General features: G+C 46.9%; 6 protein-coding genes and 1 long non-coding RNA gene across 11 annotated transcripts; 2 read left to right on the forward strand and 5 right to left on the reverse strand.

Moving 5' to 3' along the window:
* Positions 1–4,145: 4,145 nt before the first annotated feature.
* Positions 4,146–6,057, reverse strand: LOC120710104. 3 transcript variants are annotated; one of them, XR_005689829.1, is made up of 6 exons: positions 5,981–6,057; positions 5,628–5,703; positions 5,266–5,378; positions 4,946–5,014; positions 4,771–4,847; positions 4,146–4,596 (listed from the first exon to the last, which is right to left on the reverse strand). It is a non-coding gene; the product is annotated as an uncharacterized LOC120710104 (long non-coding RNA). The 3 variants fall into 3 exon arrangements; XR_005689830.1 differs by lacking the exon at positions 5,981–6,057 and adding an exon at positions 5,874–5,971; XR_005689828.1 differs by lacking the exon at positions 5,981–6,057 and having other exon boundaries at positions 5,628–5,974.
* Positions 6,058–11,782: 5,725 nt separating this feature from the next.
* On the forward strand, positions 11,783–21,566 carry LOC120710105 (protein VACUOLELESS1-like). Of its 2 annotated transcripts, XM_039995765.1 has the most exons (15): positions 11,783–12,857; positions 13,571–13,861; positions 15,147–15,286; positions 16,537–16,642; positions 16,737–16,829; positions 17,124–17,213; positions 17,340–17,453; positions 18,511–18,633; positions 18,839–18,912; positions 18,997–19,051; positions 19,286–19,467; positions 20,056–20,185; positions 20,268–20,370; positions 20,735–20,832; positions 21,209–21,566. In XM_039995765.1, the coding sequence occupies exons 1-15, from the start codon at positions 11,991–11,993 to the stop codon at positions 21,374–21,376; spliced, it is 2,634 nt and encodes an 877-aa protein (XP_039851699.1). In that variant the 5' UTR covers positions 11,783–11,990; the 3' UTR covers positions 21,377–21,566. The 2 variants fall into 2 exon arrangements, with proteins under 2 accessions (XP_039851699.1, XP_039851700.1); XM_039995766.1 differs by lacking the exons at positions 20,268–20,370; positions 20,735–20,832; positions 21,209–21,566 and having other exon boundaries at positions 11,894–12,857; positions 19,286–19,503.
* A 3,353-nt stretch (positions 21,567–24,919) lies between these two features.
* Positions 24,920–26,845, reverse strand: LOC120710107 (60S ribosomal protein L18a). Its single transcript, XM_039995770.1, has 4 exons — positions 26,678–26,845; positions 26,471–26,586; positions 26,301–26,364; positions 24,920–25,466 (listed from the first exon to the last, which is right to left on the reverse strand). Exons 1-4 carry the CDS (start codon positions 26,690–26,692, stop codon positions 25,125–25,127), a joined length of 537 nt encoding a protein of 178 aa, XP_039851704.1. The 5' UTR covers positions 26,693–26,845; the 3' UTR covers positions 24,920–25,124.
* Positions 26,846–27,490: 645 nt separating this feature from the next.
* Positions 27,491–30,267, reverse strand: LOC120710106 (60S ribosomal protein L18a-like protein). 2 transcript variants are annotated; one of them, XM_039995768.1, is made up of 5 exons: positions 29,792–30,267; positions 28,863–28,941; positions 28,656–28,773; positions 28,413–28,506; positions 27,491–27,756 (listed from the first exon to the last, which is right to left on the reverse strand). In XM_039995768.1, exons 1-4 carry the CDS (start codon positions 30,099–30,101, stop codon positions 28,420–28,422), a joined length of 594 nt encoding a protein of 197 aa, XP_039851702.1. In that variant the 5' UTR covers positions 30,102–30,267; the 3' UTR covers positions 27,491–27,756; positions 28,413–28,419. The 2 variants fall into 2 exon arrangements, with proteins under 2 accessions (XP_039851702.1, XP_039851703.1); XM_039995769.1 differs by lacking the exon at positions 28,413–28,506 and having other exon boundaries at positions 29,792–30,254.
* A 1,835-nt stretch (positions 30,268–32,102) lies between these two features.
* Positions 32,103–36,125, reverse strand: LOC120710108 (persulfide dioxygenase ETHE1 homolog, mitochondrial-like). Its single transcript, XM_039995771.1, has 9 exons — positions 35,540–36,125; positions 34,468–34,596; positions 34,251–34,358; positions 33,277–33,411; positions 32,924–32,965; positions 32,784–32,843; positions 32,659–32,712; positions 32,528–32,552; positions 32,103–32,386 (listed from the first exon to the last, which is right to left on the reverse strand). The coding sequence occupies exons 1-9, from the start codon at positions 35,771–35,773 to the stop codon at positions 32,298–32,300; spliced, it is 876 nt and encodes a 291-aa protein (XP_039851705.1). The 5' UTR covers positions 35,774–36,125; the 3' UTR covers positions 32,103–32,297.
* A 4,392-nt stretch (positions 36,126–40,517) lies between these two features.
* On the forward strand, positions 40,518–43,766 carry LOC120710109 (peroxidase 19-like). The gene is made up of 3 exons (XM_039995772.1): positions 40,518–41,050; positions 41,265–41,465; positions 42,713–43,766. The coding sequence occupies exons 1-3, from the start codon at positions 40,745–40,747 to the stop codon at positions 43,298–43,300; spliced, it is 1,095 nt and encodes a 364-aa protein (XP_039851706.1). The 5' UTR covers positions 40,518–40,744; the 3' UTR covers positions 43,301–43,766.
* An 8,975-nt stretch (positions 43,767–52,741) lies between these two features.
* LOC120710123 (WUSCHEL-related homeobox 7-like) lies at positions 52,742–56,856 on the reverse strand. Its single transcript, XM_039995791.1, has 3 exons — positions 56,517–56,856; positions 55,249–56,361; positions 52,742–53,383 (listed from the first exon to the last, which is right to left on the reverse strand). The coding sequence occupies exons 1-3, from the start codon at positions 56,671–56,673 to the stop codon at positions 52,848–52,850; spliced, it is 1,806 nt and encodes a 601-aa protein (XP_039851725.1). The 5' UTR covers positions 56,674–56,856; the 3' UTR covers positions 52,742–52,847.
* Between the last annotated feature and the right edge of the window lie 11,679 nt (positions 56,857–68,535).

Here is a 68,535-nt window from a genome sequence, read left to right on the forward strand (position 1 = left end):
GTGCAGTATTACTTGACGAACCTCTCGACTTTCCTTTTCTCTCTTTTCTGGTTTTAGGTTCATGTACAGGGGGAGGAACATCAGGTGTTCGAGGCCATGATTTGGGGGGCATGAAGTCATCCATATCGTCATCCCAGTTAACACAACTAGGTGCTCGAGGTGGTGCTGCATGACTTGACGAACCTCCGGTCATCTGTTCTTGCGGAGGCCGATAACTATCACCCGAAGATGTTTTACACCTCCTTCGTTTAGTTTGCGGCATAACTCCACCGAAGATACATACCAATTTACGGAAATTTAGTATCGATTTGTTAATCAACTCCGTGTTCTCGGGGTAATCCTAGCATATAATTACACAATAATTTTACTATTTCGTAAATATGGATTACAAATAACGGACGTGATTAGAACTGAATAAGAGTTACCTTAATGTGCATCTCATACACCTCTGGCCGCATCCATATGTTACAATTAGTTTGTAAGAATCCAATACCATAAGGATGATTCGCTAGTTCACATACCCTCATGTATATCTTCCGACGTTCTAGCAGGTGTTCCTTTAAATCTTGCATTGTAATACCTCGAAACAATGTCAAATCTTTAATCTCAACTAATTCGGACAACACCATCTCTATCGCACCATCCGCTAATGGATCCAACTTCTTACTGATTACAAGATGTGTCATGATCTCAAGAAATATACTAGATTTTCCTTCGGTCTATGAAAATCCAACAGAATTGGAGGCAGCCATTGCCTTATGCTGCAATAACAATAAGGTACTGTCATTCTAAGTTTACTATTCTATATTTCACTATCCAAAAACTAAATCTATTCTAATTCATAATTATTTTAGAAACAAGTCTATAATAATTGAGAAATATTGGTTACCTGCGGTTCTGATCCAAAATCCTGCAGGGCTTCGCCGGTTTTTTTACCTCCCTCACCCCTCCTCTCTCCCTCTCCCCCTCTCTGGATCTCGTGGGCAGAAAATGAGGGCGCATAGGGAAGGGGCGGAGTTTTATATTTGAGGAGGGAGCCTGCCGTCCCCCTGCCGGGCGGCAGGCCCCCTGCCGGCGGCGGCAGGGGCCTGCCGCCCGGCAGGGGGGCGGCAGGCTCCCTCCAAGGACCTCTGCACAAATTAAATTTATTTTTATTTACACATAGGTCCCTACCGCCTCCCTGCCGGGCGGTAGGGGTATAGAACTGTAAAACCTAAAACCAAAAATATATTTCTGTAAATTTTTTTTTGAAAAATACAAAAATAAAAAAAAACGCCACATGGGGAACGCAGCGAGCAGCCCACGACGCAGGAACGGCCCAGATAGAAGCAGGGAACGTGACAGTGGCGAGAAGCAAAGGAGGCTGCGGCTTCCCTGTCTCCTTCCTCGTGTGCCCGTCCATGTCTCCGAGTCTCAATTGACGGTATCTTGCTGCTCGCCGCGAAACCAGGCCCATCATGAACTCCCATCACTAAATCGAAATCGAGTCTGCCAAGATCGCCAAACTCTAAATTAATTGCTGCACCCAAAACCAGTTGATCACCACCAAAATTGGCCTTCCTGCAAGATGCAGGCCAATCGATTTGTTCCAATTATTCACGCTAAAGTGCTTGATTGATTGATTTGCTACCTCTATTTTTTTGATTACTACTAGTATTGTTTATGGTATTAGATGGAAAACGGAAAAGATTAAAGGGGTCCAGATTTTAGAGCGAGTAAGCCATCGTTTGGGGAGTTGGAGATACGGATGGGCACAGGGTGTGGCTAGATTACGGTCGACCGTACGGGAGGAGTCCGTACGGTCGATTTTCCGATAGCAATTTTTTTATTTTTAGAAACTTTTTTGTCGTTTTCTGAGAAAAAAATACAAATAATTTTTCAAGTGAAAATTTGGTGGGTAGAAAAAATTTCAAGAAACAAATTGGTGAGATAAAAAAATTTTACGAGAAAAATTTTGACAGAGAAATTTATCAAATGGATGAAACAAAAATGTACATCCAAATAAAAAACTCGGCTAATATTTTTAAAAAAAATTTGTATGCAAAGAACAAAAAAGAAAAAAATTAAAAAAAAAGAAAACTGGATCTGGGCGGGGGCGGCGCTGGTGGCGAGCGGCCGCGCCTCCCGCCGTTCCCGCCGGCGCAACCGCGCCTCCTGCCGCGCCCCGCAGCCGCTCGCGCCGCCGGCCCCGCAGGCCCCGCCGCGCCTCCCGTCCCGGCCCCGCCGCCGGCTCGCCGGTCCCGCCGCGCGGCCTCCCGCCGCCTACCCGCCGGCCCCCTCTCAGGCCGCATGGAGCAGAAGGAAAGGGTGAAGGAGGCGTCACGGAGCAGACGAGATCCAGATGGAGGGAGGGGGAAGAACGTGTGCAGTGGAAAGGAGAGAAGGAGGGCGGAGGATAAAGTCGCATGGGCCTGCGCATGTGGAAGGAATAAAAATCGACCGCTGGAGGGGTATGTCAAGGTCGACCGCAGATTCAGCTTCGCGATGGGCACACGGCATGGGAGACCGGGAAGCCGTAGCCAGCAAAGGAAGCTCATGTGGGCCTAAAGCACAGCCAGCACACATGAGTACATGACACACACAATACGCAACAAAAAAAAGGCACGCCAAAGACAGCCGGAGCGACGGGATTGGCAGCAGCAGCGTAGAGGCGAGGCTCCTTTTGGTTCAGCGATATATACACTAGGACTGGCGACACGGCCATGCTGCCCGTGCATGCATTATCTCGTACTGTTGTGTTGTGTGTGTACAGGGTGCAAGAGCTCAAAGACCATTGCATGTTGCATCTGCATCGCATCCAACCCATCTGACCATCTGCATGCCTGGTCTGGATGGACATGCAAGTCATCGAGTAGTAGGTCCGGACCCGTGCATGCAGTGCGATCTGAGTGGCATGTGACCAACTAATGAAGAATCTGTCTATCTGTATCGCTTTCACACGCATGCATACACTAGCAAAATTGGCGCGCTATCAGCGCCAGTATGTGTTGTGCGTGTATGCAAATGTGGCCTGCCTGTATGCGTGTATGCAAATGTGGCCTGTTTGGGCCTCTTTGCTGTAGTGCAAAATGAGCTGGATACAGAAGGATGATGCTGGCCCATTTATAGTTGGTCATGACAGAGGGCAAGAAAAGGTGTGCTGGATGGAGCGTAGCCGTGGTGGTTTTTGGTTGAAGGGTGGCTGATTAGCTGAGGTGGCGTTGCAGTATGGCCGCCACCTATGCCTATTCTGTCAGCTGGAGAGGCCACGGGGTTGTTATGTAGTATGCCAATGCAAGTGAGACTGTGGGGGTTTTTGGTGATAGCAGACATTTCTTGGAGGCATCGATGGCGTCGGGTTCAGCAAAGGAAATGAGAGAGGGGATGACAGGAGTGAAAAGGGCTGCTGAATGGGATCCGCCTCAACGCTGCGGCAAGAATCCTCGCCAGGTATTCTGTTAGCTATTGCGATTGTGTATCTTGTAGTGTTTGTTTCAGTTTTTCATCGTGGATTTTTATGCAGGCTACAACAGGTGGAGAATTGGTTGTTAGTTCTAGTAGTGCTGCTAATCATTCAGAGTACTGTCCTGCTATGTTCATCCATGCTCCATCGGAGGCTTGCCATGCTTTTGATTTTTCCAGTTTTACTTACGCTCTGCAATCGGAGGTATTCATAGGGGGGACGTGGTTCTGATGATGGATTGGAAGGTGGTGTTTTTGTTCCGGGGGTAAGTTTGTGTACACATGCTGCTACGTAGGCGTCAATGTGTAGAGCAGTCAACTCATGAAAGTTGAGACAAACTAAAATAACATGTTGAGACATTGAAGATTGTCTAAAGGGCATACCCAGTGCCGTAGGCTTTCCGCACTGTGCGGGGTCTGGGGAAATAACATACTCAAGTTGACTGCTGTCATGTCTCAACAGATTTCCTTTCCAATACATTTGAACTGAAATTTTTTACAAAATTCATGTATGCAATGTGAAAGAGAGGCAGGCAGGCAGACACAATGTTTGACAAAGAAATTCTAAGGATAATATGCAACACATATCATAAGAAAAAGTAGAAATTCAAGAACATCTTTGCACCTCTTATATTGATCTGCTGAGAACACATGAAAGTTTCTTATAACCCTTTAAGGCAGCGTATGAGATGAACTAAACAACAGGGCAAACACATAGATAGTAGCATAATTACTTAATACATATGGAAGTGACTTCAGTCATCAGTTACATAGTGGAGCGGCTAAGAAGCCATTGTCGTTGTTTAATTTACATAAGACAGAGCTACGCAGGTGGTCGTGCAGCGGCAGACAGTATTATGCCCTACTATAGTTGTCCCAGATCCATTGGCAAAATAACAGCCTTTCGTCTAGTGCACATATAGTGATGCGTCTATAGGGAGGCATCATCAGTGTATTTAATTTACATGAGAGAGAGGAGTAGAGGTCATCGTGCAATGCCAGACAGTACTATGTGCTGGCACGATTCTACCAGGTTCATTTGCAAAATGATTTGTCTTCGTCTATTTCATGGTTATCATCACCTAGTGTTGTTCATCTGGATCGATGAAGTCTAGCTGCCTCTTGGAATTTTTTTTGGTTGATGTACGGGTTTCCCTTTAACAAAGAAAAAGACAAAGTGTGTTATACTCTGTATGAGAATTGATGATATATTAATTCAATATATATTGTGGACTATAAATTGCAATACAAAATATCGATGACTGGTTTGGAATGTGGTAGAGTTTCTATTACGGTAAATTTAATGTGATAACTATGTGATTAACATACTTTGGATCAATTTCTTGGTGGCTTCCAGATGTGTGTTCAGCTGAACGCTTGGTCCTTGTGGTCTTTGGGTCGGGAGTCTGCATGACAAAATGTTAGCATAGAATTCCTTCCTTACATAATTTGGAGGAGATTAGTCTTATACGCAATACGGTACACATGTTGCTATGATGTATACATGTGCTTTCTGTAATCCCACAAGTGAGGGTGGAGTTGAAGGCAATTTGCTTTCAGATGTTTCAGGAAGCTGCAATTACATGGACAGAATTAGGTCATGTATATTCTAAAATGCGATTATGAACATCAAAAACTATTTCTAGTATGGAAGTGTGATTTAATTGCTGCAACGATTTGCAGTTTAGTATGTGCTTTACCGATACATTTATATCAGGCAATTCAAAGATGGTGTGTTAACATAAGTGCAGATCATCAGGTACTATGCTTGTTGTGCTTCCTAATGAAATGGAACCAGGTGATCTTTATTTATTATGTAGATACCTTGCTGGATTCAGATAGTGCGCATTCAGAACCACTTGATGCAGTGATCACTGTAGTCTTTTGGGCAGGGTCAAGACTCTGGCTCTGAGATCCTGATTGCTGAGGAAATTGGGCTGCAATTGTTGAGTAAGCACAGTCAGGTAAATAAAGTAATTAATAATCGATGTTAGCATGCACAGTTTGGTTGATCCAAAAGATTCAGATTGCGTAACATACAGAGATGCAACAGAGGTTCTATCGGGACGCATCAGGCACAATCAAAGAAGCAAAGAAAGAGTGATAACTGAGATAAGGTACATTAACTAAGTGAGACTGAATAGTAAAGAGCAATTGAGTCTAGAATCAGCAATAAGTAATCTCACCTGAAGTAAACAGCAACAGGAAGGGCCAGAAGCCCTCGAACCCCCAAGAGCGCAGTAGAAAGAAGGCGGCAGATTCCTGGGCAAAAAAAATTCAGAAAAAACCATGAGCCTATCATCCATAATAGGAAGAAAAATGCAGTCCAAGAAAATGAGTGCAGGAACGCCACTAAGATCATCAAGAGAAAAAAAAGGAAGCAAACAAAACAAAAATGGGAAACGACAAGGACGGCGAGGGAGGAGGCTAACAGGTAGAGCATTGAAATGGAAAGCAAGACCACAGAGCGATAAAGAGCCGGGAAATCCAAGGGCTCGCCGAAAGAGAACGAAGAAAAAGAAAAGGGTCAGGAGCTTACCGAAGAAGGAAACGAACAGCGCAGCCTAGAAAAAAACAGGTACAGGTGTAAGATGAGGGGGACGCCACTAGGGAAGGTAACAGAGGCGGCGTGGCGTGGGATGGACGCAGTCCGAGCAGGCCACCGAGCAGGATGAATGAAGCAAAAGACCAAAAAAGGCCGAAATGATGGCCTGACACGGGGAGTATATATATATATATATATATATATATATATATATATATATATATATATATATATATATATATATATATGTGTGTGTGTGTGTGTGTGTGTGTGTGTGTGTGTGTGTGTGTGTGTGTGTGTGTGTGTGTGTGTGTGTGCTATTCTACACTCTAGGTGTAGAATTCTATTCTACACCCAGCCCCAATCCAAACCAAGCCCACCCCCAGACCCGATCCGAACCTTCACCTTCGCTCCCACCCCGCAGGCCCATGGCCCACGTTCCCGCGCGCTCGTTACCCCCCGGCCCGGCTGCCCCCTCCCCCCCCCACCACCCCCATGCAAACCTAACCCCGCCTCCAGCATTCGGCGGCCGCAGCGGCGGCAGGATCCCAGGCGGGCGGCGACGACAGCAGCGAGATTCAAGGCATCCGGCACCCAGGGCGCGGAGGCGTCGAGTCGCGTGAGGCGGAGGCGTTGAGCGGGGCGCGGAGGCTGCTGCGGCGGCGAGCGGCGTGGCGCGAAGGCGGCTCATCGACATCCTCCAGCGGCCGAGATGCGTCACCAGCGATGGAGTGCAGTAGACGTGGTCCCGCACACACCCGCCTGGGCCCTTGCCCGTTGCCTGCAGCAGCATCGAGCGGCGTCTCGGAGGTTGCCAGATGCCCGCGTTCACCCTATCCTCGCATTGGGTACTTGCATAGTGGTCGCGGCAGCCTCAAGCTGTGGGGATGCAGCCTGAAAGCATCCCTCCGCTACGCGCCTAGCGCTCCCTCCCTGCACGATCCCGATGAGCAGCAGGTTGAAGAGGCATCCTGATCCAATGTGAGGTGCTCCGGTGAGCATCACACTGCATTGTTTTTCTAATTTATGCAACTCCCTAATCCCGAATTCGTATCCATGTATGCTAAATTTGAATGGAGACATGTTGATCCCATCAAGCTGGTCATTAAGCAATCAACGGCACTGATAAATTCGTAAAAACAGTGGGAGTAGTGCTTAATATCCAACTTCACATGCCTATTTTTGTCTACGATTATTTCCAGCACCACTTGTTTTTGTTGGCAATCACTAATAAATGTTGATGCTCAAAATTTAGTTAGGCCAGTGGTATCAGTAATTTTGTTAGGTTTAGTGGTTAGTCTTGTATTTTTTTTATTTTCTGAGCACTGATGATCTGAACCGAGTAGGTAGTTTAGTAGTTCAGTAATGAAATACTAGACTATCTCACTACATGAGATTGAAATAGAGCTCAGTAACTAAAACTACTGAAACTAAAAAAAACTACTGAGCTCAATCATCTCATGAATCATCTAGAGCCAGACACTCAACATAGTTTGAATATGCTAATTATTGAATCATCTGCGCAATATTTGACTGATATATGTGTTCTAGGGTTTCTCACGGTATGCTGGAAATGGAGACACGTTGATCACATCAAGCTAGTCGTTAAGCAAGCAATGATGCTGACAACATGAGGTAAGAACAGCGGGAGTAATGTTCATTATCCAAAATCACAGGCCATTTTTTGTCAGCGATTACTGAATACATTTTGATGCTCTAAACTGTGCTCCATGTTGGCTAGTTAGGCTAGTAGTTTTTGTTAGGATTTAGTATCAATAATTTTTTAGGTTTCGTAGATAGCCAGTATTTTTTTCATTACTGATGGTTGATGATAAAGAACTAAACTCCAATTCAGTCAGATATGGGGTTGTCCTACTGCCCTTGCTTACGGTATGTCTCTAGTTCCAGTAATACTTACAAATATCAGTAATCCCTCGACACCCGAGAATTACTTGCACATTTTTCAGTAAATTCTCTATAACCTAGTAATACTTTGTAGTAATTCAGTTACTCTCGGTAAAGCAGTAACCCAGTAATTCAATATCAAGTCGTTCTTGCTCTATTTTTGTCAATGATCTTTTCAGAGTTTTACTAGTGTCAGGTTTATGCGGGCATGGCACCACTTTCCAACTCTGTCTCCTCATGCACATGACACAAGGGGAGAGGGTTCCAAGTGAAGAGAAAGATGCTCCATGTGTTTTTTGAAGACTTTTTGTATTTTTGGAGGCTGCATGAGATAGATAATCTTAACTAATATGTGTACACATGTGTAGTCACCGCCCAACTACATGTATATCTAATCTGGGAACTTGCTATTCAGTATTATGTACTTTTTTTCAGCAGTTCCTCAGATTCTTGATGAACGGTTTCCCCAGTAACACACCATGTACATAATTTGTTTCAGTAACAGGGACATATAGTTATTCAGTTATTTAGTATTTCCAGTTATCCATACATCCATGCTCACCGCCAACTAAATGTATATGCTTGAATTTTCGGTAATCTAGAGAATCAGTTATTCAGTATTATGCACTTCTAGTAATTTCTCATGTTTTGGGGGAATCATTTTCTTGTAATAACCATTTACATGCTTCGTTTCAGTAATGCACAGTTTCAGTTATTCAGTAATGCATATGCATATGTTCATCCAACAATACCTTTGTATATGTTTATTTGGTAATACATCTAATAATTTTGTACATTCATTTGGGTTCAGTAACATGGTGATACATCAATTCAGTATTTTTATGTATATGTAGATTCAGTTATTCAATACATGCAGGTCTAGTAATTCTTTTTACAATTATTCAATACATGCAGGCCTAGTAATTCTTTTTACAATTTATCTAGCAAATCAATAGAATTTTTTGTGATCCAGTGATGTTTGTGCACATGTCTTGTATTCAGTATCCAGAATCATAGTAATAAATATTCAGTAATCAAATAATATATGTTGGTCAACACTGTGTAGGATGCGCAAAACGTTGGGGTAGTGGACATGGCTCGCACATATGGTGTCAACTGGATTCATCATAGTTGGGTTTTCACCTTGTGCGCTCTCGTGCGCTTCCTTATACGTAGTGTAGGGACGTGCTTGTAGTTATGCTGAAGCACAATGTGTGTAAAAAGGGCACGCCTCCATCCCCTCATATTCTAAACTTCTGCCTTTGTGTTTCCCCTTGAACGAGCAATGTGATTGATACTACCAACACTACATAAAACCTACTGACCAATGCAACCAGTAATCTAGTAATACAAGAGAGCATCAGTAATACATTTTTGTTTCATAAAAAACAACTTGTCGTGATACATCAGTAACTTTAGTATTTTAGTAATTCGAGAAATTATCCGTAATTTTACTGAATTTAGTAATTCATGCATACATGAATTCAATAATTTTAGTACTCCTGTGATTTGATAGATCATCAACACTGATTGCTAGGCTGAATTAACTCATTATAATATCAATTACTGATCTCGATGTTTAAAACTAAATTACTGAACTCAATCACAGAAAAAAGAAAGAAAAGTTAGAACATGATGAGTAGTAGCTCAATTACTAAGAGAAGATGCCAAGTGCTTCGGTAATTTATTGAACTTTAGCGGAAGGCTCAGTAATTTTTGATTTCCTAATCTGATCCACGGAGAAGAAGCCGAGGGGAACCCTCACCACCACTGCTACCCGCGTCGCCACTGCCAGCAGCGGGCCGCAGCGCCTCTGCTCCCCTGCCGCACGCCCTTGGTCCTCAGATCGAGGACTGCTAGCTGGTTGCGCTGCTCCTTGCGCCGCCAACCGCTGGCCGCGATGCTACTATGGGAGCCTCGTCCCACTATGCGCTACCACTACCCTCGCCATCCTACGCTCCGCCACACCTTGCCCCTCCGCGCGCCACCGCCCCTCGCCCCTCAGCGGGTCGCCGTTGCTGCCAGCACCGGCCTGCGCGCCGCTGCTGCCTTGCACTCCTGCGCGCTACCGCAGCCACCGCCGTCCTACGCGCCACCGCCGCCCTCGGCCCCTCGCCGTCCTGCGCGCCGTCGGTTCTGGAAGATCTCGCACTCGCTACTCGCATCGCTCCGCGCCGCTCGCGGCTCGTGGCTCGTGAACAAAGAAGCTGGACACACGGGGGACGGGTCGGAGTGGTGGGGTTATGAGTCTGGTTGGTTAGCTGGTGGGTGTTGGGTTGGTTGGGTGTAGAATCACATTCTACACCTAGAGTGTAGAATAGCGCTACCGTATATATATATATATATATATATATATATATATATATATATATATATATATATATATATATATATATATATATATATATAGTTCTCCTTGCCGCTTTCTCTGTCACACGACTGATTGTGATTGCTACTCGTATCAAAAGGTCTGCGGGTAAGAAGGGGGCACGTCAGAAGCCTGTTAGGCTCATCGTGGGGAGCATGCCAATCCCAGGCCATCGAAAAATCAACGTAGTGTGACACGTGTTATTTCAAATTAATATTTCCTGTCGAACATATTGTAACGAAGATGCGCACATGGGCATCGATCGCTGGGTTTGACACAACTCTACAGTAAACGTTAGACCGATTTCGTCTAAAATACAGACATTTAAGTGAGTTGGTGCTAATTCCTCGCAAACTGCAGCTGAGCTTCACTTGTAGCTAGCAAGCTAGGGGTGGTACAAGTAGGGCTGGACAAAAAACTCGTGGCTCGATAACTCGCTCGAACTCGCTCGTTAGTGGCTCGGCTCGGCTCGGCTCGTTTGAATTTTGTTGCGAGCTGAGCCGGTGTTCTAGCTCGGTAACCAAACGAGCCAGCTCGAGCCAGCTCGCGAGCTGGCTCACGAGCCAGGCGAGCCAAAGCAGCAGCCCAGGCGGCAGGCGCCTAGCCACCAGCCCACCACAACAACGGCCCATAGAAAAGCCCACAAAGGAACCCTAAGTAAAACTGGACACCGCCCGGCCGCCCTCATCCGGCAGTCCAGCACTACTACGAGAGACCCTATCGTCCTCACACCGCCGCCCCAAACTCCTCCCGCTTGCCGTGTCCGTCCTCTACTCCGCCGGCCTTCGCTCCGCCCCCATCCTTGACGCTCACGTGCCCCACGGCTCCGCCCTCCGCCCCCGCGGTGGCTCCGGCCGCCGCTGCAGCTCTGCCCTCTGCCACGCGCCGCTGCGGCTCCGCTCTCCGCCCTCCGCCCGCATGGAGGGAGTTGTTGTAGAGGAGGGAGCTCGCCGGTGCAGATCTGAGCAGGGGGCGGCGGGCCTCTGCTCCTGGCGGCGGGAGAAGGCAGGGGCGGCTCGAGCGGCGAGGAGAAGGCAGGGGCGGCCCGCCTCCGTCCTCCATGGCTCCGTCGTCCATGGGAGGTGAGAAGGAAGAGGTCGGGGAGTCCGTCGGGGAGGAGGTCGGGGAGCCCGAGCGCGCCTGTATTTTTTTTGTGCTGTGGCTCGTGAGCTAAACGAGCTGGCTCGAGCTCGTAAACGAGCCGAGCCGAGCCGGCACTCTAGCTCGGTATGTTAACGAGCCGAGCCAAGCCAGCTCGTTTGCTTACCGAGCCAGCTCGAGCTGCACCGAGCCGAGCCGAGCTGGCTCGATATCCAGCCCTAGGTACAAGGCCCTCAACTTTAGCCTTGAGATTCCAAGGATCAAGGTTAAAAAAAAGACAAGATAAAATAATTCTATATATTTTTTTGAGGGGAATAATTCTATATATTTGATTATATAGGAAAATTGAGGTGGTCGCCGATCGCTCAGAAATGGGCTGGACAATGCCAGGCCCACCTACCAGCGCAGGCCACCACCGCTGATGGACCGCGCGCGAATCAGCAGCTCTCCAGCCCGCGCTCGCTGGGCTCGGCTCGCCGACGCCCGGTCCCACACGTCAGCGGCCAACCCGTCGTAACTCGATCCGCCCAAGAGTCCATCTTCTTCCCCAAGCCCGGCCGCTCGCGCGCGATCCGGCCGAGCTCCCGCCTCGCCTCGCCGCCGGCGACCAACCCCACACCCGCCCCCGCGATGTCCTCCTCGGTCTCCGTCGCGGCGGAGTGGGACCTCCTCTCCGACCGCTTCTACCGCCGCCTCACGCTCTACTCCCCTCTCCCCTGGTCCGCCCCGGCACCCACCTCCACCGCCTCCTCCTCCGCCAGCGTCGGCGGTCCCGTGATCGGCCGCCTCGACCTATCCACTCACATCGTCGCCGCGGCGCCCTTCGGCGGTCCGATCGCCGCCGTCCGCGACGACTCTAAGATCGTGCAGCTCCACTCCGAGCCCTCCCGGCGCCGCCTCCTCCTCTTCTCCTCCTCGGGTCACCCCATCGCCTCCGCCCCCTGGCCGCCCATGCTCCCCCGCCTCCACTCGCTCTCGTTCTCCAGCTCCCTCAGCCTCATCGGCCTCCTCTCAGATGGCTCTCTCCTCCGCTTCCGCCTCCCCGATCTGCAGCCCAGCCCCAGCTCCAGCCCCGTGCCCCTACTCCCGCCGGCCTCTGGAGGCGTCGCCGACGCTGTATTCTGGGGCGGCGGCGTAGCCATCCTCACAGAGGACAACCGCGTTGTAGTGACCACGGACATCGAAGCTGCTGACCCTCACCCCCGTGACCTCGCCGACCCAGGAGTTGGTGATGAGGAGCATGTTCTATGCATGGCAGTGGTGGAGCCGCAGTTTGTCATGTCAGGGAGCCCAGAGGTGCTGCTTGCGGTTGGTGACCGGGTGATCGCGGTAGATGAGGATGGCGTGCAGGTGTTTGGGGAGGAGCTTGAAATCGGACCCGTGCAGAAGATGGCAGTGTCACCCAACGGGAAGCTTCTTGCAGCATTTGCACATGATGGGCGCCTGCTTGTAATCCCCACCGATTTCTCCAAGATCATATTCCAGTTTGAGTGCGATGTAAGTTTTATATAGCTCTATACTGACTGCTTGTCCAAGCTTCTATTCTTGCTTTTGCTGGGCCTCCAAGCATGGATTGGTAGATATAGCTTTGAAAACAGATAATTCATCAAGACATTTAGACCACTTTGGATTGTGTCTGACTGAATGGATAGGGAGGTTTTAGCTGATGCATTTTCCCTGCATAAAAATCTGCACACAATACTTTTCTTTGCTAGTTTATGTTCTGCTATCTTGTCTGAAAAGCAACAGTGCATATCTCTTATTGAAGGGTTACCAATTGACTATAGTAAGCAGATAGCTATGTCTATGATGAACATTTTGTTTATTTGATCGCAAATATCAGAAGAGTTTAAATCTTCTGTTGCAGTTCTCAACCTCTGCTTTAGAAGATGTCTATGATGATTAGCCATAGGTGTTCCATCATGATGAATGCTGCCATAGGTTTTCGGTGATAGGCTCCACAGCTACGACCTAACATCGGCGTAATAACAGAAAAATATAACTGTTTTTGGAACTGAATTTCTCTGTTTTTAGTTATATTTCTCTTTTGTCCTAGGTTGCATTTGGAACTTGATTTGTGCATTTTAAGCTATAGAAATAGTGCTATAGGTTACGAATGCTGGTGCCATTTTTATGTCCTTTTGTGAGCACTATGTTAGTAAACTGTTCATTAGTTAACTTTTTCTTTCTTTCTTTTGGATATCCCATAGTCAGCTTTGCCACCGGAACAAATAGCTTGGTGTGGACTGGACAGTGTACTCCTCTACTGGCCTGAAGTGCTTTTGATGGTCGGTCCGAATGGAGATCCTGTGCAGTACAATTATGACGAACCCATAAAACTCATTCCTGAGTGCGATGGTGTAAGAATCCTCTCAAACTCAAGTATGGAATTTCTACATCGAGTCCCGGACTGTACTACATTAATTTTTGGCATTGGAAGCATGTCCCCAGCAGCATTATTGTATGATGCTCGAGATCACTATGACAGACAAAGTGCTAAGGTACTGTTTCTAATCCATGGAACTTTTGTAGCTCTGTTTCTCATTTGGATAAATTGTGAATGAAGTTAAACACCATTTTATTGTTGTAGCTTGTTTGTCTTCTTGGAGTACCAGTATACAATTGTACACCATTTTTTTTTATCGAGAACTCATCCTGCTTATAGAGAAAGCATGTAGAATTTGATACAAACTCATGCACACCAAACCGTACGCTGGGGACACCAGCTCACCAAGAGAGTTCAAAGAGGTCGCAGCCACTTAAAAAGAAAAAAGAAAAGGATCAAAAGGAATACACCTACAGCCCTCCGTCCCGGTTCATACTTGCTTGTTGTCGCGCCTTGGACACTTGATCAAAGCTCTTCACCCAGGTCTCACAATTATACACCAATTGCTAGCTTAAGATCAGGACCTTCGGCATACTACTGTTTTATCCACTAGATACATGTTATATGAGCTATTTTGTGACCCAAAGCTAAGTTGCTTTACATGCATGGACAAGAAGTTGGGGAAAGGCTTTGTGTTGCTATTTCTGTTATTAAGAGAATGTTCTGTCTGACCGTTTTGTATGTCTTCTCCCCGCTTCCACCTCCCAGTCGCCCACGGAAGGCAACAGAATAAAAATGCAAGAAACCACTTTATAGTCACATAAGAATATGGATTGCCAACTGGTTGGCCTTAAGGGCAGCTCCCGCACAAACTGCTAGACAAATCGGGAAATGACTCCTTCCTTAACTAAACTGCCAATGAGCCATTGTCAAGATAAAGAGTTCTTGTATTTATTTTCTTTGTCCCCTTCTCTCTACTCATATCATTTAAGTTGGTTTCTTGTGGTAGACCACAGTATGTGCACCCCTTAGTAGTATATGACAAGGTCACCAAGAAAGGAGGTCTGTGTTCCAAGTGTGGTCTATTGATGCACTAAAGATGTGCTCCTATATATTCTAAATTTCTAATCCATATTGTTGATCCGGAAGGTAGTATTAGAGTTTTTTTTTCGCACAAGTTGTTGATAGCAATGCAGTTGGTGGTGACTGTGTACAACATTAACAATTGTACCTGATGTATTTTCAGCTTGGTAGCATATGTATCTATAAGTTCATCTTGACCTGTTTTCTTATGCTTCACATTATGACTTTGCACACATGCTACTTGCAAATTGTATCAAAGTTTGTTAATATCTCAAGTAGACAAGTACCATGGAACTATTGTTAGTCCTTTGGAAAATTAATCTTGCCTCATCTTGTGAAAACAGAAATGGGATATTAACAATAATCCACACTTGCAGGCTTATGACAACTATCAGCTAATATCATCTTCATTGCCGGAGGCAATTGAGGCTTGCATTGATGCTGCTGGCCATGAGTTTGATGTTTCACGCCAACGCACGTTGCTAAGAGCTGCTACTTATGGCCTAGCTTTCTGCAGGTTGATTTTTCTGCTTTTAGGATGTTATATTTGTGCACTTTTACTACTGTTTTTACCTTTTTTGTAAGTAATCATATTTGCTTGCTTTTTTTTTCTTTTTCTATCTTTACTAATTTTAAGTTGTTGATTGGAGAATAAGTTGTATCCTTGATCAGTGCACAATTTAAACTTCGACTAGTTTTAGATAAAGTATATGACAACTACATCTTTCAAGTGTCTATTTTTGGTAGCATGTAGAAACTCATGCAACAGATAACTAGTGTCTTTACTCTGCCAAGTTTGTATGGGTGGATGGGATCACTGGGTTGGGTCACAGTGTACCAATTGAAGTGAAATTTATGTGTGAGCTTGTTTTCCAATATTTGATTTTTTTTAGTATAATTCAGTCCAGAAAATGCCAAGGGTAGGCCATTAGGCCTGAAAACTTCTTGAAGAGGTTGCTTGTTTAAGCCCAAGAATAGGATGGTTTTAGAACTATACTAAGCAGCTTAGCTTCTTAACTTGAGTAAAAGTGTTACCTAACCTATTTTGTGAATTCAAGCTCCTAATTATCATGAAAGTCATGTCAACTACCACTTTCCAAAATTATGCAATTTCGTCCTCACAAGGCTGCCAGATGAGATTTCCTATTTCAGATGATGGGTACTTAGGCCAGCCCCTGGCAAACAAAGCAAGTGATGCTTGATAGATTTCTTAGATTTGAACATTAGTTGAGGTGTTGAAAAAACTGGACATTCATATGTGAAGATATTTGAGTACTGGGCTTTTGCTTCAAAATCACGTGGAGGGAAGACTCCTTTTTTCAGCTTGTTTTTCCTCCACAACATAAGCTTCTCCACACTCCACTTACCAAGTTATTTTTTTCTTATTACCTACCTGGCAGCTGCTTGTTTGTTCAGATTACGTGACAAATTGAACACACTAGATCAAATAGATCATAAATAACATGACTCTTTCTGAGCCCAACTTTGTTGATCAGTCAGCCATATGTTTTCTAGCTAACAACATTTACTGTTATATTGCATGCCATGTCTTCTTAGATGGATTATAGTCTTATATCTTACTGCTACTCTGGTACATCCTGCAACACTGTAGTGTTATAGTTCAATTTGTTTATTCCACCAAACTTTGAAATTAAACAAACCAGTATCTTATACTCGTAATACTTTTTGCATAGTGCTATTCCTCTGCATAGAATACTTTATTGCTGATATTTAAACTTGGCATTGATACCCAGTTGGCTTTGGCAGTCGATTTCCACATGAACGCTTTCAAGAAATGTGCAAAATGTTGCGAGTTCTAAATGCCGTTCGTGATCCCGAGATTGGGATGCCACTGACCATTCAGCAGTACAAGGTTTGTGTTACCCTCTAGATGCTTTAATGAACCTTATATCGCCATTGGTACCTTTTATGTCTTAATATAGTCGTTTTTTTGTTGTTTTCTTTAGTTGCTTACTGCACCAGTGCTCATTGGACGTCTCATTAATGCTAATCAGCACCTTTTGGCACTTCGCATTTCTGAGTACCTTAGCCTGAACCCGGTAACCTCCTTTTTCTTCTCTTTATTTTTTGTTATCCAGAAAATTTGGGGTGAGCACTGTGCCTTTGCCCTTCGCAATAAATTCAGAAGCACAAGTTGCCCACTGTTAGGTTCTAAGCATTACATAATCTTGAACCAAATTACTTGCCATGTGCACAATTAAATTACTTTCAGATAAATTATGTCATTTAGTCCTACTTGATATTGTTAATGAGAGTGACATTTGCATTGCTTTTCCATATATTTTACTTGATAAAGTAATATCATTTCCATTTACACCTCAAACCTTTTATAGGAGGTTGTGGTAATGCATTGGGCATGTGAGAAGATTACAGCATCAGCAACTCTTCCAGATACAGTCCTTCTTGAGGGTTTGCTTGATAAGGTTTGTGTTTACTAAAGTCATAGTCAGGCTTATACTTTATACTTTTACCTGGTAAATGCATATGCTACCGCAGGTCTGCAGTTATGTATCCTTGTTTTACATCATTACATGTTCTTTCTATTGCAGCTCAGGTTATGTAAAGGAATTTCATATGCTGCAGTGGCAGCTCATGCAGATAATTGTGGCCGGCGAAGGTCGGCTGCAATGCTCGTTGATCATGAATTACAATCCTCAAAGCAGGCAAGTTTTCTTTTGTGCTGGTGATTCAGGTGGATATGATGCAACTGATTGATTGAGGAATGAGGCATATATATGATATTCTCCAGTAAACAAAAATGGAAAAAAATAGGAATGTTCAAAACAAACTAAGTAAAGAATATGGCTTCTTCATAATTCTGTCCTAATTATTTAGGTGTTGAGATATTTTGGGTACATCATAAATGAAATTGTATAGATAAACTTCTTCGTGTCTTTCTGGTTTACAGGTGGAAATGGTAACCTGATTAGGATGTGGTAGTTGATTTAATAGTTCCGATATATAAGGCTATCTCCAACAGGAGAGGCATCATGCTACCCATACCCAAAATGGGTCCACAGTCAAAAAATACCCTCCAACAGAGTAGGCAAAGGGGAGACCCATTTTGCGTCCCGGGGAAGAGGGCAGGCAAATTTGCGTTTCTCTCTCTCAACCCAAATCGAAGCCGCGCGGGAGCCGGGCCCGCGACGGGAGCCGCTGCCGCGGCCAGGCAGGACCGTGGCGGGACTGCGAGGCGGGGAGCGGCAGCAAGGCGGGCGCGGCCGACGGCGCCGAGGCGGGTTGCGAATGACGAAGCCGAGGCGGGGAGCGGCGGCGAGGCGGGGCGCGGCCGATGACGCTGAGGCGGGGAGTGGGCCGAGGCGAGGAGCCGGCGGTGAGCAGCGGTGGCAAGGAGCGGGCGGTTTTGCATCCACTGTTGGAGAAGAGCGGTTTTGGGTGCCTGACCCTTTTGTTGCTCGCGACCCAAACCAGCAAATGGGTCTGGTATTTGGGTTTCCACTGTTGGAGACAGTCTAAGAACCTTTTGTAAAATTCTTACACTCAATTAGGTTGATGATAGGCTTGCCTTCTATCTCTGACTTCTGAGCCTGTGATAGCTTTAGCTCGTTTTAATAGGCCATATCTCTACAGGACATGCTATATCTTTAGTAATTACAGAAAATCTAGCATGCTTAAATGATAAAAAAGGAGAAGGCTCAGCACTTATCTGTTAGGAAAGGATGTCCATTTGAAATCATCTGATTTGTTTCACCTTCACAGATTCCCATGTTGCTAAGCATTGATGAACAAGACAAAGCATTATCAAAGGCAATTGAAAGCGGTGATACTGATCTTGTGTACCTTGTGCTATTCCACATCTGGCAGAAGATAGCTGTAGAGAAGGTAAATCTCCTCCTTCCTCTATAGAACATTAATATTCCCAGTTAAGGTACAGCTGTAGGTAATTTTTTCAAGGATCCAAATCAAGCATGAATAGCTAATTTGTCAGCTGAAACTAAACTTTGGGATTTGGGAAGCATAACTGAAAGTGCTTCTTCTCAAGGGTTGTGTCATTGTTAATGAACTGTGATGACTATAAATTTTGCAGAAAGCTCCTCTGGATTTTTTTGGTGTAATTAATGCGAGGCCTGTGGCTAGAGGTTTGTTTATCGCATATGCAAGGTGATGCATCTTTCCTGTTTACTGTTGCTACTTCAACTGTATACATCTGTTTCCACATAGTTGAATATCATGGTTTGCTTGCAGACATTCTAAGCATGAAGATTTGAAGGACTTTTTTTTATCGACTGGGAGACTTCAAGTAGGTTGCACATACAATAATCTCCCAGATCTTGCATATCTGAGTCTCAAATACATGAATGCCGGCCTTCATATTATTTGGAATTCAGTAGCATGCTATTCTGCCTTTTTATGCATACACTCTAAGCAGTTAATTCCATCATCCACATAAATTTAATATATCATCAGTGCATGATTTAATATATTAAATTTATGTTTACATTTCAATTGCCTAAGCTATTGAAAACAATTGCAGGATGCCGCCTTTCTTTTGTTGAAGGAATCAAGGGAATTGGAGAAGAATCCCATGGCAAGCAAGGGAACTTCTCTCCATGGTCCACAAGTGAGGCTCATTGAGCAGGCCCATAGACTTTTTGCTGAGACTAAGGAACATGTTTTTGAATCCAAGGCTTCTGAAGAGCATGCCAAATTGCTAAGGTATTTGAGGATGTGATATTGCACGGAATTTGTCATGTGAGGATACTATTTCTTCTTTCTGACATTCAAATTCTGAAGAATTTACAGCAATTTGGTTGTTAGCAAGGTTAATGCATTACATTAGAAATCTAGATCGTGTGGTGCAACTAAAAACTATAATGAAATTCATGTCTCAAAGCTCATTCGATATGGTGCTTATCAATCCAATCAGCATAAAACATATATTTTCTTCATTCTGTAGGTTATACTATCACTTGTCAGCTCACAAACCTTAATAATATGTTAATGCAACTTCATGCATAATAATTGATCTTTGAGTAACCTACAACTGGGTAATGCAAATTGTTCTGTTGACACCATTTTCTTTGTTTCTTTCTTGGTAAACTGGCAGTTCAGGTTTACTAGGCTTCAATTAGCCAATCAGGCAAGGTGCTAGATTCATATAGATTGAACTTCATTGTGAAAATCCGAAGAGATGTGGCTGTGGTTTACTGAACTCCTTGCTGTAGATAGTTATGGTGAAACTGTGTGCAGACTCCTGCTTAATAGTTATGTCTTAGTCACTCTGTTTACTCTTTTTTCATTCAGATCACAGCATGAACTTGAAGTTTCCACAAAGCAAGCGATATTTGTGGGTTCTAGTGTTAGTGATACAATAAAAACCTGTATTGCAATGGGAAATGAGCGAGCTGCACTCAAAGTGAAGTCAGAATTCAAGGTATTCAGATGATCTCTAAACGTAGAGACCTGTTCAATTAATATTGCATTTTAGTCTTTCTAATGGTCCTGTTTCTGCACAGGTTCCTGATAAGAGGTGGTACTGGCTTAAAACATGTGCTTTAGCTACAGTTGGAAACTGGGATGCTTTGGAAAAGTTTTCAAGAGAGAAACGACCACCAGGAGGTGAGTTTGTAGATATGACTTTGTTGCATGAAAGTTAAGTTTATATTGAATTGATATTTATATCCGTGCTTCTTCCATGGGTTTGAGCAAGTTCATCATTATCCTACACAGAGGATTTCTTATCCTTGGAAAGTAGCACCTTATGCCCACTAGAAATCTTTTCTTTCATTGTGCTTAAAAGTTGAAGCCTGATTTGAACCATGTAGCAATGATGTAAACATTAACTTGTCAGTTCTCAGCATTGGGTTATCTTCATTGGATAAATTCAGACATAAGAATATTGCTTCACATTCTGTCTATGCCTTGTTTGAATATAGTAAATTGATGATGTTGTGAAGTTTACATCTCAATTTTCAACTTACAGGCTATAAACCTTTTGTGGAAGCATGCATTGATGCTGGTCAAAAAAATGAAGCTCTCAAATATATTCCAAAGCTAACAGATCCTCGTGAAAGATCTGAGGTATTTTTTAGTTTGCAAGTTGTCTATGGAGAATGCATTTGGACTTCTGGAGAAGCTGTTGCTGTTTTTTTTTTCCTGATCATGTTGTTTTATCTGGCTTCAACCTTAAGAAAAATGAGAGGACAGCAGAAATTTAGTTACTAGCAGCAGAAATAAATGTTAAGGAGAATATGCCTAAGAGAATAAAAAGCTGGGTCGATTGCAGTAGATAGATCAGGCAAAGGATATGACGATATAGAAGATTCCCAGTAACTAACACATTAGTCTCAGTTCGCTGGAAATAGAACCCAAGATTGAAGATTTCCTTGATATGATTTAGAATATCAGAAATATGACCTTGAGAACATATAACAATCTTGTGATTACTTTTGTGTAGGCATATGCACGGATGGGCATGGCAAAAGAAGCTGCAGATGCAGCCTCACAAGCTAAAGATAGTGACGAACTCTTTGGCCGCCTGAAGATTACACTTGCACAGAACAGTGCTGCCGCCTCCATTTTCGATACATTGCGGGATCGGCTTTCCTTTCAAGGAGCATATTGAGCTACGTGATTGTGTTGTAGGCCCAGGCTGTGCACCCTGATGTTTTTAAAAAGGTCGAGCCTTTTGTTTATCCATTTATTTTTTTGCTTTTTTCTGTGTGTATGGAGAATTAATCTCAGTGTTAATACATGTGCATAGAGATTGCATAAGGCCATTCTCAATGAAGTGTCATATGAGTTTCGTACTTTCATTCTCATTAAATGACATGCTATATAGTCAAAAGTGATGATATGGCATGCAATTTAAGAAGAAAGAAAAATAGAGTTTCATGGTGCTAAAATTTGGTGTACAGTTACCAAGAACCATGAAACTACTCCCTCCTTCCAGCTTTGTAGGGCGCTTGAGCTTCTACTGCAAAGACCAAGGCAAGGCTGGGTCATGCACTAGCACATTTACTCCCATTTGCATGAAGGCATGCAACTCCCATTTGCATGAAGGCATGCAACCCCCTTGAATTCCGTCCATGTTTAAGTGCTAAGGGCAAGTACAATGGTGTAGACAGTTGTCGTCTTTTTGGCATAAACAGACAACTTAAACAGACAGTTTGTACAATAGGTTGTTTGTTTGGCTGTCTACAAGATGTTTAATTCATCCTTTGACACAGAAATTATGGTGATCTAGTGCAAACTTGATCCTTATTGATATTTTGTTGCATACATGAGAGAATGCACAATATATTGAAATAATTCGCATGACTCTTGCCGATTGAAAAACTCAAGCTCCTCCATGGCTGGCAGACCGAAGCTCGCTCCGAGTCAAATTGCCGATAATTCAGCGCATGAGAGAGCTTGAAATTTGAGGGAAAATAAAGAGGACGGCAAGGGAGTTCTGTTATACCTCTTACTTGCACCGGGAATGCATCATGGTGGTCGAGCTTCTTCATAGCTGGCGGACAAAAGCTCGCTATGAGTCAAATTACCGATGATTTAGGGTACGAGAGGATTTGGAATTTGGGGGAAAAGAAAGAGGACGACGAGGGGGTTCCTTTTTACCTCTTACTTGCACCGAGGATGCATCATGGTAGTCGAGCTCATCCATGGCTGGCGGGCAGAAGCTTGGTGTGAGTCAAATTGAGGATGATTTAGGGTATGAGAGAGCTTGAAATTTGGGGAGAAAGAAAGAGAACGACGAGATGGTTCCGTTTTATCTCTTACTTGCACCGAGAATGCATCGTGGTGGCCGGAATCTCGCGGGGAGAAGACGCCGATGAAGAACAGGCGAGCAGCGGTGCAGGATGTCGCTGGTTCAGGTCGAGTAGAGGGCGATGAAGTTCGATGCATGAAGTTCGTGATGCCAAACGAATCGCCCTCCACTGCGCAGCGGATCACAGTCTCTCCAAGCACGTCGTACAACGGTTGGATTCCTCGTTGATTTTCCTGGGAGCATGAGAAGAACCCATAGACGAATGAGTCGACGGATGGGCAGTAACTGCACGTCGTTGGGGGGTTTTTTTTTGTAAAATTTTGTTGCATGTCTACGACTGCCTACGGTCAGGGTTTACAAAACTGACTGGTCCGGTCAAACCGCCGACCTCCGGTAGCGGTTTACCGGACCGGTTTGACCGGAAACCGGTGGAAACCGATTGAATTCAAATCCAAATTCAAAAGCACATGTGTAACTGGTTCCGACTGGTTTGACCGGTTTACCGGTCCGGTCTGACCGGTTACTGGTGTTTTAACCAAAAAATCCGATGGTTTAAAAGTGATTTCCCGGTTTGACCGGTTTACCGGTCGCCATATGCGGTGGGCCTTAATGGGCCGGCCCATTTTTTTTCTTTTTCTTTTTTGATTTAACTTCATATGCCTACAAACTATATTAAATGGGCGAATTTTTAAGAAAATTTGACACCATTAGATTCGTCGCACCTTGAAGTATTTTTAGAAATTTTTTGGGAATTTTTCATTTTTTTGAATTCAAATTTGAATTCTGAATTTGGACCGGTTTGGTACCAGCCCAAACCCAAACCAGGTCGGACCGGTTTGACCGGTAACCGGTCAAACCGGACCGGTTCCCACCGGTTTGGTTAACCCTACCTACGGTGGGTTGTACGTGCCCTAATTAAACCATTGAATTAAAATTCCTCGGCGCCATATTTTTTCTCTCCCAACTGTCCAATAATACTACTCGTTGCCGATTTGCATTCATGTGGGACCGACATTAGCTTAATTATGTGGCTTACGAGGTAAGTGGCTGCTGGGTGATGGGAGATGTTCCAGGGTGCGCCCTTTTTTTTGTAGAAAAGTAAATTTTGCGCCCTACAAACCTGGAAGGAGGGAGTATAATGGAAGTTTCATCTACATACATTCATCAATTTTTATTGGTCACATGGCATATTTGATCATTAACCAGTTAATAATTAAATATGATAGTTTATCTATAAAACTGTGCAATAAAATTGTGCATCGAGGGAGGTGATTTAATTCACCAAACTAATATGGCACTCTTGGTGGCTATGCAATGAAACTGTACACTGAGATTGGCTTAAAATCAGTTTTAATGCGGTTTCATTGCACAGTTATCTAAAGCAAAAACTAGATAACAAGCTGAATGAGTGTCACAGGAATAAAACTTCTCTCATATCCTAACTCATCTCTTCATAAATATTCTATCACATCAACAAAATTAAATAACTATAAAACTCCATTGAGACTATAGTCTAATGAAAGTTCCCACATTGAGAGCACGTGTCGATCACAATTTGGGATCTTGGGAGTACGGAAGTGTGCAATACAGTAATCGTGTTTTATTATCAATATTGTTGTGTTATTAAAAAGATTAAAAAAGATTCATTTTCATTTCATGGATTAAAGCGAAGGGGCTCAGGGAATCCGGAACAATTAGCTGCGCGACTCATTTTTTTTCCCGTGCACCAGGCCACAGGGCCAGTACCATTGAAGCCACCGAGTAGGGATGGCAATTGCGTCCGCGGATGCGGGTATCCGTGGATTTTAGACCCGACGGGTGCGGGTTCGATATTCCACCCGTGGGTGGACCCGCACCCGCGTATTGCGGGTGCGGGTGCGGGTTTGAGATTCCACCCGCGGGTGGACCCGCACCCATCCACAAACAAAGAAACTCTAACCCAACGTGATAAGGTAAGACTTATTCCAACTATCCTAACTATAAAATGAGCACAAAAATTTATAGATTTATTGTTAGTTTGTCATTAATACTTTGAATTTGGGAATTTGTTGTTAGTTTGCCCTTATTACTTATAGAAATATAATATTTGACCATTTAAATTAAAAAATTTGTGCATTTTTATTATATCTTTTGTCACACCCGCAGGCACCCGAAACCCGCGAGTGCAGGTGCGGTGTAAAAATGCACCCGCAGATCTACTTGCGAACGAATTTTTTCCAACCCCACGGGTTTACCTACAGGCGGGTTTTCATCAAACCCGCACCCACATCAGCTGGTGCCATCCCTACCACCGAGGATTCCAAATGGATGCTGGTGCGCGTATATCCCAGCGTTTATATGGCTTCTTTCATACACAACCGGTGATGTGATCATCAACAGAAAGAAAAAAAATCATGGAAATAATACAGACCAAACTCCAAACAGATCACCAATACCATTGAAGTCTTCCAGCTATTCATAATACGATACTCAAATGGTTCACCAAGCACGTTTCAAAACGGGATGAATCATCAACCACTGAGGTCTAAGCACGTCAAAACTTAAAACATAAAACTTACGGACTCTTATGCTCCCAAACATTGACCACAACACAGGCACAACTGAATCACATGAACAGGTTCGGCCTTGATGCCTTGAACGTGGTCTTCAGCTTCCTGGTTGGGGGCCTGATCTTGCGGGACACAAGGGGGAACTTGATCTTGGAGTTGTGGAACTGCTTGGTGTTGTCCCTCTTGCACAGCTTGAAGTGGACCATCGCAGTCTTGATGATCTGGATGCAAGGGGCCCTCACGCGGTGGCGTGAAGCCATCTCACTGTACATCTGCTCCACGGCACCGTTCAGGGTGGTGTCACGGTACTCCTTGTACATGTTGTGGTAGCCGGTTCTGCTCTGATAGCGGAGCCAGATGCCATAGTTCTTGATCGTAGTTGGGTTACGCTCGAAGATCTGACACAACATACAAAACTTTTGTGAGTGATACAACACAAAGGGCGTATCATTTTGTGGAACAAATCCTGCACGTCAGGAAAATTAACTAACAAACTTCGTTAATGTGTAATCAAAGACTCAAGCCATAACCCACTGGAGTTGCCAGCAGCATTATCTAGGACAATCCTTACCAATCCAGTTTAAATAAACACTCGCACATCTATGACATTGCAGAAAAGCCATATCAGTAAAAACAAGTGTGCAAGACAACAATATTTAGTTGACATGGAGTGCAAGACAACAATATTTAGTTGACATGGAGACAAGAATTCTCATTTTCTAGGATGACGGCAAAAACTTAAATTGATCCTTCACAATGTTCTTTATTGTATAAAAGGAAATGACTAGAAATACATGTCGCGTGCCAATATACAAGTAGCTGAGGGTGGTGACTGGTGAGAACAGACCCCAAAACAGAACAAATTTGTGGAATAACTAGAAATCAGATAGTAGCAGCGATAATAGCACACACCAACAGCTCAGCGCAATGTGCGTTCGCCATTAGGATAATATATCGAATCAACACTTCAACAGCAATGCTGAGCTACAACCTCCAGTCAAAGTTTCACCTGTATCTATCGCTTGCTAAAGGTCACAATAACATCAGGACGGAGGGTATTTTAAAAAAAACATCAGGACGGAGGGGCAAACAAGGCCGGGCGTTCCGAAGATAGCGGACACACACAGACTGCTAAGACGCATGGTACTAAACAAGCAGCGATGGGACGGCATGTTCAGATGGAGCAATCTAGTGTGCTAAAATGGGCATGCCGATCGCAGAAGCAGGCGTACCTCGTTGATGGCGAGGATCTGGCCGTTGCTCTTCTTAACCTTCTTCAGCTTCCTCAGGAAGTACCTGCGCACGGGTAAGAGCCGCACTTTAGTCGCCAACCCAGATCGAAGAGGAACGAAGAAAGCCTTCGACGAGGAAATCCGGAGGAAGCGCGGAGACGACGGCTCACCAGAACTTGCTTTTGGCGCGGACCTCGTTGGTGGCCCAGAGCTTCATGCGGTAGATCTTGGGGTGCTCATCGCCGGGCGTCGGCAGCGCGCGCCCCACCACCTGGTACTGATGGAACTGCACGCGCGCGAGAACAGGGAGATCAATCAGACGCACGGATGAAAATCGAACCGCCGCCGTCGAATGGACGGAGCGAGCGAAGACTCACCCTGAAGGCCACCATTTCCGCGAGCTCGTCGAGACTCTAGCCTAACCTAGCCTACGGCGGCGCGGAGGAGGACGAGGGGAGGCGGCGGCGGCGGGCGAAGACGGCGCCCGTGGGTGTGAGAGGAGTGTTTATAGGTAGCGAGTTTGGCTGGAAACCCTAATGGGCCATAGTTCGCTCCGTCATCGCCTTCTTCTTTGCGGAAAATGTTCGGGCTTCCCCTTCTTTTGACAAGGCCCATAAGGTTTTGCCCTTTTTTTTGTTCTTGTTATATTTGCCAGGCAAGCACGGGTATGGAGAATGTAACGGGGAAACTTCTACTGGAAATGACTAGTCTTGTTTTTTGTTTTGGAAGGAATTTTTTTTGAGATACTCTTTTGAAAGGAAACTACTACTCTATGTTGGTGTTGGTGCGGTAGAGGAATGTATATCAGTTTCTCAAGCACATTTTACGTATTGCGAATGCGACTAGTGACACTACAGAAAGTGTCATACATAAGTCGAATTTTTTTTCTATTCGGATGGTAATCAAATTTATGGTGCTTGGAAGCTTGGAAATTGTCCATTGTTCCATCGTGAACCAGCCAGTAGAACCGGCAGCTGGCAGAGACTCACGCCGCCGCTAATTTCACACGCACGAGTGCTCCTTCCTCGCCCGCGCGAGCTCAACATTGCGGTCGGTGTCCTGTAATCAGATCACAGCCAAACGCACGCACGACACAGAAGACGAGCATAGAAACCTGCGACGGTAACACAACGAAGCTTGATCACTGTCGAGGTCAGATGACAAAGTTCGATCCAGGGTTACAGGTAATATTAACATAATGGAACGAACGCAAATCATTAATGCGAGAATACATTGACGCCAATAATCTTACAAATGTGCTAACACAAGGGAGAGTACGTTGGTCCCGTTCCACCCCATTTTCTATATACATACATGTACAACCCAGACAACTCAACAAAGTAGGAGAATAATGGACAAATTACATTAGGCAGAACGCTGGCCATCCAAGGCGTTCTCACCACACATCAGCTCCTTTCGTGGCACCAAGCAGCACAGCAATTGCAGCAAGTGTGGCCTGTTTATGACACCAGAAAGTTTGGGGGCAGAGTTAGCTCAACCTTTGTGCCTTCATTTGCAATTGAAGAAACAGAACAACAGTAACATAGCTATTAAACATTACAACAAATAAGAGAGAGAAAATCAGCCGGTGAGGAAAGACAGCCACCACGGTTTTCTAGGCAGAGAAGACCCCAGCCATACCAGTCAAGAAACCCCCGAACCTGGCCTCGCCCCTAGGACCGCACCGTAAATCTGAGCCGACCACAACCTTGGGTTGGCGACCACTGCAACTACCCCTGATAGGAGGGCCCAAACTAACCACATGTGCCACAAACCAGCACCCTGCCACTTTTGTGGGGAGACACAGAGAGGGGCTGGGCTACTAGAGCACTGCAACCATTGAGCTACAAGCCCTTTCACTAAACAATACATAATCAAGTATTAACAACTGATTTCACCATATAAGTGCAGTGACTAGCTAAATATGTGTTGCAAAGTTCACAGAATTGGTCTTGGTTCAACTGACAGTGACAGATGCTTCCATCCTATGACTGAGATATCAAAAGCTACCTTGACATACATTTTTCCTTCATAACATTTTTTGATAAAAGATAAGGGCGATGCACAATTAGTCAACTATTCAAGCTGTAGTAAGTCGATTTATTTTAATACCCTTCTCCTACACCCTTATAGGGTGAAATTTCAATGTCATAATGACCCGACAGGATTTAGATGTCTTCGTGAGTCGTGGCTCGTGCATGAAAAACTGCAAGTTAAAAATGATATTGCACCTTCAGTCTCCCAAACAAGTGACATGTTATTGACCAGTAATCCACAAGGGCAAAAAATGTTATAGCAGAAGGGAACACAAGATGATAAGTGTGCTGAGCAATGCATTGCTAGAAAAAGACTTACAGCAATAGTGCAAGCAACATATCCTGGTTTCTCCCGGTAATCATGTACTCGGACACAAATCAGAACAAAAGCTCCAACATACCATGGGATGGCAGCAAGGAAGAATCCAATTATAAACCTGTACAAAACAGCGGTGCATCAGTTCCTCAGAGTTCAATATGAGTTCAGAAATGAAATGCAAGATGATAAATGTTCAGAGAAACTTACAGAAACCAACCCATGCCAAGGCCACAACATGGAAGATGCCGCATTCTCACAGGCCTCCCTTCAACAACAGGAATATAACCTACAGAACACAAAACCGTAAAATCAGTTAGCCAAGTGAGGTCAGAGTCCCAGTTTATTTATTCATATTACATCTTGTGCCAATGAACATCGTAAGCAATAATTACTGATTAACTCATGTTATTAACACGCTACATAGTTAAAGGACCATTCCCACATATGCATTTATTTGTAGAGTTGAATTAGTTTGTGACAGAAGAGACTCATGTATTCCTTAGTTGAACTTATATTGCATACAGAAAACAACTACTCTGCATCTAAATGTTTGTTCGAGCACGTCAAATTTCCCGCTCATTTACATCCAACGTACCAGAACACTTCAATGGGAAAATTTTGGCATGAACTACAGATCTCTATCAACCGCTAATTTTGGCATGAGCAACACCAATGACCTGCAACTTGGAGTAGCAATGGAAAAAAAAATGATGCAGAAGGAGCTGCTGATTCAGATATACAGGTAGGCAGAAGGGAAGGATGCCACCAAAAGTAAAGCAATTTTGAGCTTGCATTGGAAAACCAAAAAAATTATCTACATGATCATAGGGCATAGTAATGCCATGTGACCACGTCAGTATAGATGATAAAAAATTATCTACATGAGGGCACTTTTATTATGCCATGTATCCGGTTCATTCTAGTTAAGTCATTTCTAAATTACTAAACACGCTGTTCTGCATAGGGCAGAGCTTAACAAGGCTTCCTCCATGTATGCTCCAATGGCTTGGAAAAATTGTACTTGATCAACCACCAATCACAAATGAGTAAAAAAATCTCGATCGATCCAATCAAATGAATCCACCGAAAGAAGCACAGAATTCGAATCACAGACGCGATAAGGATTCCCCGTATACCTTGCACGGCCTGGGAACCCTGGGCATAGTACGGCGCGGCCGCCGCGTAAGGCTGCTGCGGCGGCGGCGGCGGGTAGACCGCGTACGACGACGGCGGCGGCTGCTGGTAGTGCTGCATCCCGGGCGGCGGCGCCGGCTGGGGGACCCCGACCGCCGGCTGCGGAAACGCCCCGGAGCCGCCCGACGGGGGCCCGAAGGTGCCGTACTGGTGCTGCTGCGGCGGCGGCGCCGACGGCGGGTACCCGTAGGAGGCGGAGGACGAGTCCGCCCCGCGGGACTTCCCGTCGGCGTCCGGCATCTCGCCGCCCATGGATGGACTGGCTCTTGCGGTAGCAAGGGTTTGTTAGGGTTGGGGAATTGGCGTGCCGAAGTGGGGCGCGGGAGGGGAGAGGAAGGAAAGAGAAGAGGGCGTCCAGCCGTCCACGAGCAGGAGACGTGGGATTTGATTAGCTATCGCGTTGCTGGCTTGCTGCTGGAGTGCTGGTTAACGACTTGATTTGGGACATGGTTAACGTGTGGCTCCAGCCTGGACCTCTCTGTTCCTTTTTTTTTTGGGGTTTTTTTATCCATACCATTACAATTTTCAAAGTTTGGAGAAACGCCATTACTATTCGTCTATTTCGAAACATACCATTACAATTTTTCGTTTCTCGCAAAAATGACACGGAATACGTATGAAGACAACATGGGCCCAGCTGCAGGTGTATATGAATACGTATATTGCATTGAAGGCCCTCTCTCCTATCACTAACTCGCGGGCCCCACATGTCATCTTCTTCTTCCTCCTTCCTCCTTCCCTGCCGCCCTCCTCCTCCCCGCGGCCGAGGTCGAGCTCGAGGCGGCTCTCCACCCGACGCTGGATCTGAGCGAACGCGCCGCGACGCCGGAATAGGGGCTCAGGGCGAGGCCGCGGACGACGACGGGGACGGCGGGGCAGACCAGCCGCGCGCCGCCCCTGCTCCTCCCTCCCGGGACCGGCGGGGCGGAGCTGTTGCTGCCCGCGCCACCGGTCCGCCGCCGTTCGCGCCCTCGTCCTTTCCTCACGCGCCGTCCGTGCCGCCCACGAGCAGGGGATGGGGGCACAGGGAGCACGGGAGGGAGGCGCCGGTGCCGGCAAGGGAGGTTGCGCGCGAGCGGGGAGGAAGATGGCGGCCGGCGAGCGCGGAGAAGGGAAGGGTCGTGGCCGGCGCGCCGACAGAGGGAGCAGGGGCCTCCCGCGAGGGGGGATGCAGGAGCAGCGCCGGCGAGTGGGGAGGGATGGAGGAGCAGGGGAGCCGCCCGCCACGCGCTCGCCGCCATCCTCCGATGCGAGGCCTGCTCGAGCTCCCCGGCACAGAGGGTCGTGCGCCACCCTGGGGCGCTCTGGACGTAGCAGGGGAGGAGGACAGGGGAGGGGAGGGGGCGGCCGTGCGCCACGCCGCACCGCGTCTTCGGCCGGCCACTTGCCACGCCGCGCTCCTGCCCGGGGAGGGAGCAGGGGAGGGAGGGAGGCCAGCTCCGCCGTGCCGAGGAGCCTGTGCACCACGCCGCCCTGCTGCTCGTCCTCCCTGCCGAGCCCTGATGCGTGCTGGCGGCGGCGCGTGGCCGGAGGAGGGAGGAGGAGATGCAGAGGCGGCAGGGAAGGAGGAGAGAGAAAATGGGAGGAGGAGGGCGGCAGAAAAGGATGAAGAAGAAGATGACATGTGGGGCCCGCGAGTCAGTGATAGGAGAGAGAGTCTTCAATGCAATATACGTATTCATATACACCTGCAGCTGGGCCCATGTTGTCTTCATACGTATTCCGTGTCATTTTTGCGAGAAACCAAAAATTGTAATGGTATGTTTCGAAATAGACGAATAGTAATGGTGTTTCTCCAAACTTTGAAAATTGTGATGGTATGGATCCAAAAAACCCTTTTTTTTCACTTTGAGTCTTTGACCCAGATGCTATCGAAGTTATAACAAGCTGGAATGTTTGATGTCATCATCGTATAGCTGCAGCAATATAATGATGAGCTTCTGCACACGTCATTTTCAGCCTGGTCCAATTTTCACACCTGGACGAAGCGCTTCCACACCCCGGTGGTAAAGGACTTTTAGCTTTAGACGATCTAAGAGCTGGGCTCTAAAAAAGCTAGGCTCTAATCCTATACAATTTGGATCTAAGAAAATTAAAAGTCAAGTTGGACTATGAAGTGAGCACTAGAGTCATATGGTCCATTACCACCACCCCTTGCATCATGTTTTCTGCTTCAATGGTTGTTTGTTTGAGGACCCCATCAAGTATAGAGCATGTCTCAGAAAGATACCAGAAACGATTTGAATTTTGAAGTAAAAGAGGGGAGACAAACTGGCTTCATTTATCATTAGTGTCATTCTCACTGATATCATCAAATAGTAGTGTCTTGCAAGTTACAACCAGAGGCCCACACCATCCATTGACTAAATTATTTTCTCACAAAATCACAGGCGGCAGCAAACAGATTATTTTTTGTACAACTCAGCTGCTGGCTTCGGTTGGAACAGCTCAGATCTTCGGTGGTGGATCCTGGATGCCACACACCAAATTGGCGGGTACAGCTACATCAATCATCTTTGGATAAGGCAGGTTTAAGTCTGCCAACATGAGAGTAAATGATCAGTTTCATTAAGCTCAAAAGAATGTTTAACAAGCAAAGAGGGCATGTCAGATGGGACGTGGGTACTCAGTATGAAAAAAAGATGTAAATAACCACATATCCATTTAGGAGCACTTACTATCCATGATGGTCTTGAAAGTTTCCTGCATAAAAAAAATACAATTAGGAACAAAAATGTTGATAGGTGAAATTTATGAAATTTGTTTAGCTGTTTAAGAATTTCAGCCTAAGTAGCAAACTAGCAATTACCTTATCTTTCGTTAGTCGGCCGTTATAGGCAACCTCCTCTTCAACAGTACTAACCTGCAAATAACACAAGCTAAATGACTGGTACATTGGCTGACAAAATTCAAGATACTGAGTACACCACTTACTGTGAAACCTTTGTAATCATGGGCAGGATAAAGCAGGGTATCCTTTGGCAATGTGAAAATCTGGTCAGGAAGCAGAATTTCAGTTATTTAATATCCATACTTTGTCTTACATCGATATATACAAGCTTTCGCGTGCTTGCCTGTGAATGCACCGACTGATATAGCAGATCAGAGCTTCCTCCCTGCGACACCAGAGATAAATGCAAACTATCAACAGAAGTTCACACATCTAAAGTTAACAAAATTTCTTTAGCATGAATATGAACTTTGCCTTGCAACTGCAAAGTGTTTTGCTTGTGAACTTAAAATCAGTCCAGATTCCATGGTCTCTAATATTAGCTATATTATCCTTGGTCTTAACATGTCAGAACTCTAATATTGCTTCTTTAAGCTTTATATATTGAAAAGTATCACATTTATCATTTTCCTATTTTGTAGGTTCTGAAGACCAAACACTGTAAAAATGTTAACCAATAACCAACTACAAGCTTACCTGAAAGTCTGTCCTTCCACATGCTCGAATAATCAAGGCGTCCCCGGTAAAAGCCATCCTTGGTGAAGGTTGACCATCAGCATCACCTGTTATGTAAGTCACACAGCCAGCAGTGTGGCCAGGAGTAGCTCGAACCTGAAAAAGAGTATGTCATTTTTACATAACTCCATACCAACTGATGCCTTAAGATAATTACTTGAAGGCAATCTATTTGAATATAGTTTTTTTTCCCAGCAAAAGGCTGTTTATGTATTTATTTCATTCATATTTTAACAGCTATGGATGTGACACATGCACAAAATTTCTAGACACAAATCTTCAGTTCAATTTTGCTGCGGGCATCAATCAAGATATAAGTGATAGATCAGTTACAAAAATGAACATCAATAAAAATACATGCAGCATATCGAACATGTACCTTTGTGTAGCTTCATTTCCTATTAATAAACCATTGATGCAAGTCAACTGCCTAATATATTTAATTGCACATTCTAGTAAGAACTTAGTGTAGAACTACAGATCATATTACAAATTTAAGTGCTGCAGAGCACTTAAAAATGAAACTACAGAAAATACTTTCATTGAACCAGATAACTAGCATCACAACATTCAAGCAGCCATATATAAAAAAGGATTTACAGAACTGTAAGCCAACTGACGTTCATGAAAGAATGCTTCCATTTCCAGGTTCTTGTATTTAAAGGCAGCACTAAAATTAATCAAAAGTTAGCAAATGCGGTTTCCAAATTACAGAAGAAACAAATTTCGAAATTATTGATTTAAGGTCAGGACCATTCATCGATTAAGTTCAATAAAATCAAAGATAGAAGAACTAGTTATATTATCCTCATGTAGGTGAGCTTTTTAATATTGGGGTGTCAGTGGATTAAAAGGTACAGAAACTAGATACTTATGTATACTATAAATGAATAAGGCAGCACAGAGTGAAGTAGCTTGTTCTGATGCTATTATACCTCAAGGAAAAGGTTACCAAACTGTAATTTGTCCCCATGATCAACAAAATGATCTGATTTTGCTCCACTAGCTCTAGAAATAACAGACTTAACTCCTGGTACCTTAGTCTGCAAGTTTATACCATTAGCTGACCATGTATTGACAAAGAAAACAGATCTCTGTTACCTTGTAAAGGGTAACCTATCAAAATATCCATAGAAGAACGCAACAGCTTACTTTTATTAATCCTGTTCCAGTGACGTGATCAGCATGCACATGAGTATTCATAGCATACACGAGCTTCAAGCCCAATTCCTTGATAAGATTAAGATCTCTGTCAACTGTTCTGTCGACAGGGTCAATCAACTGATCAAAGAGAATCAAACAGATTAGATGAGAACGTGGGATTGACCAAATGTATATACTTATATATCAATCAAGGACAAAGAGCGCTACTATAGCTCAAAGCTGAGTCAGTGATTGCTTCTATTTTAGTTTATAGTTAATTACTTATGTGTTATATACTTTAAAAAGTCTCAAAAGATTTGTGGTGTAATGTTTGATAGAGAAGCCCACAGGCACTAAAATTTAAGGTTAACAATAGAAAGAAAAGGTAATGCTTTCATTTGCTTCAGTCAATACGGTACTGAAAATTGAAACCAACTTAAAGCTTTCCTATCAGATTCTAACATGGGAACCTTTACTTTAAGAAAAATCAGATGTGAAACAGTGAAATTGGATCATAAAAGCTAAGTACTGAAATCGGCCATTGATGTAGGATTAACAGTTTCAAGTCAGCGACTGCTCCAGAATTACTGGATCTATGCAATCCGATCGAACAACACAAACTGAAGCCACTTCCATAATATATCAAAACTAAATATTCCGAATCGACAACAAAAACTATCAGCACTGATTGCAACATATTCATGTGAGTGGTCTAAAATCACTGAAGAACATTTACGGCCACAGATAAAAGGCAAGGTGTACTAGCGCTTGGGCAGTTCAGAGGTAAATTAGTTTATCATGTTGCAGCTTTGTTCACTAATTGCACACCTTATGTTTGCGTCTACATTCTGATGCTACATCTGCTGCAAGTCGAGGCAAATACTAACAGCCAAGTTACTGTTGGAGAAATCGGCCATCCCGATCAACCTACGGAGCAGACCCATTCCCACCAAAGTGAACTACCCAAGCGGCCAAGCCAATGCCAATCCAGTTTCAGCCGCCAAATTAGCCAGAACTCTGAAGAGCCTCCGCACCCAACCAATCCCCAACCAATCCCCAACACGGGAAGCGCCGGACTCACCACGGCGGGCTTGTCGGGGTCGGCGACGTCGGCGAGGAGGTAGGTGTACGTGGAGCTCTCCTTCTCGAACAGCTGCCTGAAGAGCAGCCTCCTGCCCGCGCCGGACCCGGTGCTGTACGCCGCCGCCATTGTGAGAGCCGGCACTGACCGCGCGCGCGGCGAGATGGACCGGGGAGCGCGCGGCGACCTGGCTGCGGCAGCCAAGCGCGGGATCAGGCGGAGCGGGAGAACCATTGGTTGCCCCGCGGCCCGCCTGGTTATATAGGTAGGCGGAGGAGGAGGAGGAGGAAGACGAGAGCCGAGCGCAGCTGGGCAGGGACGGCCTGGGCGCCTGGCTCTTGTCGCTGTACTTGGACCGGGTCGTGGACCTCGCGGGTGGCGTGGCTCGGTTGCGTTGCGAGGTGGGACGGGGCCGCGGACGAATGGTGGAGTAAAGAATTCGGGCGGCGGCGGTGCGAGCAAGCGGGTTGCGGCGGGTTCGGCGAGGCGGCCGGCGGCGCGGAGGCGGAGCCGCCGGTAAGAGGGCAGGGCGGCAAGGGGGCGGAAAACCGCGGCGGAAGGAGTAGCCTGGGCGGGCGCGGCGCCCTGGATATTACGGGAGGAATCCGCCGTAAACTGACGAGGTTTTCAAGCCTGCTTCAGTTCGGCGAGTTCGCATCCTACCCAAGTGTTCGTTCAACTTGCTCAGGCCTCCAGAATTCAAATTTTGCACGGAATCTTTTTCAAAGAATAACTGATTGTACATAGCTATTTGAAATTTTAGGTGCAGATTGGATACGAAGGCTGTATTTAGATGGGCTGTGTTTAGATGGGAAAAGATGGGAGAAAAAGTCACATCGGTCACTGTAGCACACTGTAGCACTTTTCGTTTGTTTGTGGTAAATATTGTTCTACCATGACCTAACTAGGCTCAAAAAATTCGTCTCGCAACGTACATCAAAATTATGCAATTTATTTTTTTATTTAACTACATTTAATACTCCGGGTCATTTGCTATATTTAATATTTCGATGTGATAGGGGATGTGATGGAAATTTTGTGGGATCTAAACACACCCATGGAGGGAAAAGGGGATGCGAAAAGTCATATCGGAACTGTAGCATACTGTAGCATTTTTCGTTTGTTTGTGGTAATTGTTGTCCTACCATGACCTAACTAGGCTCAAAAGATTCATCTCGTCGTGTACATCAAAACTATGCAATTAGTTTTTTATTTACCTACATTTAATGCTCTATGTATGCGTCACTTGCTATATTTAACGTTTTGATGTGATGTCGATGTGATAGAAAGTTTGGAAATGGGGGAATTTTTTTGCAACTAAACACATCCGAAAAAGGAAACGGTACCGGCAGCCGTCGTTTGAACTTGTAGGAGCAGCCGAGCAGCTAGCACACAGCTTGCCGTCCTGTCAGGCTTTGGATCCGACAAATGACGAACCATGGAAGGTAGTGATGTGACCTCATGCGTTACATACTGCGAAAAGGACACCGGACAGTGGTTCTGGAACACCAATATTTAAAAGCCATAAACTTTTTGCAAGAAAAAAAACGGCCATCAGCCCATCACCTGACATTTGTGTGTATTGTAGTAGGCGCGTGGGTGCCATGTTGTGATGTTGATCTATCGCTTGTCAGTTCAAGCATGGTGGCACGTCGCCAATTTGCCATCCCCTGAGACTCTTTTTCAGTCGACCTGATCGACGGGGCAACAAACATGAACGCCAGTGGATTAGCTTCGCTGTCTGACCAAGCTTAGCCGAGTAAGCACGCACTTGTTGTTCAGGTGGATACCAGCAGCGCGGAAAAGAAAAGTTCCCGTGTGTTTGGTCGGAGGGTTGGGGCGAACCCGAATGGGTCAGATCCGTTTTTTGGCTATTTGGTTGAGGGTTGAGTGAGGGATGAGTCGAACCCCTAGGGAATATACCCCTAATATGCGGGCCGGCTCCGTCCGCCATATTTCGAGGGACGGAGCGGCTCCCATGGGTTTCGTCACGCTGCGTCATTTCCGTCTCTTCGCGAATGCAACGCGGACTCCGGCAGCAGCGAGCCCGGTGGTGGGTGGAGCTCTGCGGCGGCGGGGCGGAGCAGGGCGGCGATTCCGTTTCCTCAGCGTGCAGCGGCGGCGGGGCAGAGCAGGGCTGCGTTTCCGTCTCCTCTGCTTGCGGCGGCGGCGGGCCGGAGCAGGGCGGCGGGGAGGAGCAGGGCAGCGGCGGCTCGCTCCCAGGGGCTCTCCAGCGGCGGAACTCGCGCCGGCTGCAGCTCGGCCCCGTGGCGGCGCTCGCCTCAGGGCGTACCCGCGGCGCCGGAGCTCGCCCCGACGAGCTGCGTGGCAGGCGGAGGAGGCCTCCGCGGTTAAGTTGGCGGAGCGGAGGCGGCGGCGGGCGACCTCCGGCTGCCGGGACGGGGCGAGGCAGAGGGTCGGGGCGAACTCTGCCGCCGCGGTCGGAGGAGGCGAGCTCGGCCGGCAGGGGCCGCGCAGCCCAGCCGGCGGCGGGGGGCCGGGCGCAGGCGGCCGGCTTCGGCGGGGGCCGCGCAGCCCGACCGGCGGCGAGGGGTCGGGCGCAGGCCGCTGGAGGGGGGCCGGCCGGGGGCTGGGCGCGGTGCCCCCCTGAGGAAGAAGATAAGGGTTAGAAAAAAAGAAAAAGAAAAAGGTGAGAGATTGACATGTGGGGTCCATTGGTGGCAAGTGGGACCCTCATTAACGGTGTTATCATACCATCCAACCCGTATTCCCAATTCTTTCAACCAAACATGAAATGGGTTCACTCCGTCCCCAAAAATAGAAGTGCAACCAAACAATGGATGGGTCGGCTCCGTCCCCAAAATACAGGTTGGATCCAACCCAATCCATTGATCCCGCAACCAAACACACGATTCCTGGTCTGGGTACTATATCAGCAAAGCAGTTGTCAGTTCTATAGCAGCTTATGCTGCTCTTGGTCAGCATTTTTAGGCCAGCTGATTGGGTGGTGCCATCTCTTTCAGTCATTCAATGAGCGGAACTTCCGAGTCTGCAGACACGAGGAGGGCATCATCTCACGGTGATATATCTAAACTCGTTCTTTACATGTAAAGTTTTCGAATATACATTTGAAATACTAAACGTAAATCAATAACAAAATAAATTACAAATTTAAACTACGAGATAAATTTATTAAGTCTAATTAATTCATCATTAGCAAATGTTTGCTATAGCACCATGCTGTCAAATTATGACACAATTAAACTCAAAAGATTCATCTCACAATTTACACACGAACTGTACAATTGGTTTTTTATTTTGTCTACATTTAATACTTCGTGCATGTATCCAAACATTCAATGTGACATTTTTATCAAATTTTATTTTTGAATCTATTTATTTGGTTGCTTATCTTTCGATTTGTATGCTCTACTATTTTTTTGGAAGGATTTGTAAAACTTGAAGTCGCAGAGTGCAGCACAGAAGCTCCCGAGGCTTAGGTCTCGTTTGGTTTTTAAATAGCTGCCACATCCAATATTCAGATATCAATTCAAATATTCGGATGCCAACTTAATATAAAACTAATTTCATAATTTGTAATTAGGGCTCTAGATGCACAATTAATAAATGGTTACTCTAACAATTAGTGATCAAATTATGAACTAATTAAGTCTAATGGATTTGTCTCGTGATTAAGTCACGACTTATAAAATTAGTTTTATAATAAATCTATATTTCTAATTGATATTTAAATATATGATGTGACGGGATATATGACTTAAACTAGAAAAAAAAAAGGCAAACGAGACTTTAAGCTTGGGCCTGCAACCAAAAGCCCGTGCACATTCCACCACTTGGGCCCATAGTCAATGTGGCCCAGAGCCCAGAGCTTGGGCTATTGGCAGCTCCCTTGGGCCCGGCTGAACATTGCTGCCTTGCATGCGATTGAAGGCAATAAACTTACTGGAAGGAAATTGCTTCGTTCATCTTTATATAAAAAATGTGTTCCGATCGACACGAGTGATTAGGGATTGCCAGATTTAACCATAAAGTACGGTGGAGGAGTACAAGCAGGATTCGTCCACGCATGCTACAGTACATTACAGCAGTCAGCCATCGGTGTCCATATCTCCGTACCCCACACCCCTCAGTCCTCGACAGCCAGACTACGCCCACGGTTTCCCAATCCCCGGGGAATCACGTATCCAAGTATCCAAGGAAAAAAAGGGGGAAAAATGGGTGGTTGTTTCTGGTAGGGGTGCTGAGGAGTGACCGTGCACCTCAAATTCTTTTTAATTTAATATTTTATACTTGTTGGGGGTGCATCCAAAAGTCACCTAACTGACGCTAAGTATGTGATACTCCAGTACGGTAGCCTAACCGACTCGACAGTGCACGTACATGCAGGCAGGTAGTATACTAGTATCGCCTCTGTGACTGAGTGCAGTAAAAATTGGGTCGAGGCTACTATGCGCGAACTCACTCAATTACCTAGGAGAAAATTGACTATTTGACGCTGGAAATAATGAGATTTGCTTATTTGGCATCGAAATTTCAGATTTTACCTATATGTCCCCAAGTCAAAATTGGGTTGCCTATTTGACACTACCGTGAATTTTATTAGCTTGCACCGTTAAATGTGTGGGCCAGGCTGTGGGAAAAAACCAAAATACCCTTCTGTGAATATGAGGAGTTTGAGATAATTCTGACTTGATTCTGGTTGCCCTCGTCTAGGAGTTAGTCCTCTATATGGAAGAACCAAACAGATATTGTTTTGCATTTTGGTCTTCTCCCGCAGCTTGGGCTCACACATTTAACAATACAAGTTAACAGAAGTCACGGTAGTGTCAAATAGGCAATACAATTTTGACTTGAGAATATATAGGTAAGTTCTAAAATTTCGATGTCAAATAAACAAACTTCATTATTTCTAGTGTCAAATAGACAATTTTCTCGTTACTTATCCCGGCCGGCCGGTTTCTCCCTCCCCTTCGGGATCACGGGAGCGCAGTATCGGGCGGATGCGGCCAACCTCGCCACCGCCGCAACCACATGCGCTCGCCTTCCACTGTTTTGTCCGCGCACCTGCGAACAAGGCCCCGCTTTCCCTCGCTTGTCCCCGCTCGCGCTACCGGCCTGCGGGATAAGACAGCCGTGTCGCTCGCCTCGTCGCCCTCTGGCGCTTCCGAGTTCTTCGTTCCGGCCTGGGCTTCCTCCTAGCTCGCCGTAGCAAACCAACAAGCCATGGGTTCCTCTGGGGGCATCCGCGGCCTCCGCCGTCGCGTCAGCCGCCTGCTGCTCCTGCTCCTGCTCGCCGCGTCAACCGGCGGGCCGACGGCGCGCGCCAGGGAGGCGCAGCCGCTGCCCGAGGCCGCGGCGGCCGGCACCAGGCGGGCGCCGGAGCGGCATGGGCTGTCGCTCGACTTCTACGCCAAGACGTGCCCCGCGGTCGACCAGATCGTCGCCAACGTCACCGCCGCCCGCTACAGGGACTTCCCCGCCGCCGGGCCCGCCGTGCTCCGCCTCTTCCACCACGACTGCTTCGTCGAGGTACGGCGCCGTGGCCGGCGCGGCAATTCTTGCTCATCGTCGTGCTCGCATTGTGCAAAACCTTCCAATTTGAGCTGCATTGAGCTACATTGTGTTCAGCTGAGCCGCCCTTAGAAATACCTCTCATTGTAGGCACATTTTTGCCATTGGCATCTGACCATATCTGCAGATCGATTCTGATGTGAATTTCACACGCACACACACTTTGGCGCAGGGCTGCGACGCGTCCATCCTGATCGCCCCGACGGCCAGCGCGTCGCCCAAGGTGGAGCGCGACATGGAGGAGAACAAGAACCTGGCGCAGGAGGCGTTCGACGCGGTGGAACTGGCCAAGGCCGCCGTGGAGAGCAGGTGCCCCGGCGTCGTCTCCTGCGCCGACGTCCTCGCCCTCGCCACCCGGGACTACGTCCAGCAGGTACGTGTACCCGCGCAAGCTCCGATCGAAAGCAGGAGCAGCCCGAGCCTTGCATTGGGCTCCGGCGAGCGAAAGCGACGTGGCTCTCCTAGTGCAGGTGCAGCAGCGCACTCGCAACTGAAACGCAACTGCCAGTTAAAAGTTGTGGTGGGGGTAGACCGGCAGGCCGGTTTAGGACCAACGCGAGGCGACGCCGGGGACGGGGAAGAAAAGGTTTTACCTGCTTTGGCCTGCTTTTGCACCGCATGTGGAAAAAGGGCGCAGCCGGTGGCCGGCATGTGAGGACGTCGTTAGTTTTTTTTAGCTTGGCTCATTAAGCAGGCCAATCAGGTGCGCTGTTCATGGTTACGTGACCGTAAAGATAAAACGCAGACCGTGTCTCTATCTTGTCTTTTCAGGTCCTGCAACTGCCATATTGATCATCATTCATTGTAGCAGAGTACTCCTACATTAGCACGATCGATGATGGCTTTTTAATTCACTTCACCTAACGACAATTTAACTGACACGAGTAGTTCACTGTCTGATACAATTGTGTTTTCTTGAATTTGTTTGGCCTGAACGATTTACCTGATCTAGCTAGTAGCTAGGGAGACGAAGTTAAGTGACAACCTCAACGGCTAATCCCATTTGGGCTAAGCTTAGAGATTCGGCACCCTCTCGGATCTGGTCGCGGAGCACCAAAGACTTGCCTCGATCTAAGCCGTGTGTCAAACCAGCTGATTTTGTGCTACGACACGAGTAATCTAGGACCACATGTGGGGTGTCTTGTACGCGTCTCACTGTCACGGCAGTGACCTAACACTCACAGGCGACACTTGACAGGCGGTCTTAGCCATGTGCATCAGCCTCTGAGCAAGTCAAGTGTCGTCTTCCTCGTCCCCTCGCAATAGTCAAGCGCCCAACCTGGCCTGCGCTTTGTTGTGTAGCACGGGCGGCCGTCTCTGGAATCGGCTCGCGCATCTTTCAGGACCACGCCGCCTTGCTAGGTCCTGAACTACAAAAGTCTCCTCAATCATACGGAACTTTTTCTCATTTTTTCTCTCTTTTGAGGACACAATTTTTTTCCCAAAATTTATTTCCAGTCAAAGAACACTGATTTTTTTTAGCAAAGTCAAAGAACACTGATTGGTTTTTTGACCAAAAAAAATATATCGAAGAGAGAGAAAAAGTGGGGGCCTAGTTGGTGGATTGGGCCCAACAATAAGAGAGCCCATCACAATTTGACTTTGTTAAACAACACGCAGGCTGGTGGGCCGTACTACGCGGTGAAGAAGGGCCGGAAGGACAGCAGGGTGTCCCTGGCGGGGAAGGTCCGCGGCAGCCTGCCCCGCGCCAACTCCACGGTGGACGAGCTCCTCCGCGTGTTCGCCGGCAAGGGCCTGGGCGCGGCGGACCTGGTGGCGCTCTCCGGCGCGCACACCGTGGGGTTCACGCACTGCGTCCACGTGCTGGGCCGCATCTACGACTTCCGGGGCACGCGGCGGCCGGACCCGCTCATGGACGCCCGCCTCGTGAAGGCGCTGCGCATGTCGTGCCCGTCCTCGGGCGGCAGCGCCCGCGTGGTGGTGCCCTTCGACGTGAGCACCCCGTTCCAGTTCGACCACGCCTACTACGCCAACCTGCAGGCGAGGCTGGGCCTGCTGGGGTCGGACCAGGCGCTGTTCCTGGACCCGCGGACCAGGCCGCTGGTGCAGGAGCTTGCCGGCAACAAGACCCGCTTCTTCCAGGCGTTCGTCGCCAGCATGGACAGGATGGGGGCCATCCGGATCAAGAAGGGGAGGAAGGGGGAGGTCAGGAAGGTCTGCAGCCAGCACCTGCTTCCTCCGGTCTGATCGATCGCCATCAACCGTCGTCTCCCCGGCTTAATTCGCCTTGCATCCGATCTGTACGTCGGCGAGTTGATCAAATCAGCATGTGGCAGCTTATACAGGAAAAGATAGCTGGTTCAAGGTCACGTTTTCGAGCTCATTGCATTGCGTGATGCTTAGTGCTTAGTTACATCGGCTATTTTTGTGCTGTATATGGCAGTTTATTAGAGAGTAGCTTTCAGGTTTTTTTTCTTTTTTTGTGTCGCGTGTTTGTGCAGGAGATATCGATGCAGGTATCTAGGGTATGGCTCTTTGTTCTGTCGTGTGCCTTTTTTTCTTTCTTTCTCTTCTTGGAGTGTTCTCTTGGGCGTGCCGGTTATTTGTACGAGCACGCCCGCTGTGCGAGTGTGAGTGTGTGGTATTCCATTTGTTTGATTCGACTGCAGAGCAGACTTGTGTGCAATGATCTCTCTTGGTCGGCTTCAGCAAACCATCGATGCTAGTCAGAGTGAGTTAGATTGTGTTTGGTTGAGGAGCCAACTGGGTCGGAGCGGCTCCATCCATCGTTTGGTTCGCGGATACGAGAACTGAGCCGTCCCAATGAGCGAATATCCGTTCAATATTTGGGATGGACTCGCTCCGTGAAAAACACCGGACGAGCTCATCCGATCCCAATTCGACTCCGTCTCTTGCCGTCTCGCTCTCCTCTTTCGGCACCATCCTTCCTCCCTGCAACCTTTTGCTCCCCGCGACCCTTCCCTGCTGGGAGCTAGACTCAATCGGCAAGGCCCAGGTGCGGACTAAAAAGGACGGCGGCGGACCCTCCGTGCAGTCCGAATCAGGCCCTGTTTGTTCCAAACTTTTTTCAGAAGTCCCTATTATATCAAAAGTAATCTTACTATTTTATATTATTAAATAAAATCTGTTTATAAATATTTTTTGACAGCTGAGTGCTTTTTCGCGAGACGAATCTAATGAGCCTAATTAATTCATAATTTGTTACAGTGATGCTACAGTAACCATTAGCTAATCATAGGTTAAGATACATCATTAGATTCGCCTCGCAGTTTAGCCCTAGGGTTCTGCAGTTAGTTTTATAATTAACTTTTATTTAATACTTCTAAATACTAAAAAGTCACCGGGACTTTTTTAAGTCCCTGTTCCAAAACACCCTCTCAGCTAGTGCCGGCCGGCGCGCGGGTGCGTCCCTCACCCGCGCCGCAAAGCTTGCTCGCGTCAAGCACCTGGCGGCACCGAACAGTGGGGCTCAGGAAGGTCACGGGAGGCAAGGGAGAAGAGGCTGTGTATGACATGCGGACCCCACAAAATGGGGATTAACGGAATAGGAGATAGTTGATCCTCGTCATCTCAACCAAACATAAAATGGAGCAATTACATCTCTCGAACGGTCGAAACAAACATAAAGATGGAGTCATTCCAATCCTCTGATTCGGGATGAAACCGTACGTGTCGTCCTATCTCGCTCCCCAATCAAATGATAACTACGTTATTTGTCGAGTTCAACAAACGTGCATCATCCCTACCCCTAAAGCTCCGATGCAAATTATGCTCGGTCCACCCAGGAATTCCTCCCCCGCTGAGGAGCTGCGTCATTGTGCACCCACGAAAATGGTCCCCAGAAAACTGCCTATATGAAAATTGATGATCCAGATCGAAATCTGAAAGGCTTCAACGCCATCCAACGATCCATGTTTTAAGGATCATCCGCGTTGCGTTGAAGCCTGGTGCGAAGCATTGAAGCATGCCCGCCTTCCGCGGCCGCGCGTCCCCGGTTCGAATCACACTCCCCTCTCTTCCTCCCCCTCTCTTGTCTTTTTTTTCTGCCCAGATCTCCTGCGCTGCTCCTCCGCCCACCTCGCTCGTCTGCCCAGATCTCCCCCTACCTCCTCCTCGCTTGTCCGCGCCAGCCGCCGCCGCTCGCCCGTGCCGGACGGCGCGGAGGCTGAAGCGGCCGAGCTCAAGCAGGCGCCAGCACCGCGAGGAATGCGTCGAGGGGCACCGCTCGCGGGAGCCATCGCCGGGCGCTTGGCCCAGAGGGGAGGGGGAGGAGGAGGCCTGGGGCCAGCAAGCCGCGGGCGGATGTCGGGGCGGCCCGTCTCGGCCGCCGCCGGCCCACGCTTGGCCGACAGGGGGGAGGGAGGTGGTGGAGGCCGCTGGGCGCGGCACGGGCGGTCCGCCGGCGGCAGAACAAACGCCTAGGCCGCAGACACTCGGTCCCCATTGCGCTAGCGCCGCCCTCGCCCTCCTCCACCGAGGCGCCAACCCACGCACCTCGTGCTCCACCCCTACCTCTCGTTCTTGTATTATGCTTTGATGTCATTCTCCCTAATCCATATCCCTATCTCTCGATCTGGCATGCTCTGATGCTATTTCTCCTGATCTCTAATCTTGCCTCTCGATTCAAAGTGCTTTGGTGCTTGATAGATTTTTTGGTGAGTTTTGCAGAAAAGTTTGGGTTGCGAATCTGATTTTGGGAAAAGGCAGGTGATTTCACCTCATCTCTTTCCCTTTCTTTTGATATGATGCCAAGCTGATTAGTTTAAGTTGTAATGCTTGTTTGTTTCTAAGCATGACTTAATCTTTAGTGACCATATGCAGTGATGATTATTCTAACTTTTTCACTCTAACTGATGATTATTCTAACTGATGATGAAGATGTTGTGAGGTATTGGGCGCCGATTATTCTAATTTTTTCACTCTCTATGTGCCCTTAGGCTCCAACATCATGATCAAATGATGGAAATATATATATGAGCTCTTCCCTTTTCCTTCCTTTTGGTATATATATGTCCATGCCTATAGTCTGTTTATGTATAGATGGCAATGATGTTTTTTTCATCTATCCATGCCTATGAAATTTTCCTAATCTATACATGTGGTGATTACATTGATGATGTTTTTTCAGCTATCCATGCCTATGAAATCTTCCTAATCTATACATGTGGCGATTACATTGTTATTTCTTTTGTTTCTGCATATTTCAATCCTAAATCTTATTTTTGTGGTCTAAACTTTAAATTGTAGTGATAAGTACCTCATTCAAATCTGATTGGAGTGTAACCATGACATTTCCTTACATTGCTGCATTGAATTTTCATTTGGAGTACGCAGTAAAAACTAGATATGCCCGAGGAGTGCATTATAATAATTGAAATGGAAAGACACTGAAAGAAACTAGATATGCCCGAGGAGTGCATTGGTAATCACTGAAACACCATTTATTTGGTGCTCTATTGCAAGGATTTTGGGTGCTGGGTTCCTTATTTGCCGTACTCATTTGGCCTCAAGCGATTCACTTTTCCTCACTGTAAGTCTATTCAAAATTTGCTTGCTACGTTAGATTGCTTGCTTGCTTTATGCCCAATCTAAAATTTTCTTTGCAAATGTATGTATAATATTTGAAGTAACCTGTACTGTGTTTCAACTGAATTTCAATATATAATGACATTTTATTCCAAGCAAATGAATTTTCTTTTATGCATTTGTTCCCCCCTGAAGGTCTCTCCTCTCATTCTTCCCCTACATGCAGCAATGCAAGGATAGATGAGAGCTCATGAAATTCAGAGGCATTTTGAAACCATCATTATATAGGTATATATGGTTCAGAGATTTGGGTTGAATGTCTATATAATGGAGACATAATGGAATTTGACCGGTTTAAGTTTTGTTGCCTCAAGTCAAATAAAATCAGCATTGATTACTACTTTTTATTGAAATGGAATATCAAGGAGACTTAAGAGGATGTGAGTTGCCCAATTTATTTTCTTGAGGCTTGGACTATTGGAATTTCTGGAGTATAAGATCTTTTAGGAGCCTATTTACAAAGACTTTTGATATATTTTTTGTTTTCAATACTATTTTGTTTGGCTAGGTTCTGAATATTTTATGGAATAAGACTATCTGAAACTTGGTCATATGCCCGGTGACATATTTTGCTCTTTTCTTTAATTGTGATTTAATGTTACAATAGCCATAGCAGCCAAGAGATAGCTTTCTTTTGGCCTTTTATTTAAAGTTTCTAGAGCTAGCAATTCTTTTGAAAATTGGAAGCCCAAATGATTGCGGTTTTTGGGAGTGTTTAGGTGAGTTCATATTTGGAAAGCTTTAGGAAGGAGAGAGGATACTTGATGGAGTCTGACAGACTGTCGGTAAGAAAAACACCATGAAAGACCACATAAGATTTGATTTCAGTCTTCTAAAGATCAGAAATGCTATTTATTTCTCTTTAGTTTGTTACACTGAGAAAAACTGAGATACTGAAATGACTAGCTCCATTTTGGGACTTCTTTGGTCGGTCTGTGGGGGAAAAAAGTTGAGCCAGCTCGTCAAATTGTATATCAAGATGTATGGATGTTGTACTGTATATTTGTTTTGTGCATTTAAGAATACATCAGCATCTAGCATAAAGTGATTTCTAAAATGCATCCATGAAAGCACTAGCTCATGTATGTTCAGTCAAGTCCTGTTTTCTAGGAGATGGGTGTTGCAGACGGAACAACTGCGCTATCACCTGTAGCATCAGTGCCTTCCGGTGAGGCTAGCAAGAAAGAAAATGTTATAACTAATTCAGTGGAAAAGGTCAAGGAGACTACAACGGTATGGTCATATAAACTTAAGATCCCATTGCAAGTATGAAACACATGTAGTGTATACCATCAGAAATATTTGGGCCATGGTTCGAATTTTCAATAGTTTCAACATGTTTACTGTATTATTAATATTTTCACAACTTACATTGCAGTTTTATTTGTCGTATTGCTTTCAACTGTAACAATGCTAATATTTCTGCCAGTCGTGGAGTCGTGGGTGGTGACAACCCATGTTTTTTTTGTAATCTGCAATTTATTCGTGGTTTTAGCACAGTTATCTTACTAGTTTGATGAATTGACGAGCTTGAAGATGCAAAGCAAAGTGTGCAACGTTGCAACTTGCCTGTGAGCGAAAGCTAATCAACAATGGTCGCGTATCCCTGACAGGTCGGTCAAAATGGCAAACCCGCACTCCCACCCTTTTCCAGGAGGAATGAAGGCCCCGACATGGGCCCTGTTTGGTTGCGCCAGTACAAAAATTTTGACCAATAATTAAGAATATTAATAAAGTCAATTTACAAAACTAACTCACAACATTGCTCTACTTCGCGAGACGAACCTAATGAGGCCTCTGACTGTACGTTTTGACGATGGTTACTGTAGCATCACTGTAGCCAATCATCAATTAATTACTATCATTAAATTCGTCGTGAAAAGTTACACCCATCCGTGAAAAAATTTTGCAAATAAAATTCGTTTAATACTCATGCATGCGAGATTCTAACAAACAGGGCCATGGCACCAATGGTCACGGGACACATCCATCGACGGAGACCCGAGGAGGACGGGCCCGAGCGAGCAGATGGAAAAGCTGCCCCAGGTAGGGCGCAAAATCAATGGAAGAGGGAGCACACGCACACGCCCCCCTGCGCCAGGCAACAGGCTAGGCGGACAGCGCCCTCGCCCTCGCCCCTAGCGATGATGTGAAGTCCCGTCGGCAGATCCTACGTTTTGCCTCCTCACCGTCACCGGCCAGGCCAGCACCCAGGACCACGAGCGCACGCACGCGCCATGCGTCCCCGTGCCATGACCTGACCCCTGCCGTGTTGACGACAACGGCAGACCAGACCGGAGACGGTTGACGAGATCGAGAGAGACAGAGGGGGGAGGGTCAGTCAAAGAAGGTAGGCAAAGGCAAAGAGGGCGTCCGGCTGGTCTGCCGACGCCGGACGGGAAGGACAGTCATGTCCTGTGCTGCGACTGCGACGTCCGTAGGCGCAGCGCCACAGCAGATAGGAGTCCTCTCCTCTGTGTTCGGTTCCGGTTCGCCCCTCTCTTGTGCTAGTGCTAGGCGCATGTGTGCGCAGGCTGCGATGTCTGGCTTTCTGCCCAGCCGCGGCGGCAGGGGGCGGGGGGCCCTGGTCTGGTTGCTCCCCTGCGGCACGGGAGCGGCCTGCCCACACGTAACCAACGGGTATCGTGTCCCCCGCCCAGCGCCCATGCGCGCGCGCGCCAGCCACCGCCACAGTGCCGAACAGCGTCGCCACAGTGCAAAAGACTGGGAGTGAGATCGACCGGCCGAGGAAAAGAGCGCGATGGTGCGTGCCGGTGGTGCCCGGCTCCGTGCGCCGATCTGCACAGCGCGCGAGCGACACGCCGACACCGGTGCCGGTGCCGGTGCCTGCCCGTCCACTCGGTGTGGATTCTAGCTAATCCCTGCTTGGCTTTATTATTTGTCCGCGAGCTAGTGATGTGCTGCTCGATCGGCCGCCGGCGCATCCCATGCGCGCATGATTTCTGAAATACTCCTCCCGTCGTCCAGGAACCTGACAGTTCTGTCAAGGACAACCGAAGCTTCATTGATCGTCAACATGCTAGGGGGAAGGTGACTGGAGTGACTCAGTGCGGAAAACATAGTACTTATGCACTACTAAACAGGGTACAGCGAACACAGTATTTTTACGTCACGCTTCTGTGGACGTACCTGGCTGTGGCCTGGGCTGGAGAGAGAGAGAGAGATGAGCACCACTTCTAGATCAACAAGCTGTGCGTCAGTAATCTCAAACATTATAGTTTCTCCACTATGAACTAGTTTAGGTTGTTCTAAATTATATGTATTTTGGAAAAAAAAATAGATTATATGTCAGCCACTTCATTTCATCTTATATTATTATCGGCAGTTATTTTAAGAGGATAAAATATTGTTTTACAGCAGGTTTGATCATGCATGGGGAAAACAAATTTCATTACAAGTTTCAAATCTCGCTATCAAATTTTCGAAAGTTAAATGATTGGTTGCATTACTAGTTAGTGCAAACTGCAAAGACCGGAGAATGTCTCCAATATATAAAAAAAATTACATGCTCACAAAATGTATTTGAGAAAGGTGACTTAAGCCCAAGAAAACTATAGATTGGCACACAAGGAAAAGAGTTGTATCATTGATATAGCATCACATAACTAATCACTAATGTTTCAAATATATGAAGTAGAAGGATTCTACCGCTTTTGTTGTCGTGTCGAAGTTGAGAATGTATCACTCTGCTAATTTTTGTTTCAATTCCAGATTCTCAATGTTAAAAATATAAAATGATTATGTGCATCCCTAGCTGGTGTAAAGGACGGAGAGTATCAATTTCCATTATATATAGAAACTACATGTATTTGGGAAATGTGACCGCCTAAGCATAAGAAAATAAAATTTGCCACACATAATGGACACATTTGTATCGTGTGGAAGTGTCAGCCCATCAAAAAGCCACTAATGTTCCAAACTCAAACAATTAAGAAAGCTGTACTTCTAATCTGCGAAATGAAAATTGTCGGGTACCACGATTAGGGACACCCTAATCGGGATACTAAGACCACTCTAAAAAACGCAAACACATGTTAGGCGGCTGAGCCCACGAAAGCCCACGGCCTCCTTCCCATCCGGAAGAAAGGAAAAGACTCAAAGAAGCCCAGCATGCGGCCCATTTACACCCCCTCAGACCCGCGGGGCGATCTCCGCCTCGCTCGAGGGCTCCCATCGAGACCCTCGACTGCGCCTCGCATCTCCGCCTCGCTCGAGGGTAGCGAATCTCCCCTCGAGCGGGCAAAACATCTCCGCCTCGCTCGAGGCCACCCCTCGGCGTATAGGACAAACGGCCCTGCCACTCACCCACCCGTCGTACGGAGGCATTAAAGGCCAACCACTCCTCCACAGCGCCCAGGACAGACGGCATCAGGCCACCATTCCTCACAATGGCTGTGACCAGAGTCCCGTCCGCCAACTCCGGTCACTGCTCCGCCATCCCGGACGCTGTGGTAGCACTGTGGGACCTGCGACGCGGGACAAGACGCGCTCGGCACAGTTTCCGTTACTATTCTGCCAACTCCGGCTGTCCGGACTCCACCTCATCACACGTATGGCCCCGGGCCCGCCTCCTGCTCAGGAAGGGGTCCGATGTCGCCGCGTGCCCCTCAAGGAGGGATGCCCAACACTAGCAGCCAGGGGCCCGGACCTCCCCCCTCGAGGGGTCCGGAACCTCCACGTGACTCTCGGACCTCCTTAGTGTATACGCCGGCACTCCGTCCAAGGAGTTTGGGACCGCCGCGTGCCCCGCCACCACCGGTGCACGCCACCACGCCACGTCTGGAGGACCGTACACCCTACAGCGATGACCACGCCGCCTGCTGGGGCTGGTAGGACGCCGGCGCGATCTCCGCAAGACCAAAGGACGATATCCAGGACGACTGCCACGCCCCACAGTGTACTTCCTACAGTATTCGACCACTGCACCCCCCGCGATTCGGGGGGAAACAACGACTTCCACATTCCCCTGCTCATGTATCCCGCCCCTCCTTGTAACTATAAAATGAGGAGGCGGGCTTCCTTTAAGGGGGGATGGTCACCTACATTCGCGATCATCGTCACACTCTCAGCACCACTGAGCACTCCCCTCAACCGACTCCTCTTCTAACAGAGACCTGGGAGCTTCCCTCTCTCTCTCGCCTCACTTGTATCCCCTACTATAAGCACTCCAGGTGCAAGATAATACAGTGCCGTCACACATCCTCTTGCTGGATGTACGGCCCCGCGGCCGGAACCAGGATAAATCCGTGCGTTACTGTGTTGCCTCTTGCATCAACATCTAGGACGAGGAAACATGCGGCATTTACTAGTTGGGATCCGGACCCCGAGTCGGGACGCAGACAAAAATGTTGTGTACGAGTAAGATTTAGTCATTTAGTGGCGTGGAAATTGGCACAAACCGTACTAAAAAAGACATAAAATTCAAACTCAGCACACATGACGGAGAACTTGCAAACGGCCTAGTACTACTGCCAAAGCTTAATATTTTCTTAAGATGCTACAGTACATTACTACTTACTCCCTCCGTCCCTTATTAAATGTCGTTCTAGCTACAGTAGCATGTCCCTAATTAAGTGTCGCCGCCTACCCTGCCAGCCGTAGCTGCTGCATGCCTGCACCGCACCATGCATCGGCCTCTTCTATTTTTCAATTCCAAAATACTGTGCTGCATGTTTAAATGTGAAAAAGTGGAGGTGACAACTGAATTTTTAATATGCTGTGTGTGCCACGCATGCTTCTTCACACCACATATGCAACATTTAGTGACGTGTCTCCGAATGTGTCGGCTGATAAACTTAGGGGTGTTAGGGTTTTTTTGCCTATTGTATTGGTTGCTGTGTCAGTTTTCTGGCGACGATTAATTAGGGACGGAGGGAGTATGCTACTAATTATACCTGCAGAAAACAGAGTACACCAACATACGATCAAAGCCACAATTTTACTGGTGTACTATACGTTAGTGCGCTGCGGTGCACGCAACACAACATCTGAGACAAAGGATTAGCCTTGCTAGATAAATCGGTGCACACATGCACGCACTACACGATCGATACCCTAATAAACCACTTGCTGGCACGTACTAGTCGATAGTAATAGTAGGCCTCTTGCATGCGCGGCACACGGCCGGGAACGCTAGCTTCGGCACGCGCCACGTCTGTTATTATTTTTATACCAGCACGTAGTAGAAGGCGCCGTGCTGGAGCGGGTGGACGGTGCGGCCCGACGCGTCGACGGGGACCTGCTCGATGTCGAGGCCGCGCTCGCCGGCGCAGCGGAACAGCACGGCCGCCTCGCCGAACTGCGCCCGCACGTCCAGCCTCGCCGCCGCGACGGCGTGAGCCACGCTCTTGCCCGTGGCGGTGTCCGCGACGCACAGCGCCGCGACGCCGCCGCCCTCCTGCTGCGCGTGCGCCCCTGTGGGCGCCGACGGCGCCGCGGCGGCCGCGGAAACGGCGGCAGGAGCGACGGTCCCGACGCCGAGGAGGGCCCCGTCCGCGGCGAGTCCTGCATGCGCCCGTGTAGAGAGACAGTCAAACAAATGGGGAAGTATTAACTGCGGCGAAGTTATTGTCCCGTGGCCCGTGAATTCAGAAATCAAAGGCGTTTGAAGAAACCCAAGTAAAGATGACAGTAGTCCGGCCCAATGCATGCGTGCGTGAAGAGCTGAAAGGAGCCTTGAATTGCCATGCACACGCACGCCCCCTGTAGTGTGAAAGGAAGTTTAAGGGGCTTTGCTTGGACGTCGAGCGGCAGAAATTTGACCACCGTCACTTCAGTCTTTTCAGGAACGTACCTACGCATGCAAAATTTACCTTCTACCCTTTTTTTCTACAGAGGGAAGCTAGAAGCTACCATGACAAGACCTCACACAAGGAGGCACAATTTATGAGTTGTGTCTCGCAACCAAGAAGCCATCACCCATAGGGTTGCATTTGGATCCCGAGGTTTAGCCCTTGCTTAAATGCAAGGCGTAAAATTTTTGAAAGCGCATTTGAAATATTAAATATAGATTAATTATAAAACTAATTACAGAATTCGTCTATAGACTACGAAACGAATTAACTAAAACAAATTAATCTGACATTAGCACATGTTTACTATCACAATTTATTGTCTAATTATGACCTAATTAGACTCATTAGATTTGTCCCGTAATTTACAAGCAAACTATGCAATTAATTTTTCATTTTGCCTAGATTTAATACTTCATACATGTGCCGCAAGATTGTTTTGAAACTTTAAATTTTGCATCTAAACAAGGCGTTATTTTACTTTTCTTCAATTGAAAACCATACAATTCATCAGGTCTTCTAAAATTGAGAAGGCTAAGTTATTGCCCCCTTTTCTACTTGCATTATTGCTTCAACATTGATGACAAGCTACATGCAAACACCACATCTCTACAAATTTGTTTTTATAAACCAGAATTGCAATCATGCTGTAAACCTTATGCTTCTCGTACCCCCAACTCTAGTCATTTCATCAACATGTCGATTGGAATATAGAATTTTTGGATACAAGCACGCGTGCAAAAGATGGTTTCGTTACGTGCCGCATTGGATGCATCTACATATGATGATATGATGTTTTGTCACCATGAAATAGTTCCCTCTCACATCTTTCACTTTTTGTTCTTGCGCCGTGTTTAGTTCCAAAAATCAAAATTCTAATTTTTTTTCGGCATCTACATGGAGACTTAAATCTAGACGAAATAAAAAACGCATTGTGATTGCTGCCTATAAATCACGAGACGAATCTAATGAACCTAATTAAGCTGTAGTTAGGCGCTAAATTGCTACAGTAATGCTGCAGTAAACAACCTCTGATGACGAATTAATTAAGCTCATTAGATTTGTTTCGCGATTTATAGACGAGTTCTGTAATTATTTTTATGATTAGTCTATGTTTAGTATTTCAAATGTAGCAAGATGACTTTTTAAAAATTTTATGAGGCAACTAAACACGGCTTTGATGGGGCGAACAAGGGCAAATTTTGGTCTTTTTCTATAGCTTTGCGTTTACAAACTGACAATTTTTCACAACTTTTATCATGCATGTGGGAAAGTGATGCATGAAAAAGGCTGTGACAAGATTGAACATGTACAGGAGATTTTGCATGGCCTAATCTCTCCTGATTGCCACATGCATCCCTTTAGGCATACAAACACTGACAGTGCCCTTTTGTCTTGGGATCGGTAAGATGTGATTGGAGCTTTTCATCAAAAGGAGGAGGAGAAGAAGTGATTGGAACCCTAATGGGAATGGGTGCAATCCCACACAAGCAAAGCATGCATATTGAACCTCCTTTTTTAGCAAGGGAAACTAGTAGTACCGTATTTTTCAGTGAAAAAAAAAGCTAGCGCTTTGTCAAATACTGCATGCTCCTATGTCATAACTAGCAATGCACACTGTATTTAAATTCAAACGAACCTGAAAGAGAGAGACAATATACTACAGGAGAAATGACCCTCCTGATGATCATGTGATGCGACACACACTGACAGTCCTAATCCATACAAACACAATCCATGCATATGAGATGGTATAATCAAGTGATCACATCATACCTTGCAGATGCAGGAGATCATAGCTGGCGACGACACCATTAGGAGCGGCAGCACTCGCAGGCAAGCCTGGCAGCCCAGCCGTAGAAGCGGCGACGCTCGCCACGGTGACAGCGGCGTCCGGCGTTGCCGCAAGGGGTGAAGTAGTGGCAGCGATGGAGGCCGCGTCCACAGCCGTGCAATCGCCGAAGCAGTACGGCAGCAACCCCAGCTTTGTGGAGTCCTCGTGCGCCACCTCCCTGGCCACGGCGTTCGTCGGTGCCGCTGCGGTGGTGTTCTTGCTGAGCTCGAGCTGATGATGATCAGCGCCGCCGCCCCCTGGACAGTACTGCCCGAGCCCCGCGCCCCAGGCGCAGGTTCTTTGGCCGGCGATGGCTGGGCCAGTCACCTCGTTGCACCGCCCCAAGAATGCACCCGCGGGCAACGACGCCGGCGGGTGCTGTTGCACGGGCACCGGCATGTACTGCCCCGCGAGAATGGCGGCGACCTCGGCGGCCGACAGGCAGTAGCCCTGCTGCCACGGCTGGAAGATGGGCTCGTCGGAGGACACGAGGTCCTGCACCTTGTGCGCGGGCGGCGAGGTCGGAGCCGCCACGGGCTGGCCCTGGTAGTACATCTGGGGGCACGCCGCGGCGAGCGGCCCGAGCAGGTCCATGGCCGCCGCCGGGGACATCTCCTGCGCCGCCCGCTTCGCGGCCGGCCTGCTGGACCCCGAGGAGCGGTCGGAGGAGGACGAGGACGAGGAAGTGGGCGCCTGCTGCGCTGGCGACGGAAGCAGCTGGACCTGCTGCTGGGTCAGGAGCTGCGGCTGCGGGGCCGCCTGGAGCGCGGGCGGCGTGGCGAGGGGCGGCGGCGCAGCGGCTGCCCCGCGGGCCGGCGCGCGCGCGGTGCCCGCGGCGCGCAGCTTGTTTTTGGAGCGGGACTTGCGGTTCTGGAACCAGTAGAAGACGTTGGCGTCGCCGACCTGGCCGTACTCCTGCAGGCGCATGCGGATGCGCGGGATCTCGTCGCGCGGCGGGTTGACCATGCCGGAGTTGAAGATGGCCTCCAGGATCCGGATCTGCTCCGGCCTCGGGTTCCACCGCGGCTTCGGATCCGGGGTCCGCTCCTCGCCGCCTGCGTACAAAGATCAATCAGGCAAGCAATTCCCTCTCGATCTGCTTGGTCCCTCGCAGCAAAACCCTACTTGGAACTACCGGCACGTAAGTAAGGCTGCAACAGGATCATGCATGCACAGCACAGCTCGCTCGATCGGCACGGTGGTAGCGTACCTGCGAAGCCCGAGGAGGGGTGCTTGAGGCCGCTAGCGGCGGCGCTGGTGGCGTTGCCGCCGCCGCCGCCGGAGAGGAACGGCGACGGCTCGGCGGCGTGCTTGTTGGACCTGAACATGCTGGGCCAGTGCCTGTTGTCGTTGAAGGAGGAGGCCATGCCGAGCGAGCCGCCTCGATCGATCTGCCCTACGCAACACTAGTCAAGCTCACGACGACGAGCTACCACCACCACTACTACCGGGGCGCCTGCACCTGCCGCTCAACCCTCTGGAGAAACCAACAGCTAGCGAGAGGCTCCTTCCTGACTACCGTGCCTCCCCCCCACCGTTTTGCTGTGGGTTTTCACCTAGGCAGGCAGGCAGGCAAGGCTCGCACGCTGCTGCCTCCTCTTATAATGGCCGCACCTACTCCGCCCGGCCCCGTCTCGATCGCGAAGCGAAATGTCGCCGCGCAATGAATGGTCTCCCAGTTCCACTGGCCGATGCGCTCCCCTTCTCGGAGAAGCGTGCGCGCGGCCGGCCGGGCCGGGCCCCGTCGCGTCAGGGGTTCCTTGCTGACCGCTGCGCCGCTGGTGCCGGACCGGACCGGACCGAGGGTCTCGGCCTCTATCTCGGGTGCGCGAGGTGGCAGTGCTAAGGCTACCTCCAAGGGTGCCCTGTAAACCGCCCCCACCCCAGTAGAGGAGTTTTGGTGGGAAATCCGATCCAACGGCTTCCCCCACAGCTCTCTGTATATACGGGGGGAGTTGAAACTCCCCCCATATATAAGGTGAGTTTCAACTCCCCCTATATCTCTAATTACACCATTTCTTCATGATATTAATTTCGTTTGAGCCCCGTAATATGATGATAATACGTATTATGACAGTAGAAATATTGTATGATTTTTTTTAAATTCAAAAATGATAAATAAATAGTTAGTTAATGAGTGATAGTATATAGAGGGAATAGATATGGGGGGAATGGTTGGAGAGAAAGAGTTATAGGGGGAGGAATCTTTTGGAGGGATGTAGTAAAATATAGTAAATAGTACGTTTGGGGGGAGTTGGATGTGGAGAATAGTTGGAGATAGCCTAATACGCCCTGCCACTGCGGCCAGGCAACGAGGACACGGAACGGAAGACACCGTACCCCCCGACGCGACGGGCGGGCCGCGGCCCGCGGCCCCCTGCTGCGTCTCGCTCGATCTGCCCTTTCACGGAGTAGGGTGGGGCGCGTGTGATGGCGACCTGGGGATGGACGACCGGCTCCTATCTGCCGGAAGGAAAGGAGAAACCGCTTGTGGCCGCGTCACACGGCGAGATGGCGCGGCCGAATTGTTGACTGCGGTCGGCCGGGTGAGGTTTGTTGCGAGGAAGAGGGTTTGTTTTTCTGGAAACAGAAACTGGCGGGGGGTACGTAACCGCAGCGCGAGTTACGCCCTCGCAGGAACAACTGAAACTTGCTGTGCATTTCGTCATTTTTTTTTGAGGTAGTGCATTTCGTCATTTTGAGCGGGCGTTGGACGCTGCTGTCCACCTCCTGTGGCCGGATCCACAAGTCGTCGTCAGGTGTTCCAAAAAAAAAAGTCGTCGTCAGGTACGTATAGGATTGAATGTGTTTGTCTAGCACGTTGCTGCAGGCCGATTACGGATCGGAGGACACGACGGATTTCATCAGTAAATGCCGTGTGTGTGTACCGGTGCTGCTCGTCTAGTATTGGCACCAACAAGGCTTGTTCTGTGTACTATCTAGTGCATGAACGTGGATTTGTTTTCTTACATGCCTTGTGTCCACAAGGCTTGGGTGCGTTTATTCTTTGCAGATCAGAGATTTTTTTTTGCGGGTAGCAGATCAGAGAATTGTATCTAGCACATTTAGTTGGTGAAGGCAGGAACAGGAAGTAACAGTTGGATCAGTTCGAAACGCTAGCTTTGGATGCCAGTTCCCCTCCAGCTTTTCAGTTCAAAAGGCCACTCGCGATGCGCCAAATGTGAGCCAGAAGAACAACTAGCTTTGCCCGTTTCCCAGTTTTCCCAGGCGAATTTCGATTTTGACAACGTCTTATCCGGCCAAAAATAGCCAGGGCGGCAGAGTTAGGCCGTGTTTAGTTGGCGGATGGTGTAAACGCAAAAATTTTTTGCGACGGAATCTTACCAATTTGAAGTACTAAATGAAGTCTATTTATAAATTTTTTTCCACAGATGGGTTGTAAATAGTGAGACGAATCTAATGATGCTAATTAATCCATAATTAATCAACAATTTGCGGGTGGTTACTGTGGCATCACTGTTGCAAATCATGAATTAAGTAGTTACATTAGATTCGTCTCGTGATTTACAGCCCATTCATACAAAAAGTTTTGTAAATAGACTTCATTTAGTACTTGAAATTAGTAAGATTCATTCGCAAAATTTTACGTTTTTGTATTTATGGGGTGTGAAACAGGGCCTTAATGCTAGTGCATGTGGACGGTCGTGTGTTCTATGGTTCGCTGCCTGCGCGGCCTGTTTCCTTTCCTCCTTGTTCTTGTGTGTTTTGAGCTAAGAGAGATGCATGATCTCCTATAGTCCTTGTTTAGTTGGTGAAAAATTATTGGTTTTGGTACTGTAGCACATAGGCTTAAAAGATTTATCTCGTGTTAATCAATAAAACTGTATAATTAGTTATTTTTTTCAAATGCATTTAATGCCCTATACATGTATCCGAACATTCGATATGATGGGTACTTTAAAATTTTTTTGAACTAAACAGGCCTTATTGTTCTTGTGTGTTTCTTTCCTCACTCCCAGTCCCCTTGCTGTACATACACTTTATTCGCTGCATTCAGCCAATAGTATTTTTCTCAAACACAAAATCAGCACCAGCCAGCAGTACTTTTCTCCCACAATAAATCAGCACCGGTCACTAGCCACAGCACAGTGAACAGAGTGATAGCTTTTGCCTGGCTGTTGTGACGTGTCACTGAATGCGTGGGAGATCCAAGTGCCACTACTACTAGAAAGGAGTGAAGAGAGCGGAGGGCTATTCAAATGGAGTAGTTGCGCTGTACGTGTGCGTTGCATGCATGGTGGTGCATGAACCGAAAGAGAACCCAATGCAAGGAAGACGACGACCGCGCGGCGGGGAGCCGGGGACCCGGACGGCCGGCACCGGCAGTGCTGAGGTGAGAATTTCTGGCCCAAGGCAGTAATGGCGCATTGCCACTTGCTGTGTGACGAGGGACGAGCGATTTATTGATGGGGATGGATTGACTCGAGAGAACCGGCCGGCGTGCACACGTGAGAGGTGACACATGCATGGTGACTGCATTTGAGTCCCTTGGACCGGCTGGAAGGTGTGTTCTATACCTAGATCTGAGAGGAAGACTGTTCATATAGATAAACCCAAGAATAACTAGCCAAAACAATACAAGTAGTACTTGCGCTGGGCGGACTGTGTGATTCGAATCTAGGTGGGGATTGAGTTCCACTACAAGAAACCTGATCAAGGTACGTCAGATAAGACTATAAGAGTCATTTGTGACATTTTCTCTTAAAGTAAGTTTATTGTTTATTGTTTGATGGTCTTCGAGTTGCGAGTTCAAGACCGCGGCTATGTGAAAAATATACCTTACAAAAATATGGCAAGGAATGTGGTCCGATGGAAAATTGGTTACCACAAGTAAGAAATTTAGAAAAAAGAATAATAGTGTAGAGTAAAATGCTAAAAGTATGCAAAACTCATGTGTGGCAACTGAAATTTTGATTTATCTAATCGATACAAACACGTTTAAAGGAAAAAGTTTTGGATTTATTGTTGCCCAATGCAAGCGGGTTGCAGAAGAGGATAGGGGAGGCTAGGGCGCCAGAAGGGGCCGTGTCCCTCTCCTCTAAAAATTTGCTGATTCCTTAAGACAATCTCAATAGGAGGTGATAACACCAATTAGTGAAGCAGCAAGTTTTGGAGGGTGAGAGCTAATTAAGTGGGGAGGGGGGCCCTATCCAATCTTGAGCAATAGAGCGTTCCAAGGATCTCAAACTATCTCCGATCCGCCTTAGTATGTAATACTACTAATATAAAATCATGTGATTTTAGCAAGAGGTTTTGAAAAGTGGAGACTACCACTACTACAAAATGATTATTAGGGGCGGATAAAAACATATTTTTAGAAATGGATGCGTACCTTTCTCTAATTCTCGCAGCTAAAAATTAATTTGTAAGGATGGGTAATGTGTCCATTTCTACAAATGCATTTGTAGGGAATGGTCATGCATGCCGTCAATTCCCAAAAACTAAAAAAAATGATAAAACACTTGAAAACAATAAAGGAAAAAAAAGAAAAAATATATCACAGCCCCTAGATACTATTTTCTTGACAAAATATGCACACTTGCGTCCAGGGTTCGAACCGCTTACCTCAAGCTTCGCACGTACTCTCCTCTGCATCACATTACACAGTCACTTGTGACATTATTAGATATGCTACTCTTTTATATTAACTCTGAAATCGATTTGTAGTGGCATGGACGCCATCTCCCGGCCCTACAAATCCATTTCCAGGGGCAAGTGATGCCATGCCCAAAAAAAGTTTTTCAATTTTGTTCCAAAAAATTTATTTAAATCTTTAAATTTAACAGGACAAATAAAAAAAGGTGAAACTACACTACAGTTATTATGAACTATAGATATAGAAAAATATGCCACATATATTTTAGTGTAATAAAGTTTAAGATTGTGAGAAGTTGAAAATATAACTTGAGTTATATGAGATAGTATATAGTCATAGTTATACGTAGGACACAACTAGTAATGATCTTATTATCCTAAACAATATTAAATGAATAATATATAAAATTTTAGATCTTACCACTGCAACTTTGATATGGAACTACCCTATATCTGAGGTTGTTTGAAAACAAATAAAAACTTGTAGATTTTGAAACTGGAATGAAAAGATTATCAACTACAAAATATTTGATCTAGTCAACCTCTACAATTTTGGAATAAAATTTGTCTTCATTCGAGATCATATGAAAATGTTATGATTTTTTTTCTGCGTGAGACCATTTGTAGAGGCGGGTCATACCATCATCTACCCTTCAAAATCGATTTTTAGGAGCAGGTGACGCCACCCGCCCAAAAATTTAATTTTCAAGGGCGGGTGATGGTGTCATCCGCCCCAAAAAACAATGATGGTCATTTATTGTTATGGCAGCAGGCTGGGCCTGTATGGGCTGAGTAGAGCCCAATAGGGTGGCCTATGGTACTGTTCACGCGGCTACATTATGTGTGAACAGTACCCATGGGTGATTAGGGTTTAGTTAGGACGCATAGTCTATAAAGGTGGCCTGAGTCCTAGGGTTAGAGCTATCGAAGAAGAATAGAATCAGCCTTAGGCGACTTGTTCTTCGGCAATCTGGCCGGGTTTTGTAACACCCCTGTGTTAATTGTGCTCGCTAATCACGAGTTAACTCGCCAATCGTGGACTCAAGTTTGTCGTTAGCGCTAATCGAGTTCGTATATTAACGTTCGACTTAGCTACGTTTGACCCTGTTTTTCTCACCGATCCGAGCCTCAAATCAATTTTCGTCCAAAACGAAAGTTGTAGCTCTTCTTTTGCTATACAACTTCTATTTTGACCAAATTGCAAGTTTCTATATGAAATTTGGAGTTTCAATTGGTCAAATTCGAGCCAAAATCATTCAAACGAGTAAGCAGTGCTCCTGTTCGACATTGTGTGTGCCCGACGCCCATACCGCCGTTGTGGCCGCCGGCGAGCTCGTCCACGCGTCGGCAATCGCGCTCGACCTCGGCATCTGAGCACCACTTCTATCCTCGCGGATGCCTCGAAGCTTCCCGTCCCGTCCCGTTCCTCCTTTCTCCTTCCTCGGAGCACGGCGAGCCGAAGCGAGCAGAGCTCGTCGCGCCGGTCGCTCCTCGCCGCGGCAGCTCGATTCCTCGCGCCCCAAGCCGCCTCACCACGCCCCGAACCCACTCCGCCCCTCCACGAGCTTGGCCGTGCCCTACGCCGACCGAAATCAGGCCCCAGACCGCCGTCGCCATCGTCGTTCGTCCCGGAGCTTCGCCCGCTCCGTCGACGACCCACCTCCGGTCCTTCCCCGCCCAAAACGAACCCCCGGTGAGCTTCCCCGCGGCCTACTCGTGCTTCTTGACCTTTTCCCCACTCGATTCCATGGCCGCTGTCGCCGATTTGCCGCCGCACCGCCGTGACCGCGCGCCGCCCCCACTGCGCGCGTCGCCGGGCCTCCCTGTCCGGGGCCGCGCGCCGCCGTCGCCCGCCCCGCCTCCGCCGCTGGCCGGCCCTGACCGGGCCGGAACGCCGCCGCCGTAGTTGCCATTCCCCTGCGCCGCCGCTAGACGCGTTGCGCCCGTGCCCCCCTGCGTCGCCGCGGGCGCCGGCCCCGCTGGGCTGCCTGGACCGCGGGCAGGCCAGGCCGCGCCGCCGGCGAGCCTCTGCCCGGCCAGGAGGGGGGAAGCAGCTGGGCCGGCGCCCACTGCCATGTGGGGCCCGGCTGTCAGCGCCCCCCCTTTATCTTTTATGTTTTCAATTTTATTTCTTTATTTTTGACTGAAATTTCTTAATTGCATAGTAAATCGCAAGAAAATCCTAAAAATACAAACCTAATTTTGTTAGGTTTCTAAAATCAAAAGCTTCTGAGGAAAAATATTTGTACCTATGAATTGTCACTTTTGCCCCTGCTAAAAATTTGATTTGTGCTTGAGCTAGTTTATTTTGTACCGGTTGTTTCGCTACTCTAAAAATTATGAAATTTATCCAGTAAATTACTCTTTGTATGTGTAGTCCACTGGAAAATTTTCAGGTGTATAGCCCTTGTGCATGTTTGTGGATATGTTTTTGTTTGTTTTCCTTTCTAGGGCTAAAAGAAATACTTTTCAATATCAACAATTGTTGGTAATTTATTTATGCACTCCTTATCAGCAGTTTTTCATGATATCAAAGTTGTGCTAATAGATCTAGTGGCGTGTTAAGTTTTGATCTTTAATTAGTTCCTAACTTCAATTTTATCCTTTATCCTTGTTGTTAGTTAATTACTTTCATGCATGTGTAACCTCAACAAAGCTAGTTTCTGTCTCACTCCGTGCTACCCTAAGCAAGTTTAGTATTTGGGGTTTTGAAGGAAACACTTCAGGCTAAAACGAGTTGAACTTCTGAACCGCATTGCATTGCATCGTTTTGAAATGCATCTAATCATAAGCACTCATGCATCGCACCGTATCCTAACTGTTGCCTGGCATATTTTTATTCGTGTAGACGCCGCCAACGAAGTCGCCTACGAGCTGATCGCCGAGCCGACCCAGGAGCCGCAAGCGGAAGAGCAGCAGGAGGACGCCGTTGAGCACGCTCCAGAAGTTGCTGACCCCGCTGGCCTGCAAGGTAAGCCCTGGAGCATAACCATAATTTAAATTATTCAATGTTTATTTAAGTATTTTGTGCATTTAAGTTTTAGGAGTTATATGAAACCCTAGTATGCATATTCTCCCTAGGTACCTTTGAGTCCATACTAGTGTGCAGGTATCGTTAGCAATGCTTTGCTAAGTAGGATCTCGGTAAAAGTCGAGTGATTACTGTGACTCGCGAGTTTTAGGATCTTGATTGCTTAGTTATGGCTTTGAAATGAGTTGTTGAGTAAAGAGAAATGGAGACCGGGCGGAAATGAGTTGGATTATTGGTTTAGAATGAATGAAAAGAAATCTCCGCCTGTGTCATTTGAGGACCGTACCATTGTTGTCAGTGTTGATCGAGGATTGAACAGTACTAACCACATACCGGAAGTAGGAGGTAGTCGAAACCGGTAAGCTGTGTACCGCTTTACAACGGTAATTTGAATTCTGTCCTGCTACGCTGGGCGCGGAAGTTGGCGGGTGTTGGATAGGATGCCGCCTTCGGGTTCTCCGGGAGTTCGCCGCGAAGGGCCCATCACCTGGGTTAGGTCCACCTTGGAAGTTTAAATCGGATCGATTCGCCGTGACTCACGGATATGAGAGCCTTGGTCACTTTGTCACATCGTAGTAAGAAAGTGGAATGAAAACGGAATGGAAAAGGTTGGTTTGTGAGTTAGTGAAGAATAATCTGCTCCACCATGTGTGCTCTAGATGTTAGGCGAATTTAGTTAATACTCGCTGTGCTAAATGGAGCTAAAATATTGAAAGTAAGGATTCACTTCTAGCAGCCTTTCAGTAAAAGAACTCCAGAGCCAAAAAGCTTTGCATGTTTAGGTAATGGGCTAAGTATATCCAAAGTCGTGTAAGCCTTGCTGAGTATTAGTATACTCAGGGTTGTTGTTGTAACCCTCCTGAGTAGGTTGTGTTCCCGCTGACTTCGAGGAGGTATGTGCGTCCTGCATTGGACAGCCGCTTCCTCCTGGGTGGACCGTCGAGTGGGCCCCGTCTTTCCCGTGAAGATCGGGCAGGTTGGCATCACATCGGTGGGCAAGATATGGAGCTCACCTTGTATCATCGTCGTGGTTATCGTATTGTATTTCGAACTCAGTTTTAAACTTCCGCTGTGCTTTTGAACTCTGTCGTTTGTACTTAAAGTTTTATGTAAAACCGGTGTTGTAAATTAATTTGAAGATTTTTGTATGCTGGTATCACCTGTGCTCGTCTTCGTACGGGTCTACTAGTGCAATTGTGATCCTGGAGTACAGTAGTTTAATCGGGATTTACCCGACAGCCTGTTAGATTACACCGTTTTAAGTGCACAGTAACTTGATTAAGTATTAAGATGATGATTAGTGTATTTAAGCCGGTTTAATTTGGGCGGTGCTGCTACAGCTGGTATCAGAGCTCTAAATTGCACTGGGGTGATTATTGGCGTGCTTAATTACGTTAAGTAACTCTTACCTTGCAACGATTTTGAGTTTTTCGAAAAGTTGACGCTAGATGCGCTAAGGAATAGGATAGATAGTTCGTATGCCCTAATTATGTTACTTAAGTTAGGTGGCATCTAAGTATCTATTTTATTCCAGCACTTCCAGCTTTTACTTTTTGTTAAACCTTATTTCGGTAACGACGCACCTCCGCTAAGGTAAGCAAAGTAAGCATTCTTGGTAGTCCTTTAGAATAGCCCACGTGTTTCATACATGCGCGGGTCCCGTATGATGAGCATACGAGGAGGTGATAAGGCTCAATTCAAACGAGCCTGTCGCTATCTGCCGCCTGATATGGAGTGCGGATTTCCTACTGTGTGATTGTGATCACGGCCATTTCGTAAGGCAATGTTACGAGATGTAAACCTGTCATGCGGTTGGCCATGACCGTGACCCTTGGGACACGTCTACCCTTGGATGTCCCGTAAGGCGAGTGTACGTGAAGTGAATACGTTGTTATGACGTATGCAGCGCTGCCCATTCAGCGTCGAACGTCTGGGTGCCATCTCTATAGTGGATGGTAATGTATGTGTGAATATGTGGGAAACTGCATATGCGTTACCCGTGTGGCGTAGGACACATGGGGGCCGTTCGTGTGTGCTGGCACGAAGGGTCCAGAAATGGATAATTATATCTCTCTTGTTGTCTTGGTTTGTCTGTAGGAACACTAACTTCGTTAAGCGCGTTATAAAATCCTTGATCGTAGGAACGACTAGTCTTTATATAGGGAGAGTACGTAAATGTGCCACCGATTGTCCTCGTATACCATATTTGGTACTTGTTTGGGTGAGAAACGCTAGAACGTGCATGCATCTTGCATCTTGCATACCCGAGTTTGTTGATCGTTTTGTTTCTTACGGTTGCGCTTCATAAAAATTTATTTGGACCGCTATGTTTTTACTATGCATTCTTCAAAAATTTATTTATGTTGCGTTGCCAAGTTTAAATCTGTTCTTTTAAAAAAGATTTGTGGCTTACGTTAGCGCTATGTGTTCTTACAGATGGCTAGCTTCACGCACGTGATCGTGGACGCTGAGGGTTGGGCGCACTCCAATGCCCTCCACACCGGCCACTTTCCTTGTCTGCTATGGCAGATGCTCAGGGTGTTTGACTACACTGAGCCCCCACAGTACTCAAGACACGAGTCTAGCTTGCTGGGCACCGAGCGCTGTCAGATGATCGTGAAGATTCCTGCGTGCCCCGCTCGTTTGGAATGGGACTCGTGACAGCTCACTGTCTATGGTAGGAAGCTGGCAGACTCCTGGGTGATTGCAGCTAGGAAGGCCATTGAGGAGTTCTCAGAGAAGCATAATGCAGAGGTGATAGATACTCCTTACAGTGTGTTTCATCTGAAGGATGAGACTACTCAGGCCTACGCAGATCGGGTGAACCGCAACATGAACTACATGATGCCCGACTACAACGTCAGGACAGCCCTCTCGTTCAGCTACTCCTCAGCTTTGGTCAACATGTATGAGCAGCTTCGCGTGGAAAATGCGATATGCAGAAGCAAGGCTCGAGAGGCTCACCTCCATGAGCAGCACATGATTGGTACCCAGGACAAGATCAAGACCCTGAAGGCCAAGTCCAGAGCGAGAAAGATAAGGATTCAGGAGTTACAGGAGGAGCTGGAGAACAGGACTCAGATGGTGCAGCATCTTGAGGGGCAGCTTCAAGAGGCCCAGGAGTGGATTGAGGACGCCCAGGCTCAGGTACAGGCAGCAGCAGACATGGAGGCTGAGGCAGCCGAGGAGGAGCCAGAAGAAGAGGAAGAAGAGGAAGGGGACCCTGAGGAGATCGAGGGAGTGTCTGGAGTCGAGTCGAGACCTGGGACTCCGTGAGGACATAGATGGATAGTGTTGATTCTTCCCTTGCAGTGTAGCCTAACTGTAGGATAGTTGGGTAGGATGACCAACATAGTGCTCTAGGCTAACCTTGGATTGAGAATTCTTTTGTGGCTCGGTAGTTCGAGTCATGTAGGATAACCCCTCGCTAGTGTGGTGTGTAGCCGAGTTGTGTAAGACCCCTCCTTCCGTAGTTGTGTGTTTTCGGGTCGTTTGTGAACACTTCTCTAATGTTACTTTGTTGCCCGTAGCACGGCTTGGTAATGTACTGAATCTTGTTTCAAATCAAGCAGCGTGGCTGCATAATGTAAATTGCTTCTATTAATGATCTTTCTGGTTGTTGCTCTAGTTTGTTAATACCGGTAGTGTGAAACTTTACCGATGAGCTGTGCTTTGGATGTCTTTGGAATCCGAAATCTTGGTGATCGATGTTTAGTATTGCATACATTAGAGCTACTCTGGGCGGAAATTGTTGAGTTGAGGTGGTTTCAACCGAAACAAGTTAGTTTATATTTCCTTGGTGAACCAGATCGCGGGGGAAATGATTCATGTCATGTGTTCATATCATATATGCACATTCTTTAATTGCAGGAATTAGTCCTGATAGCGAAATGGCTAACCAGGGGAATGATTATTTTGCAGATGGGTGATAATCATGACAATGAGAATCATGAAGCACTGCCTCACCCACCTCCCTCTTTGACTCAAGCTATTGCAGCTCTTATCGCGGACCGCAATGAGCAAATTGAGTTGATAAGGCAACTGGTGCAAGCCCAAGCAAATGTTGGCAGAGGTCGACACGCTCCCCACCACCAGCAGCAGAAATTGACTATGTCGGTTTTCTGGCCACCCAGCCACCTCTGTTCCATAAGGCCGATGATCGCCTTGAGGCTGATGCTTGGATTCGCACCATTGAGGATAAGTTCAGCAACCTCAACTGCGCAGAAATGGACAAAGCTGCCTTTGTAGCGCAACAGCTGAGAGGACCTGCAAAAATATGGTGGGTCAATCACAAAGCTTTACTTCCCGCCAATACGCGTCTCACCTGGGATAAGTTTGTGGCAACTTTTAAAGCCCACCATATTCCTACCAGCTTGATGAGGAGAAAGATGACAGAGTTCCTAGCCCTAAAGCAAGGGAACAACACTGTTCTCCAGTATGCTCAAACCTTTAATCAACTATCCCAGTATGGTGGTTTCCATGTGGATACTGATGAAAAGAAACAAGATTACTTCAGAAGGGGACTTAGTACGAAACTTCAGGACAAGCTAGCTCTTACTACTTGCAACAACTTCACCGAGCT

The sequence above is a fragment of the Panicum virgatum genome, chromosome 5K, assembly GCF_016808335.1.
Source record: "Panicum virgatum strain AP13 chromosome 5K, P.virgatum_v5, whole genome shotgun sequence".
NCBI lineage: Eukaryota > Viridiplantae > Streptophyta > Magnoliopsida > Poales > Poaceae > Panicum > Panicum virgatum.

Coding starts and splice junctions, on each gene's coding strand:
- LOC120710105 (XM_039995765.1), top strand. CDS start 11,991: ATGTCCTCCTCGGTCTCCGTCGCGGCGGAGTGGGACCTCCTCTCCGAC. Junction 13,862..15,146: donor ATGACAGACAAAGTGCTAAG/GTACTGTTTCTA, acceptor CCACACTTGCAG/GCTTATGACAACTATCAGCT. Junction 17,214..17,339: donor TTGAGGGTTTGCTTGATAAG/GTTTGTGTTTAC, acceptor TTTCTATTGCAG/CTCAGGTTATGTAAAGGAAT.
- LOC120710107 (XM_039995770.1), bottom strand. Junction 26,365..26,470: donor CGCGCCAAAAGCAAGTTCTG/GTGAGCCGTCGT, acceptor ACCCGTGCGCAG/GTACTTCCTGAGGAAGCTGA. Junction 25,467..26,300: donor AGATCCTCGCCATCAACGAG/GTACGCCTGCTT, acceptor ATGTTGTGTCAG/ATCTTCGAGCGTAACCCAAC.
- LOC120710106 (XM_039995768.1), bottom strand. CDS start 30,101: ATGGGCGGCGAGATGCCGGACGCCGACGGGAAGTCCCGCGGGGCGGAC. Junction 28,774..28,862: donor CTTGGCATGGGTTGGTTTCT/GTAAGTTTCTCT, acceptor TGTTTTGTACAG/GTTTATAATTGGATTCTTCC. Junction 28,507..28,655: donor ATGTTGCTTGCACTATTGCT/GTAAGTCTTTTT, acceptor TTTAACTTGCAG/TTTTTCATGCACGAGCCACG.
- LOC120710108 (XM_039995771.1), bottom strand. CDS start 35,773: ATGGTTCTCCCGCTCCGCCTGATCCCGCGCTTGGCTGCCGCAGCCAGG. Junction 34,359..34,467: donor CTGGAACAGGATTAATAAAA/GTAAGCTGTTGC, acceptor ATAAACTTGCAG/ACTAAGGTACCAGGAGTTAA. Junction 32,387..32,527: donor TTTCAAGACCATCATGGATA/GTAAGTGCTCCT, acceptor TCATGTTGGCAG/ACTTAAACCTGCCTTATCCA.
- LOC120710109 (XM_039995772.1), top strand. CDS start 40,745: ATGGGTTCCTCTGGGGGCATCCGCGGCCTCCGCCGTCGCGTCAGCCGC. Junction 41,051..41,264: donor ACCACGACTGCTTCGTCGAG/GTACGGCGCCGT, acceptor ACTTTGGCGCAG/GGCTGCGACGCGTCCATCCT. Junction 41,466..42,712: donor CCCGGGACTACGTCCAGCAG/GTACGTGTACCC, acceptor AACAACACGCAG/GCTGGTGGGCCGTACTACGC.
- LOC120710123 (XM_039995791.1), bottom strand. CDS start 56,673: ATGGCCTCCTCCTTCAACGACAACAGGCACTGGCCCAGCATGTTCAGG. Junction 56,362..56,516: donor CCCCTCCTCGGGCTTCGCAG/GTACGCTACCAC, acceptor CTTTGTACGCAG/GCGGCGAGGAGCGGACCCCG. Junction 53,384..55,248: donor TGATCTCCTGCATCTGCAAG/GTATGATGTGAT, acceptor TTCACACTACAG/GGGGCGTGCGTGTGCATGGC.